We start from the raw sequence: 72089 nt of genomic DNA on the forward strand, positions 1-72089 counted from the left end.
AACCCCTATAATTACAGTCACATGGATGGTGACGTTCAGAATTATTGCAATCATAACACAATTGTCTTTTCATTGGCTGTCATACAGCAGCTATTTCTACTGCGTTATATCTGCCATGTTTATAGTTGGCCATCAAACAGATGGGATTTCACTATCAATGAATGCAGTGCAGGTTTTTAATGTCTAATCTCCACAGGCTTTAACCAGCTGCACAATAAAGCTGCAACAGATACTATACAAATCTAGTTGCTTGGCAAATCAAGTTTAATCACATCTCCAAAGCAAGACCAAAAGCTACTGCCAGCCCTAGMTATGTAAATAAAATAAAAAAGGAATTTCAAATGTTCTTATTATCAGAACTCAGGATAAGACCCAGATGCAGACAGCTAGAGTCACAGATGTTTATTGACCCAAACAAGGGGGGGTAGGCAAAAGACAGGTCAAAGACAGGCAGAGGTCCGTCATCCAGGGCAGACTCAATAAGATACAGAACAGCATGCAGGCTCGGGGTCAGGACAAGCAGAGGTTCGTAAAAAGGGTCAGAGTCAGGCAGGTAGAGAACGACAGGCAGGCTCTGGGTCAGGGCAGGCAGAATGATCAGAACCGGGGAAACTAGGGAACAGAACTTGAGAAAACAGGGAGATGGGAAAACACGCTGGTAAGACCAGACAAGACAAGACTAGATGAACAGGCAACAGACAAACAGAGAACACAGGTACGCATTTTATTTATTTATTTATTTTTTGCTTTATTTAACAAGGCAAGTCAGTTAAGAACAAATTCTTATTTTCAATGACRGCCTAGGAACAGTGGGTTAACTGCCTTGTTCAGGGGCAGAACGACAGCTGCAGTCCATAGAAATGTATAGAGGGCGCACCTCTGATTTTTGTCATCGATTACTTCTGTGATAGAAAAGAGTGATTTCCTATCCAGTGGCAAGTGTGCCCTCTATACATCTCTATTTGTCCAATATCTGCGGTCTATAACCAGAACTGGCGGCTCGAGAGAAAGATTTTGAATGGAAAGATAGGAAACATTTACAGATGTTTGGCTGTCAGTTTACAGCGCCTTCGGAAAGTATTCAGACCCCTTGACTTTTCACACATTTTGTTATGTTACAGCCTTATTCTAAAATTGATTCAATTAAATGTTTTCCTCATCAGGCTAGACACCATACCACATAATGGCAAAGAAAAAAGATGGTTATTAGACATTTTTGCAAATGTATAAAAAAATAAAAAACTGAAATATTAGATTTACATAAGTATTCAGACCCTTTACTCAGTACTTTATTGAAGCACTTTTGTCAGCAATTGCAGTCTCGAGTCTTCTTGGGTATAAGATTGGTGCAACTGTATTTGGGAAGTTTCTCCCATTCTTCTCTGAAGATCCTCTCATGCTCTGTCAGGTTGGATGGGGAGCGTCGCTGCACAGCTATTTTCAGGTGTCTCCAGAGATGTTCGATCGGGTTCAAGTCCAGGCTCTGGCTAGGCCACTCAAGGACATTCAGAGACCGAAGCCACTTCTGTGTTGTCTTAGCTATGTKCTTAGGGTAGTTGTCTTGTTGGAAAGTGAACCTTCGCYCCAGTCTGAGGTCCTGAGCGGTATGGAGCAGGTTTTCATCAAGGATCTCTCTATACTTTGCTCTGTTCATCTTTCCCTTGATCCTGACTAATCTCCCAGTCCTTGCCGCTGAAAAATATCCCCACAGCATGATGCTGCCACCACCATGCTTCACTGTAGGGCTGGTGCCAGGGTTCCTCCAGATGTTCTACGGACAATTCCTTCGACCTCATGGCTTGGTTTTTGCTCTGATGTGCACTGTCAACTGGACCTTATATAGACAGGTGTGTGCCTTTCCAAATCATGTCTAATCAATTGAATTTATCACAGTTGGACTCCAATCAAGGATGATCAATGGAAACAGGATGCACCTGAGCTCAATTGTGAGTCTCATAACAAAGGGTCTGAATACATATGTCTTTTATTTTTAATACTTTGGGAAAATAAATCTAAAAACCTGTTTTCACTTTGTCAATATGGGGTATTGTGTGTAGGTGGATGAGATTTTTTTTTTACATTTTAGAAGAAGGMTGTAATGCAACAAAATGTGGAAAAAGTCAAGGGGTCTGAATATTTTCCAAATGCACTGTATATGGCTAATTAACAAGTCCATATGATAGCGCAGCACTTTTTGACTAGCACAGGAAGGCAGCGCCACAGATGGAAGGAGAAACTAGTGATCAAACTTGAGTTAGTAAGTAGCCCATCTTTGGTAGACCACACGCGGATCACCTTGCTCCCTCCTACAATCAAACATACGGTGAGATTGAGATTTTTTTCATGAAAGTAACTCAAGTAATAGATCTAGCAATGTAGCATGTTACTATCTAGCAATGTAGCATGCTACTATAGAGTAATGTAGCATAGTTACTATCTAGTAATGTAGCATGTTACTATCTAGTAATGTAGCATGTTACATACTAGTAATGTAGCATGCTATATCTGAAGTAATGTAGCATGCTACTATCTAGTAATGTAGCTGTTATCTAGTAATGTAGCATGTTACTATCTAGTAATGTAGCATGTTACTATCTAGTAATGTAGCATGTTACTATCTAGTAATGTAGCATGTTCTATCTAGTATGTAGCATGTTACTATCTAGTAATGTAGCATGCTACTATCTAGAATGTAGCATGTTACTATCTAGCAATGTAGCATGCTACTATCTAGCAATGTAGCATGTTACTATCTAGCATTACATGTTACTATTGCAATGTAGCATGTTACTATCTAGCAATGTAGCATGTTACTATCTAGCAATGTAGATGCTATATGCATGTTACATGTACTATCTAGTAATGTGCATGTACTATCTAGTAAATGTTAGGCATGTTACTATCTAGTAATGTAGCATGTTACTATCTAGTAATGTAGCATGTTACTATCTACGTAATGTAGCATGTTACTATCTAGTAATGTAGCATGTTACTATCTAGTAATGTAGCATGTTACTATCTAGTAATGTAGCATGTTACTATCTTAGTAATGTAGCATGTTACTATCTAGTAATTGTAGCATGTTACTATCTAGTAATATAGCATGTTACTATCCAGTAAATGTAGCATGTACTATGTCAGTAATGTAAGCAGCATGTTACTATCTAGTAATGTAGCATGTTACTATCTAGTAATGTAGCATGTTACTATCTAGTAATGTAGCATGTTACTATCTAGTATTGTAGCATGATACTATCTAGTATTGTAGCATGATACTATCTAGTAATATAACATGTTACTATCTAGTAATATAACATGTTACTATCTAGATTATAAACTGGGTGGTTCGAGCCCTGAATGCTGATTGGCTGACAGCTGTGGTATATCAGACCGTAATACCACGGGAATGACAAAACTTTTATTTTTACTACTCTAATTACGTTGGTAACCTGTTTATAATAGCAATAAGGCGCCTCGGGGGGGTTGTGATATATGGCCAATATACCACGGCTAAGGGCTGTATCCAGGCACTCCACGTTGCGTCGTGCTAAGAAAAGCCCTTAGCCGTGGTATATTGGCCATAAATCACACCTTCTCGGACCTTATCGCTTAAATATAACATGTTACTATCTAGTAATATAACGTGTTACTATCTAGTAATGTAGCATGTTACTATCTAGTAATGTAGCGTATTACTATCTAATAATATAACGTGTTACTATCTAGTAATATAACGTGTTACTATCTAATAATATAACGTGTTACTATCTAATAATATAACGTGTTACTATCTAGTAATATAACGTGTTACTATCTAGTAACTAATCCTAACACTGTACAGAATAGTGTTGAAAATTGTACTGCGCTTTTGTCTCCGTATGTAATAATATGCAGAAAGATAATAGATCTTCAGTTGTACAATCAGGCTAGGTAACAATATAGTGAATGCCATGAAAGTCTTTTGTATTAAATTGCAGTTCCAATTATTAAAGTTCCTTATATTAATCGCAGTTCCAATTATGACAGTCCCTTGTATTAAATTGCAGTTCSAATTATGAAAGTCCCTTGTATTAAATTGCAGTTCCAATTATGAAAGTCCCTTGTATTAAATTGCAGTTCCAATTATGAAAGTGCCTTGTGTATATAATAGACAACAGAATGTGTGAAAGGAATCAGAGGAATTTTAATGGAGTTGTATTGGCAGGGAAAATACATTGCATTGAATTATCTCTCACAGGAGCATCTGTTTGTGCTTCTTTAATTAGCAGAGGCTGTTCAGATTGCTGCATACATCTCCAGTCACTGAATAGTCTCTTTGTCTACCAACACAATTGCTAGTCTCGCATCGATGAAGCGAAGAAGGCCTATATTGCTGATGTCATTGAGACTATTAGAATTCTTCTGCATACCTTGATATCGTAGCTCGTTCAGCACTTTGATCTTGGGACTTTTATTTAGTCTTTGCCTATTTATCTGAACGATAGACCTTGGTTGTGCAGAGGGAATGACAAAGAAAGGACAATCAGTGAAATGATGGAGAGCTGTGTTTACACGCAGTCCAAGGTTATCCACCATGTTAAACTCAGAAGGAGTACAAGGTTTTAAAAAAAAGGCAATGTGGAAGGCTTCCAATAGCAGACCCTTCTGGTGTTATTGAAAATAAGACACAAGAGCATGGCACAACTCTTGATCAGGCAAGGACCGTCTATATTTTCGATGGCGGACAAGAGGAAAATGAGCCCAATTGATGGAAATAAATATAGTGCTCCCCGACAAGTTTTGCCCAATTTCCTGAATAATTGATCTAGTGAAGGAGCTCTAAAATGCTCCGAAAGCCTAATGAGCACAGCTCGGGCTCGATCAATCTTCAGATCAGACTAAGTCGCTGCAGAAATTCAGCTGTCACCTCCTTCGGGCTCTTATTATTTGCTGGCGTTTTAAATGGCTCGTCGGCTTTTTATTGATTGTGATTCTGGCTGCTGTTGAAGCACAGAGTGGCTATTAAGAACTTCTATAATAGCCCCCCATTTTAATCCACGTACGGCGCAGAGTGTGTACAAAACCATGGAGGCTCACGCCCTAGTGTTCATTTCATGATCTCATTTGTGCAGCACATTTGGAATGCAGATGAGGTTGCAGGACTGATATTCTAGTATTGACTGTTTGGCTTTGTGGTAATGACAATGGGTGACTGGTTTTCTATTGTTTTAGGATGACACGCCGACTGCAGAGGAACATATATAACTGGGACCTATGGGAGGCTGAAAAGATTTGGCATGGGCCCTCAGATCCTCAAAAAGTTCTACAGCTGCCCCATTGAGAGCATCTGGACAGGCTGCATCACTGCTTGGTATGGCAATTGCACCGCCCTTGACCGCAAAGCGCTACAAAGTGTGGCGAGGACAGCTCAGTACATCACTGGGGCCAAGCTCCCTGCCATTCAGGACCTCTATACAAGGTGTCAAGGGTTGCGTCAATCAAATCAAATGCAGAGTCACCGAATATACTATAAGTACTTTTATTAAACTCAAGCGATAAATGGTAAATGCAATTTTCGTATATACGGGTTCAYTGTAACACCACGCAGGGCAGAACAGAGAACTGACTTATTCATACAGAGTTCTTCTTATATACTTCTGACAGAGTTAGTTCCCGCTTCTGAGCTGGCCTGTCAGAGTAGAGGCTGAGCGTGGTCTAGACTCACTCAACCTATCGTTGGCGCACAGGCTGGTCCCAGCCCCCAGGCGCTCCCGTTGGCAGGTGTAGTTGTTGCTGGGCAGATTACCTTCTGGGCCCACACCCTGGATASAGTTATCACACATCGGGCTCCTGTTATTGTCTAACAAAAGACAGTTTGTTCTCACAACACTATGCTTTGTATGCGTCTCCCACAACTCATAACTGCCTACACCCAAGGTTAGCCACAGCCTTCCCGCTAGTCACACCATATGTTGCAAAATGTTACTTCCAGCACACACACACACACCCCCATGATAGGCCAAGCATATTTTCAATCCTCACACAGGTGGTGCCAGAGAAAGACCCCAAAAATTGCCAAAGACTCCAGCCACCCAAGCCATAGACTGTTCACTCTGACAACGTCACGCAAACGGTACCGGAGCACCGGCTCTCGGACCAACATGCTCCGAGACAGTGTCTACCCACAAGCCATAAGACTGCTAAATAGCCAGACAGTTAAAAAGTCAATAATGGTACTCAAACCATCTGCACTGACCCTACGCACACCATATACACACACTCACTAGACTATATACACACCATATATACACACACACACTCACTAGACTATATATACACACACACTCACTAGACTATATACACACCATATACACACACACTCACTAGACTATATATACACACCATATACACACACTCACTAGACTATATATACACACCATATACACACACTCACTAGACTATATACACACCATATACACACACTCACTAGACTATATATATACACACCATATACACACAAACACACTCACTCACACACACACACTGTCACTCCCACACAAAACCTTCACACATTCAAACACTACATACGCACACACACACTTTTACACTCTTCATTTGCTGCTGCTACTCTGTTCTTTATTTTACTCTTATTATTATCTATTCTTATTATCTGGTCATTTTACCCTGCCTTCACATACATATCTACCGCAAGTACCCCGTACCTCTGCACATTGATCTGGTACTCCCTGTATATAGCTACATTTTTGTATTAGTTACTATTTAAATGTTTTTATTTTTATTTTTAACTCTGCATTGTTGGGAAAGGTTTRTAAGTAAGCATTTCACTGTAAAGTCTACACCAGTTGTATTTGACCCGTGTGATGAATAAAACATGTGTTTGATTTGATTTGGGATTTCCTGATTAAGCTACACCTATATATACCCTTAAACCATTTCCACATGTTGTTGTGGTACAAACATGTATTACATTTCGATTTATTTTTGTCACAATACCACAATATACCACATCATGTCAAAGTGGAATTATGTTTTTAGAAATGGTAAAAATATATATAGAATTAAATGGAAAAGCTCAAATGTCTTCAGCCAATAAGTATTCAACCCCCTTTTGTTATGGTAAGCCTAAATACTGTAATGAAACAGCAGGGAGCAGGTGTCGAACCCTCGACCTTCTAGCACGAAGTCTGTGCCGCAAAAGCACGCTCAAGCGGCAGAGTCGATATCCGYGCTTATAAACCCAGGGTTGTTACAATACTCCCTCCTTTTCAAAGAGGGCGTCCTCGCGCTAGCGTGCGACTCAACGTCTTMCATGAACGCGCTCACCGGCCAAACACACGCACTGTCGTGGATGCAAGGGCCGATCACTTCTGACACCAATGTAATGAAACAGCAGGGTGCAGGTCTCGAACCCTCGACCTTCGAGCCCGAGGTCCGGCGCGCTATCGACTGTGCCGCAAAAGCATGCTCGAGCGGCAGAGTCGATATCCGCGCKTWTAAACCCAGGGTCGTTACAATACATTCAGGAGTAAACCTGTGCTTAACAAGTCACATAACAAGTTGCATGGACTCACACTRTGTGCAATAATAGTGTTGAACATTTTTGAATGACTACCTCGTGTCTGTACGCCACACATACAATTATCTGTAATTTCAAACACAGATTCAACCACAAAAACCAGAGAGGTTTTCCAATGCATTGCAAAGAAGGGCACCAATTGGTAGATGGGTACAAAAAAAAGCAGACATTGAATATCCCTTTGAGCATGGTGAAGTTATTGATTTAACTTTGGATGGTGTATCACTACACCCAGTCATTACAAAGCTTCCTAACTCAGTTGCTGGAGAGGTATGAAACCACTCAGGGATTTCACCATGAAGCCAATGGTGACTTTATAACAGTTGCAGAGTTTAATGGCTGTGATGGGAGAAAACTGAGGATGGATCAACAACATTGTAGTTACTCCACAATWCTAACCTAAATGACAGAGTGAAAAGAAGGAAGCCTTTACAGAATAAAAATATTCCAAACCATATATCCTGTTTGCAACAAGGCATTAAAGTAATATTGCCCCATGAGTGAATGTTTGTTTGTCTCCCTTGATTTAATAAGCAAACAACAAAATAAGCCTGGCTGCTGTACATGCATATTAGTAATATTACTAAGTACATGAATACAACTGACCAAATACCTTCCCTTTGGGATAAGCAATACCCCAAGCCCCCATTATTCTACCTGGTTCCATTGGTAATAGTAATAACAAATAATATATACATTCCAAACACTCCAGAGCATGTGTTCCCTGTGTTCCCTGTGTTCCCTGTGTTCCCTGTGATGGTTCTTGGACCTGTTCACCTCTCAGATGTCCCCCTTTCCAGATTCTACATCCTGGGGAGGGGGATCACTGATCCTCCCAAAACACTGTCTGACCTGTCAGAGCTTCTCACTGTTCTTCCCTCAGGCCCTCCTCAGAGTAGAATTTAAACCACAAACTGACTATGAGATGGGATGCGCTTGCCGAAAATGTCTGTCTGCAGTAACTGCGAAAGTCCTTGAAACATTCTTTCATGTTTTTTGTATTCAAGATATTTCAGACATTTTTGTATCTTGGCACCCTTTACAGACCATTATGGGGAAAAATGCAAGGACAGTGTCGCTGCAAAGCTATTTGACTTACAATATCTGACTTGTRTGAGTTTGACCTCCAAGTCTATATGACTTGAATTGGAAAGAAGTTGATTCCAAAAGAATCTGTAGGTGTACCTTCAAGTTCACCCTATCGGTTCTTCCTCTTGCATATCTTAATCCGTAGTCAACTTGGCAACAACAAGTTATTGATTATGAAAGAAATAATACACTTTAACAGTTTATTTGTAATCAATCAGTCCCTTGGTAGATCCCTTAAATACATCTAGTTCTAAGGAAAGATTGGAGCCACTTCCAAACCCATTTTTACTCACTGACAACCCAATTGAAATCTTCAGGAGTCTAAAGAGAAGAAATATCCCTCTTTAATATTTCAGACAGGGTTTTTAAATGAGTGTCCTTATCCCTGTCAGCAGAGGATGATAAATCCCTGTTACATTTCCACAGACACCGCGTTGGTATTCCCAGACCTGAGTCCGACGTAGACAGCCCTCTCAGTGGGACTCAAAAGCTGTTCAGTATTAAAAATACATTAGTTATGATAATTCACATGACCAGCCAATGCCCAATGAGCCCAGCGGGGGGCTGAGATTAAGCCTGGAAACTGTCATTTTCAAAATATAAATTAAATGCTTACTCTGTGCCATGAGTGGGTGGATGCCTGACATCTATCATGTACTATAAGATCACTGCTTTTTGCAGAGGATGGGTAGAAAGAGCAGCATGGACTAGCGGTGGTACCTGTAACAGAGTGTATGAAGCTCTCATGATAAAGCCATTCTATTTAAATCTATGGAATTGAGACAGCCCCAATCAATCAATGTCCCACAGCAACCAAAGGAACTTCTTAATATGTCATTTCTTAGCTGAAACATAGTGCTTGTCAAAGGTTCTGATCAGTGGAGGCTGGTGGGAGGAGCTATAGGAGGACGGGTCTCATTGTAATGGCTGGAATGGCATAAATGGAACGGTATCAAACACATTAAACATATGGAAACCACATGTTTGACTCTGTTCCATTCAAACCATTACAATGAGCCTGTCCTCCTATAACTCCGCCCACCAGCCTCCACTGGTTCTGATGTAATCCTAAAGYATAATTATGTTGTAATAATTAACATAATGTTATTAAAACATACACARAGGATTTTAACAACTAAATTTGAGTTGCTTGACAATTTGAGTTGCTTGACGTGTATTAAAACATACACCACCGTTCAMAAATTTGGGGTCACTTAGAAATGTCCTTGTTTTTGAAAGAAAAGCTATTTTTTTGTCCATTAAAATAAGACCAAATTGATCAGAAATACAGTGTAGAGGGGTGGGAGGCCCCAGTGCACAACTGAGCAAGAGGACAAGTACATTAAAGTGTCTACGTTTGAGAAAACAGAACGCCTCACAGACTCAACTAGCAGCTTTCATTAAATAGTACCCGCAAAACACCAGTCTCACACGTCAACAGTGAAGCGGCGACTCCGAGATGCTGGCCTGGACTTGTGAGGCCGTCTGTTTCTCAACTAGACACTCTAATGTACTTGTCCTCTTGCTCAGTTGTGCACTGGGCCCATTCCTCTTTCTATTCTGGTAAGCAGCGAGTGTCACGCCCTGAGCCATAGAGAGCCCTTGGGGTTCTCGTATGGTGTGCAATCGGTCCAGAGCGTGACTTGGGGGTGTTCTAGTCTAGAATTCTATGTTGGTGTGAGTATGGTTCCCAATTGGAGGCAGCTGATGATCGTTGCCTCTAATTGGGAATCATACCTAAATGTGGTCCTTTTCCACCTGCGTTTGTGGGATATTGTTTCGTTTTGTTTAGTGCTATGTGCGCTACGAATTTCACGTCGTTTATTCTTTGTTGTTTTTTGAAGGTTCACTTTGATAAATATGTGGAACTCTACTCACGCTGCGCCTTGGTCCGCTCATTATGTATACGACGAACGTGACAGCCAGTTTGCGCTGTTCTGTGAAGGGAGTAGCACACAGCGTGTAATGAGATCTTCAGTTTTTTTGGCAATTTCTCACGTGGAATAGCCTTCATTTCTCAGAATAAGAATAGGACTGATAAGTTTCAGAAGAAAGTTCTTTGTTTTGGTCCATTTGAGCCTGTAATCGAATCCACAAATGCTGATGCTCCAGATACTCAACTAGTCTAAAGAAGGCCAGTTTTTATGCTTCTTTAAATAGCAAACAGTTTTCAGCTGTGCTAACATAATTGCAAAAGGGTTTTCTAATGATCAATTAGCCTTTTAAAATGATAAACTTGGATTAGCTAACACACACGTGCCATTGGAACACAGGAGTGATGGTTGCTGCATAATGGGCATCCGTATGCCTATGTAGATATTCCTTAAAAAATCATGCCGTTTCCAGCTACAATAGTCATTTACAACATTAACAATGTCTACACTGTATTTCTGATCAAATTTGATGTTATTTTAATGGACAAAAAATTTGCTTTTCTTTCAAAAACAAGGACATTTCTAAGTGACCCCAAACTTTTGAACGGTAGTGTACATGCAGGATTTTAACAACTACATTTGACAGAGTTGCTTGACATGTATTAAAACATGGATGCAGGTGTCGGGTTCTGGTCTAGTGCTAGTGCTGCTGCCCTCRGACCACATTTGCCCCTGKAGGCAGCGGTTCAATCCCAACTTCTGCCACACACTTTCTGCACTTATYCATTCCATCTCATATTCTAATCTATATCTGTCAGTAAAACTTCAATATACCCCCAACAACAAAAAACATACATACAGTGTTACAGATGGCTGGGGAGGTTGTAACGTTCCAGCCTCCTTTTGCCTCCTCATRACTCATTATCTTGAGCCGAGTGAGAGCCGAGGAACCGCTCAGGGGCCAGTAGACGTCAAACCAACAACATTCAAGTGTCTGAAGAATGAATCGATGCAGCAGTGCATCCGCTACACAGCACAATCACAAACACGTCTCCTGCCGAGACAAAGGTCTATTTAAAATGGACGCTGATGCTGGATGTTGACATTAAACACCATACCAGTGCAGGGGCTAACGAGGACCACGGGCCCCGACACAGGTCCCAGTGTCAGCCAAAGAGGTCTGTCTATCTAATGAGCAGTGCAGAACCCAATGACCGCAAGTGGAAAAACATCATGCTCTCAGTCGGATTCTGATTCACAAAGCGCACAGATGCTTAAATAAATTTAACAAGCCCCTCAAGGCCAAATTGAAATGACAATGTTTACAATCGCTCAGTGGGTTTTTGCTTCCCAAAAATAAAAATTGGTTGAGCAATTTTCACCCATTTCAGCCTGAGAGAAAGTATTTTTGCTTTGTAGTAAAACAAAACGGGGGGGAAAAGTGTAATGACTCTGCTGAATATTCAATTAAAAAAGTGTAATGAGTCTGCTGAATATTCAATTAAAAAAGTGTAATGACTCTGCTGAATATTCAATTAAAAAAGTGTAATGACTTTGCTGAATATTCAGTTAAAAAGTGTAATGACTCTGCTGAATATTCAATTTAAAAAGTGTAATGAGTCTGCTGAATATTCAATTTAAAAAGTGTAATGAGTCTGCTGAATATTCAATTATAAAAGTGTAAGAGCGTAGTTTTGAATAGATTAGAAAATATCAGTTTTTAATGGAAACTGACAGGACAGAATGATGATCGTGACACAGCCAGCAGGTCAGACAGAATGGCAACTCTGGGAATGCGAAACGTAATAGTCTCACACACCACACACACAAAAGACCGTGACACTATTCACTGTTGAACATTCCATGTCACATTATATTATGCCCAACCACAATGTTTAAAACAAATGTGTCATTCAATTTTCAATTATTTTCCACATTACACAATGCAATCAATGTCGCCTACTCATAGACATCTCGTGGATTTCGCTGTCTTACTATTTAACTCTATATCTCATACATCAAACTACATGCCAGGAGCTGTCTACTGTATTACGTGGATCATTACTGAACATGTTTATCAGCACATGCTTGACCTTTCATCAATAGATAGATTGAGTATGTAGATATCAGCATACCACTCACTACACATAACACGCAACTAAAAATTGCACACTTTGATTCGTTGATGTGTTATCTTTTCCCTTGACAAATCCACCCATACAGTGGCATCCAGAGCTTACATACGAGTTCCTTCTAATGGCCTGGATAAGCTCTCCAGTGTTTGCATCATTTCACACTGGGGCTCATTTGAGCGTAATGAGCCTGTGGCTATGTTTACATCCCTCGGAGCAGAGACAGGAGTTCTCTAAGTCTGTCGTGTTTACTGAACAAGTGCTGGAGACCGAGGGCTACAGGGCAACTTTTTAATCAGCCTCTGGAACATATTTGTGAGTTAACTGTTTCGCTAACTTTTGTACATATGGCATGGCCCATGGGAATCAAGGTCAGTTAGCTGTCTAGCTAATTTCAGCATGTGTAACATGGAGGCCAGTTAGCGGTSTAGCTAATTTCAGCATGTGTAACATGGAGGCCAGTTAGCGGTGTAGCTAATTTCAGCATGTGTAACATGGAGGCCAGTTAGCGGTGTAGCTAATTTCAGCATGTGTAACATGGAGGCCAGTTAGCGGTGTAGCTAATTTCAGCATGTGTAACATGGAGGCCAGTTAGCGGTCTAGCTAATTTCAGCATGTGTAACATGGAGGCCAGTTAGCGGTCTAGCTAATTTCAGCATGTGTAACATGGAGGCCAGTTAGCTCCAGAACGTGTGGCATAAAGTTCTGAGCATCTGAGACAATGGAAGTTAGTTTAGTTAGTTAGTTTAGCTAACTCCAGTAGCTGTTTTTCTAACTTCAGCACATGGTTTAAAAATGTAGCTAATTCCAGAACATGTGACATGGATGTAATTATTGTGGGCCATTCTCCCAAATACTGGATGTTCTTGAGGTATAAAATTATTTTGAAATGCATTAAAGTCCCCCTAGGGCAGCGCACAATTGGCGGGTTAGGGGAAATTTTGGCCGGGGGAAGGCTTTACAATTACGCCGTCATTGTAAATAACTGACTTGCCTAGTTAAAGATGAAATAAAAAGACAGGGGTTTTAACTCAACCAGATAATAGCACTATACATTAGCTAATAATGTCATAGTTCCCAATCTCATGGTGTTTTGCTTTCCCGTGGATTTGTGTTGACCCCAGGATGATTATGCACCAGTGCTCCGCATCGCAATGTCTGCATTAAATGGAATAATCGTTAAAGCTCACAAGCATGTCAAATTTGGCAATTATGAAACACGAGCAGCTAGGCTTACATTGCAATTAGTATGCATTTGTTAGTACCACATACCTGACATGAATACCTACTATTCAGTAAAATATATGTACTGTATAATTGTTGCCTTTGTAATTCCTCAAGGTGACCTGTATGCACTATCCTTTTCTCCAGTGCCAGCCTCTCTCCMGGCCCTGACCACCCTATGTGCTCACGTCCTCAAAATGGAGGTTAAACAGGCAGATCAACGGTCCAGCCCAGAATGGCACCTGATGGTTCATTAACGTTGGAGTTGCAGCTAGGAGAAAATAATGACGGGAAGAGATTTAAACAACATAGTCCTATTGACTGTTTTTATTGATACACAGGGGCATGAGGTGGCAAAAAACGGGAGAAACTCGCTGGTACCTGGGATTAGGTATGTATGGATCTGTTGCAATAGCCTCACTTGACAAGTTCATTCATTTCAAATCACCAACTCTGTGTGTGTGTGTGTGTGTGACATGTCTGATAGAAATATGTCAAATAGGATGATAATATCAAGAGACATGAACCATTTGAAGAGACATTAACCACTTCTTCAATTAAGAGTTTAAACAAGTGGTTCTGTCTTTAAATGATTAATGTCTCTCATGCTTTTGTAGGAATATAAAAGAGTAGATGAAGTTTTGGGAAGTTATCAATTACAACAACAAAAAAAGAATGAAAGATGGATTGTATCGTCATGGGTCTCATAAACAAAACTCCCCTTTTGATCCTAACAAAGCTGGAGCAATGACCCTTCAAGGACAAGCACTGGCCAGGGTACATTAGATGTTGCTTTCTGCAGGACTGCTAAAGGGGCGATGTAAAATGAATCAATCATTTTGAATATAAAAAGCATTTGTTATTTTCATGGTGTGTGGAGAGGTCCATCTTTTTGCAATACAAAATGTAGTTTATTTTATTTTAAACTGAAACATTGTYTTCGACAATAACTGTGGCGTAGTGTTATATAATGGATCCAGAGTAACGCASCGGTCTAAGACACTGCATTGCAGTGCTAGAGGTGTCACTACAGACCCGGGTTCGATTCCGGGCTGTATCACAACCCGRCCGTGATCGGGAGTCCCATAGGGCGGCGCACAATTGACCCAGCGTCGTCCAGGTTAGACGAGTGTTTGTCCGGKGTAGGCCGTCATTGTAAATAAGAATTTGCTCTTAACTGACTTGCGTAGTTGAATAAAAGGTTAAACAAAAATACAAATGAAATGGARATTCATTAAAGATCTATTCATGGATCTCCTCAACCACTAATTTGGTTTTCCCAATAAGACAATTAAAGAGATTCTCTGGTACTTTTGTATATTTTTTTGCCAGGGTTTCTGAATGTAGTACTCATGAGCCAAAAGTGGTCCCCAAAAATTGCATACTACGTCACATACAGTGCCAACAGAAAGTCTACACTCCCTTGAACTTTTTAAAGATTTTTCTGCCATAAAATTACATCTAAAAAATTATTACATTTGGTTGGGTATCATTGATGGCCAGCGATATTTTAACCTTTTCTCCAATTTTTTTATTTTTTTGAAAGCAGATTTAAGTCAAGACTGAGACTAGACYACTCAGGAACACTCAACACCTCTTGGAAAGCCATTCCGGTGTGACTTTTGTGTAATTGTCCCACAGAAAAATAAAACCCTATCCCTGGGTTAGGCATTCAGAAGACTGAGCTGGGTTTTCCTTTCACTTTTTACCTGGTGGAACGAGTGCRATGAGAGTCGGGAAGCAACTACAGGGAGTGAGTGTTTTAATAAATAAACACGACACATAAACAACACACCGACATGAAACAGAGTCAATGATACCTGAGGAAAGAACCAAGGGAAGTGACAGATATAGGGAAGGTAATCAAGGAGGTGATGGAGTCCAGGTGAGTGTCATGAGGCGCTTGACAATGGTGACAGGTGTGCGGGATAATCAGCAGCCTGATGACCTAGAGGCCGGAGAGGGAGTATACGTGAYACCTGGGCTTTTCTCTTTTCATATTTCTTTTGATCCTAACAAACTTCCCAGTCCCTGCCGGTGACAAGAATRCCCATAACATGATGCTGTCACCAAAATACTTGAAAATAAAAAGAGAACAACATTGCATTCACTCCATATTACTGGTCTTTATGACAAAGCAAAAAAGAAAGAAGCGACTCCACATCATCCACTCTGTTTGCAACAAGGCTGTTAAGTARTACTGCAAGACAACACGGYAAATAAACAACAGTACGTAACATACAGTAGCAAACTGATTTTAAAAAAAAAACATCTGCTTCAAACTTCTTAGACGGGAAGATGCACTATGTCACATTTTGTAACTGCCAAAAACCCTAAAATTGAAATATAATTGAAAACATGAGGGATTTTCTACATCATTTGAGAACATCCACCCGCAGAGCCTTGCCAATTCTTTGCGCTGGAGAGATTTTGGCACTGGCTTTTGTCTGTGTGTATTGGGGCCAAATGGAGTTAGCACACAGTCAAGACCTGATCATCCACTCCATTTTAACCTCACTTTCAGGGCCATAGCTTGCCAACTGACATGACCCTTTCAGTGGCAGAACAATGCCAAGTCAACCTGCATAGCTCGGGTGTTGGCTGTATTTGTGTATCAACTGCATTTAATTCATTGACAATCAGGACGTTGAACAGTAATTGCTAAGAAAACAACATTGAAGTCGATGGGGAGATGCTTTTGTTATCACTCAAAACCAGGAGAGCTTTTTGGTGGAATCSTTGGACTCTTGAGCTAACTCTGAGAAATTATACACAGCATCTTGGTGGTGACAATGCCAAGCACAGTGTTTTCACAAACACGCAATTGCATGACCTATTCTCAACTGTCACTGTCTTCACATCATTGTCAATACGGCCCACTCCAAACAGATTGCCGTGACGCTGTAGGTACTGCTACCCCTCAGGTCTTATTTTGGGCTGGAGGTGGAAAAGAAAACATCTATTTGTTTTTATTTTTCCGGTGATTAGCTCGGGCACCCTGTTGGCAAATCGGGGAATTCGGTTCCAGGCGCAATCACACTGCCATGTCGAGGCGTGTTACATCAGCCTTTCAGGATGGCGAGTTGTGCCTTGGCAATTCTGAGTTTCTCCACACTCTGCCACCAAGACTGAATTCCAGGGGACGATTACTGCACAAATAATCAACATCAGCTAGCTGCATCCTGGAGCTCAGTGGGCAACGGGGGGAGGAAAGAAGAGCAGGAGGACTAGAGATAGAGACAAAGAGAAGGAGACAGAGAGGGGGAGGGAGAATGACAAAGGGATAAACAGATAGGCAAGACGAGAGATAGACAGAGAGACCAAAATAGGGGGAGAGAGTGGGAAGGAAAGAGAGACAGATAACTGGGGAGGGAGGAAGAGAGGTTTAGGAACTTTCAATTACCTTGTACACAGACAACAAAGGCCTAGATTTCAGCAGACTATAACAGTCTTCAGCCTCGGGGAAGCTCATTTTTGCCTTCTTCATCTCTCCTCCTCTTCACACAAATTACAGGACAGACAGAATATGTAATGCATTCCTTTTGCAGCACAAGCAATTGCAGACTTCCACATTGTTAGAAGTCACCATCAGTTGCCGTAATAGTAAATTCACCTCACAGAAACAACATAATGTATCGTGGACTATATTATTGCTAAAAAAKAAGCCATTGATAAGAACCATCCTCACATCTAGCATTGGTGGTGACTCGGGTGTTTAGTGTGTATGGATATGACCCCTTCTTGAATTGACTGAATTTGAGTTTGAACGAGAATACAATGTCCTTTGACACTTTCTGTGGCCCTCGCCAAACGACATTAAAACGATGACTGTAGAAATCGATGACTGCAGACTACTGATTCAGTAGCATAAAGAAATAGAGACTATCCTAATGTCCTGTCTGTCCAAACCATTTAACACACTCTTCGTCAATCACTCGTTGTAATTTCAATGACAAACATAACGATGACTTGCAAATACCTAAACAAAGGGCTGGCTCCTACAGCGACCAACATAAAAGGGGATTACTGACCTGACATCAAACAAGCGAGAGGTTTTACTCTGTCCACGAAAATAAGCTCAAGAAGTTAGGAATTTTTATATGGAGGTCAGTGAGTGTCAAATTTGGTCAACAACAAATGTAATCGCTAATTTCCTACGTGAGGCTTATTTGATCCAATAGAAGTTTTGTAATGGTTTAGGTTGTTACGAATGCGCTGATATAAGTGGATGTAACGGATGTGAAATGGCTAGCTAGTTAGCGGGTACGCGCTAGTAGCGTTTCAATCAGTTACGTCACTTGCTCTGAGACTTAAGTAGGGTTTCCCCTTGCTCTGCAAGGGCCGCGGCTTTTGTGGAGCGATGGGTAACGACGCTTCGTGGGTGACTGTTGTCGATGTGTGCAGAAGGTCCCTGGTTCGCGCCCGTGTCGGGGCGAGGGGACGGTTTAAAGTTATACTGTTACATGGACACAAGTGGCATTTCGGCAACTTACTCAAAAACTACTTTATATCAGAGTTGTGCCTGTTGTCATAGAGATAGACAGAGGACTCATCGTGAATATAACCTGTTTTAGCATGGAAAATGCCATTGAGGGCTTCCACCATTTTAAAGCAGTCAACTGCGTGGGGACGCCTAAGAGTTGGGAGCAATCAGCCAATTGGCACAGATATAAAGACATGTCTTCTATCTATCTCTATGGCCTGTTGTTCACATGCGTATCTGCCTTCTCATTGGCTAGAATAGTCCTGATCTCACCTCCTCTCTAGAATAGTCCTGAGTTTAGTGGTTAGAGCATTGGACTAGTAACCGAAAGGTTGCAAGATTGTATCCCTGAGCTGACAAGGTAAAAAATATGTCGTTCTGCCCCTGAACAAGGCAGTTAACCCACTGTTCCTAGGTTGTTATTGAAAATAAGAATTTGTTTTTAACTGACTTACCTAGTTTAAAAAAAAAAAATGTAATCTTTGCTTCAAACTACTCACGTTCAAGCATTTAGCTTTTCATTCTTTTCCTCCCTCGATGTTGAAACAGCCTAATTAGTGATCCATCACCTGCACCTGTCAATCGCCCACCTCTCCTTAAATCCTCAGTCCCAGAGGATCCACTTTCAACTACTGTCACTCCAGCTGTCATATCTTGTGAGAGGTGTCGACTGAGACCGGGCGCGTCAGCTAGCTGTGATGATGTCGGGCGCGTCAGCTAGCTGTGATGATGTCATGATGAGAAAATATCAAAATCATCCATCTGCTCTACACCTGTCTCCACCATCACTGAAATGACATGTCGGATTGCATTATTAATGAAAGGAGTTCTGGGCAAAAAACTCCTTTGAACTATGCAGTGTGGTGCCAATCAGATCCTACAACCAAGTCTGTTATAGTAGTTATTGTATTGGAAGCTGCCTACCGTGCTAGTTGGACGACATCCATAAATACCTGGCCATTTCTCATTTAACTAGGTAAGTCAGTTAAGAACAAATTCTTATTTACAGTGACAGCCTAGGAACAGTGGGTTAACTGCCTTGTTCAGGGGCAGAACGACAGATTTTTACCTTGTCAGCTCAGCGATTTTATCTAGTAACCTTTCAGTTACTGGCCCAACGCTCTAACCACTAAGCTACCTGCCACCCCTCATTGATTATATGCAAGTATATTACACTAATATCTGTTGAAAAGATCTATAAAAATAATTTGCCATCTATTCACCAAAGATTGTATAACATATGTATAGCCTCTGACCTGCATGTGTCGGATATGCTTCTGATGATCAATAGTTACAGAGTAGTTGTTATACCCGTCATCATCATCATTTTAGCAGCCGCTCTTATCCAGTGTGATTTACAGGAGGAATTAGGGTTAAGTGCCTTGCTCAAGGGCACATCARCAGATTCCTCACCTAGTCGGCGCGTGGATTTGAACCAGCGACCYTTCGGTGACAGGCCCAACGCTCTAAACCACTCGGCTACCTTCCGCTCGTTTTCAACCCAATTTAAATGAACAGTTGAGTTTACAATCATCAAATTCGAAATGAAATACACCAACGTGCATTGTGCACACAATGTTTCATTTGTCAAAAAATTGAGCTTTACGTGTGCATAAAAAAACCATCTGCTTCCCCCCTCCATTCCGTGCCAGCCCTTCTCTCATTCAAACGCACAACTAATGCTGGAACCGGGAGGCTGCAACTGCCTGAGCTGAGGAAAATGAACTCSGATAACGAACTATTAGGCTACTTGTGCACCCGATGAAGGAATTGAAGGGGTTGCAAATTAAGTCAGCAAATGTTCAATTAAAATAAGTAAGTTGAATAAACGCGTGTTCAACTTGGGAATTATTGACCGTTATTTTTACGCCCAGAGTTCTTCCCGTCTGTTTTGGAGCTGAAGTTATTTCGCGGAGCAAATGTAAGATCCACCTGCAATCTACAGAGGAGTTTTCCAAATAATGTTTGGATTTCTATGCTCCAGAATGTACAGTGGTGTCTTTTCCTGTGAACAATAAGTTTTGTGAAGAAAATAAACGTTATCATTTTTTWATATATATTTTTTAAGCCTTGTGTCACTTCTTACACGGGCACTTCATGAATTAATTTCATATTATGACCAAAGAGCATGAAAATACATATTTTTATTAGGGCTCGTGCAACCGCGGAATCTCACTGACGCATCAGACATAATTGGTCTTTACACTATTTTTTTAAATCAGGTAAGGACGCAGGCATAATGTTTGACTATCTATTCAAATGTTGCATGCGCCTGTTAATATGACGTGAACATGCACAACAAATTGCATAGGAATTATGTTTATTTATGTAGCCTACTAATTTATTACATTTGTTATTTACTTTTATTACAGCTATCCTTTTCTATGTTTTATTTTAATATATAAAACATCTCAATGTTGTATTATTACATACAGTATAGTACTTACCCAATGAGCGAAGTTGGTTAACAATACATATTTTTAACGTCTTTTCAACCAAAAAAATACGTATTTTCAACGTATTTTGCTCATGGGTAAGGTAAGCTTGTCACATTTTGCAATAAAATCAACATTCCATGATTCGCAAATTCCCCCATATGGTTTGTCACCCCGGGACACAGGCAACGTTTGGAGAGGATGAGGAGTCGTTGGGTGAAGCATGAGGTGCCAGGGTATCGGTCTTAGACGACTGTCTGTGCTGCTCCTGTGGGAGGGGCTCGCTCTGAGTCTGTGCTGCTGCTGGACCGGGACTTGGGTTGTTGCTGCTGCGGCCGGACCCAGTGATGATGGTGGTACCGCTGGGCCCATGGGCTGGTTGCTGTCGGACAAAGGGCCCTTCCACCACTCKTTGGAGTTCACTGAGTCGGTGGAGAGACACCAGCAGGGCTACACTACCAGATACAAGATGTTCAGGTGACCTTTTTCTCTCTTTAGTAGCCTCCCCACCCTCAATACAATTTCAATTTAAGGGGCTTTAWTGACATGGGAAACATATGTTTACATTGCCAAAGCAAGTGAGGTAGATCATGAACAAAAGTTAACATTTACAACAAAGACATGTTGACATAATAAAATCCATTTCCCCAAAAATATATAAAGAATATTTCATGCTGAAACCCTCATAATAAAACACCAATGGGAATCACTAYGTTGATGGTTTATATTTAGCATAATGTTTTACAGCTTTGCCATGAATATTTTATATTGTCAAATAATCTTATTTGACATTTTGTATATATTTTAGATGTGATAAGGCCACACAGAGGGCCAGAGGTAATTACCAGAGATAATTACAGACACCTGTGTTAATCTGAAGTGCCCATAAAAGGTTACTAGATGTCACCTTACAAAATTCCACAAAACCTTAAAAGCTACCAAAAGTCTGTCAGTTTACTGGCAAACTTCGAAAGGTTCCAGTAGTATACCCTCCCTTTGCAACCCTACTCGCAAGCAAGTGAGACTATTCTGTGGCACATCTCCCTCTCTGAACAACACTTCAGTCCTATAGCGTGTCATTATCAACTCTAGGCATATTATTATTTTGTAGCAGTGCTTTTACATACAGCACTGTCGTTGTGTCAGATTTTTTTAAAGGACACTCTTATATATGTTATAAGTCAGTTCAGTCCTGATATTGCGTTCACTGACTGATGTAGGCAAGGTGTCTAAATAGCATACACGCAAATCCATGAAAGCTTGTGGCGTCAACGCATACGTTGTAAGTGAACATAGACTGGATGTCCACCACAATTCACATTGATGGCTATGTTGTTTTCAGAACTAGTGTGAATGGAATGTGTTCYACTTTGCTTGTGACATTGGTGGAACACACGCACCCTGGTTAATGCGCTGTACCAGAGAGGATATAGACAGACTGCTTTAGAAAATGGCAGAGTATTGCCTGAAACATTGCTAAATGGTTTAGAATAAATGTAAGGTGGGAGTTCTTTTGAAAGTGAAGTGTGCTACTCAAACTTCCAATGAGAGGTTGAAAGTATAGGATGATGCTGGCATTGTGCCACAATATAATGACATTCCTGAACATGGTCCCGCTGTTCCGCTATGACTCAATACTTGTTCTCCCCCTTGTGGTAAGCCAGATAAAGGAGGATTTCTACTCGCTTTGAGAACGCTGAAGTCTTCACTTGTCATACGTGTTTTATTAATTTAAAAATATCTCTCTGAACAGCTTCTACTGATTTGAATTCTCTATCTAGAAGGGAGCAAAAGCAACATGGGGAATCTTTTCAACTGATATGATGCCCCCACTTTGAAACGTCCTCTGTTTGGATTGGAATATGGGTCCTAGCAACGTAACCATGTGGATTAACATCGGATCCCCTACAGTTACAAATTATTAGACTGACAGACCGCTGGCGTCCGTCTTTCCTCCCTTCCCGTTTCCCCGTGTTTGATTACACATGAGCCCCGGGTCTTGAACAGGAAGCTGTCAGACTATTATCCACCAGTGTAGCGTTAGCGTAGCATGCCTGCTTCCCATCCATAAGTGCTCACTGGTGAATAAGCCTGCAGGCTAACGCCAGGGTGTGATCTATAGAGGCCATCAAGTGACACCCGGARAGGCACTGCAGTCTGTCTCTCTTTAGGATGATTGGCTGTAATTACACCCTCTACACTGGCCTGATTCCTCAATTATTTCTCTGCCGATCGTTTCTCGTGGCAGTGATTTGATTGCCTCCCACGAGAAGAGACAAGAAGGCTGTGTCTGAAATACTGGAGCAGTAGGACTCTTGACTGTAGAGACTGGAGAGAGACTAGCGTATTAGAACGCTATCGCTTGCAGGTCCCCAGATGGGACGTGACTGTGTACGCAACACTTGAGCTCGATGTGACACGTGTCAGTACACTGTGTACGAAGCGGCTAACGGTCACCACAAACAGTAGGCTAATGGTGAATCACAAGGGCTTTGTGAGATTACATTATGAATATATTTGGTTAGCTTTGGACGCCTCAAGTGCTTATAGTTAAAGCATTTCTATGGTTTCCTGAAAGGCTCCAAGGCAGAGGTTCTAATTTCCTGAAAGGCTCCAAGGCAGAGGTTCTCATTTCCTGAAAGGCTCCAAGGCAGAGGTTCTAATTTCCTGAAAGGCTCCAAGGCAGAGGTTCTAATTTCCTGAAAGGCTCCAAGGCAGAGGTTCTAATTTCTTGAAAGGCTCCAAGGCAGAGGTTCTTATTTCCTTTAAGGCTCCAAGGCAGAGGTTCTCATTTCCTGAAAGGCTCCAAGGCAGAGGTTCTAACATTTCCTGAAAGGCTCCAAGGCAGAGGTTCTAATTTCCTGAAAGGCTCCAAGGCAGAGGTTCTAATTTCTTGAAAGGCTCCAAGGCAGAGGTTCTTATTTCCTTAGGCTCCAAGGCGAGGTTCTCATTTCTGAAAGGCTCCAAGGCAGAGGTTTCTCATTCCTGAAAGGCTCCAAGGCAGAGGTTCTCATTTCCTGAAAGGCTCCAAGGCAGAGGTTTCTCATTTCCTGAAAGGCTCCAAGGCAGAGGTTCTCATTTCCTGAAAGGCTCCAAGGCAGGGTTCTCATTTTTCCTGAAAGGCTCCAAGGCAGAGGTTCTCATTTCCTGAAAGGCTCCAAGGCAGAGGTTCTCATTTCCTGAAAGGCTCCAAGGCAGAGCTTCTCATTTCCTGAAAGGCTCCAAGGCAGAGGTTCTCATTTCCTGAAAGGCTCCAAGGCAGAGGTTCTCATTTTGCTCTAAATGTCTCACGGTCATAGAATGATTCATGGTCATTCAAATATGGTTCAAGATTAGCTGTGATTCATGGTTACCCATACACTCTTAGAAAGGTTCCAGAAGGGTTATTCGGCTGTCCCCATATCAGAACCCTTTTTGGGTCCAAATAGAATCCTTTTTGGTTAGAGGTAGAACTTTTGGTTGATCTTTGTAGAACCCTCTGCGTAAAGAGTTCTACATGGTACTCAAAAGGGTTCTACCTGGAACCAAAACAATAATTTTAGGTTCTAGATTTCACCTTTTTTTCTACTYATAGGGACCTTACACTGGTTCATGGGTAATCTGGCATATAGGGTCAGTAGTTTCATGGTCACATTGACAATTTATAATACTTATTATGCCTAGTGCTGCATTGGACCCTCTCATAAGGACTATCATGCTACAGTAGCAATATTGTACTGTGGTCACCTAACAAAGGCATTGTGAAACTGAGGTTTCCTTTCTTCGCAACAGCAAGATCGAAGCTACAATGAAACAAGGCAAAAGAGCACCAACAAAGACAATTGTAAGACAAGGTCATACAGTCTCACAGACCTGTGAACATATGTGTTGGCAGAGTGACCCACTGTTTATTAGCCAGTGGCAATGTTTGTCAGAGCAAATTCCAGCCAACCTGAAGTCATTCGACACTTTCCTTTGCCCTCCCTCAAGTTGCGTGCCAACATAAGAAGGCTTTAGGAGAAAATATCTGCAGTATGCTCACAGCTCCTCCAGGGAAGAGACCGTACCGTCTGGATGTATTAGCTATACTGTATGTGAGAGATTCTGCCTGTGTCTGTTTGTAAATGTTGTGTCTGTCTATAAATATTGTGTCTGTCTGCGTTGGGGTTTGTTTGTGTTAAATGTAGGTTTTCACATTCTACAATTACGTTCAAATAAATGTTCTCAACAGCCTGTTAAGTTTGTGACAATTTCACAAACTGAAAACTCTCTCCACGAACCAAGAACTCAATCAACTAATTAATTAAATGTGTTGTCATGACGTCGTTTTCAGGGAGTTCGGCCGATGGAAAGTCAACAGCCTGGCGGTGGAGAGGCGGGACGGCAGCGGCCTGGCTCCGCCCCTCGACCCTGACTTCATGCACACAGTCAGGCAGTTGGGGCGGCGGCCCTCCCTCCACAGGATCACTGAGACCATTATCAAGAAGTACGGAACTCACCTCCTGCTGTCCGCCACTCTTGGAGGTACAGTAAACAGAGGCTCCAAACATTGGTTCCTACTTGACCCGCATCACAGCAGGACTCCTTAAACTCCTTAGAAGTGGGTTTTTCAAGAGGGAAATTCATAAAACTTTTAAATGTAAAATCTGTTACTGAATGTAATGTATGACTCAGACAATGGGAGAAATTCCTAGTGTCTGAACSATACATTACATTCAATAACTTAGCTACAGCAGATACTTCTGCATAAGGGGTATATTTTTAGTAACATATGTAATGTGGAAATTATACAGTTTAGAATTGATGTATTATACTGTATCTTATGTGCTTAAAAAGCTACTGTGTGTATATATATATATACAGTTGAAGTCGGAAGTTTACATACACCTTAGCCAAATACATTTAAACTCAGTTTTTCATAATTCCTGACATTTAATCAGAGTAAAAATTCCCTATCTTAGGTCAGTTAGGATCACCACTTTATTTTAAGAATGTCAAATGTCAGAATAATAGTAGAGAGAATAATTTATTTCAGCTTTTATTTCTTTCAACACATTCCCAGTGGGTCAGAAGTTTACATACACTCAATTAGTATTTGGTAGCATTGCCTTTAAATTGCTTTACTTGGGTCAAATGTTTTGGGTAGCCTTCCACAAGCTTCCCACAATAAGTTGGGTCAAATGTTTTGGGTAGCCTTCCACAAGCTTCCCACAATAAGTTGGGTCAATTTTGGCCCATTCCTCCTGACAGAGCTGGTGTAACTGAGTCAGGTTCTTAGGCCTCCTTGCTCGCACAYGCTTTTTCAGTTCTGCCTACAAATTTTCGATGGGATTGAGGTCAGGGCTTTGTGATGGCCACTCCAATACCTTGACTTTGTTGTCCTTAAGCCATTTTGCCACAACTTTGGAAGTATGCTTGGTATCATTGTCCATTTGGAAGAGCCATTTGCGAACCAAGCTTTAACTTCCTGACTGATGTCTTGAGATGTTGCTTCAATATATCCACATAATTGTCCTTCCTCATGATGCCATCWATTTTGTGAAGTGCACCAGTCCCTCCAGCAGCAAAGCACCCCCACAACATGATGCTGCCACCCCCGTGCTTCACGGTTGGGATGGTGTTCTTCGGCTTGCAAGCCTCCCCCTTTTTCCTCCAAACATAACGATGGTCATTATGGCCAAACAGTTCTATTTTAGTTTCACCAGACCGGAGGACATTTCTCCAAAAGGTACGATCTTTGTCCCCATGTGCAGTTGCAATCTGTAGTCTGGCTTTTTTTATGGCGGTTTTGGAGCAGTGGCTTCTTCCTTGCTGAGCAGCCTTTCAGGTTATGTCGATATAGGACACGTTTTACTGTGGATATAGATACTTTTGTACCCGTTTCCTCCAGCATCTTCWCAAGGTCCTTTGCTGTTGTTCTGGGATTGATTTGCACTTTTCGCACCAAAGTACGTTCATCTCTAGGAGACAGAACGCGTCTCCTTCCTGAGCGGTACGACAGCTGCGTGGTCCCATGGTGTTTATACTTACGTACTATTCTTTGTACAGATGAATGTGGTACCTTCAGGCATTTGGAAATTGCTCCCAAGGATAAACCAGACTTTTGGAGATTTACAAGGTCTTGGCTGATTTCTTTTGATTTTCCCATKATGTCAAGCAAAGAGGCACTGAGTTTTAACGTATGCCTTGATATACATCCACAGGTACAYCTCCAATTGACTCAAAYTATGTCAATTAGCCTATCAGAAGCTTCTAAAGCCATGATATAATTTTCTGGAATTTTCCAAGCTGTTTAAAGGCACAGTCAACTTAGTGTATGTAAACTTCCGACCCACAGGAATTGTCATACAGTGAATTATAAGTGAAATAATCTGTCTGTAAACAATTGTTGGAAAAATTACTTGTGTCATGCACAAAGTAGCTGTCTTAACCGACTTGTCAAAACTATAATTTGTTAACAAGAAATTTGTGGAGTGGTTGAAAAACGAGTTTTAATAACTCCAACCTAAGTGTATGTAAACTTCCGACTTCAACTGTATTAAAACAGGGAACTCAGTTCAGTATGGTTGCTGGATTGGGGTGAGATTAAACATACATCACATGTTCTGCTCATTATCTTTCTTCATCACAGTCAATGAATAATTGGAACCTCTCTAAAGAAGAGATGGGAGATGATCACCATTGATAAGCATCTCTGGCTCAGTTAATAGTCTCCCCTTTCCTAATTTCCTGTAATCAGGGGAGGAGTCCTTGACGATATTTGTGGATAAGCGGAAGCTGAGCCGAGGCCCAGAACCAGGGGCTAGAGCTGAGGGCAGCAGCCACAACAATACGGGGGTGGTGACCCTGGAGGCCCTTCACCAGCTGGCTGCCTCCTACTTCACCGACAGGGAGAACACCCTGCGCCGGCTCCACCACCTCCAGATCGCCTCCACCGCCATCAGGGTAAGAGACCCCTGACTGCCCTCTCTCTGCCTCTGGGCATACAGAGGGGAAGKTAGATGCTAATATAGGTTACTATAGGAGGTCAAACTGTGTTAAACCAATGCAGCTGCTGCAACGACTTTGCCATGTTTTCTTGAGATTTTTCTGTGGGGGAGGCAAGTGGATAGGTTACTGTTGCATTTACTGTTGCCATTTTATTAATGTCAAATATTCACAGTGTAGCATGTTGATGTGTTGTTTTGATTTATAATTGTCCTTATTGTCAGACTCTCGCTGTGCCGATTCAGTATKTAAGCGTTGTTGCATAGTGTATCAGATATGAGTGCTTTTATCTCAAGATGAAAACGGCTGAGAATTAACATGTTTYAAGTCATAAGAATTTMATGTGACTTACATCAGACTGTGTTCTAATTATATATCAAGGGCRATAGAGACAGATGAACAGGGTTCAGTCAGTATAGAATATCTACGTAAAAAGTATTTACTGTAKGCCGTCTATTCCAAAACTGCAATGCCGTCGGAGGTACRCCAAATAAATATGTGATTCACATTTTCAAACAGTCCATTTATATTTTCCAACGGGGCTATACATTTGGTAATGCGGGTGCAAGCAGTTGCTCCCGACGCCACTTGGGTACACTGCAGCATCCACCAAGAGSCTCTTGTTGCCAAGGGAATGCCTGACAGCTTGAAAGACGTTTTGGACACTACAGTGAAAATGGTAAACTTAGTTAAAGCAAGGCCCCTGAACTCTCCTGTATTTTCCGCAATATGCAATCATATGGGCAGCGACCATGTAATGCTTTTACAGCATACAGAAGTGCGTTTGTTATCAAGGGGGAAAGTATTGACACATTTTTCTGAATTGAGAGACGAGCTTAAAGTTTTCTGTACTGACCATCATTTCCACTTGTCTGACCGCTTGCATGATGACGAGTTTCTCACACGACTGGCCTGTCTGRGTGATGTTTTTTCTAGCCTGAATTATCTGAATCCAGGATTACAGGGACTCTCCGCAACTATATTCAATGTGCGGGACAAAATTGAGACTATGATTAAGAAGTTGGAGCTCTTCTCTGTCTGCATTAACAAGGACAACACACAGGTCTTTCCATCATTGTATAATTTTTTTGTGTGCAAATTAACTCAAGCTTACGGACAATGTCAAATGTGATATAGCGAAGCATCTGAGTGAGCTGGGTGCGCAATTACGCAGGTACTTTCCCAAAACGGACGACACAAACAACTGAAATCGTTAGCCCTTTCATGCCCTGCCTCCAGTCCACTTACAAGAGTGCCTCATCAAAATTGCAGCAWGCGGTTCTGTGAAAATKTCATTTATTCAGAAGCCACTGCCAGATTTCTGGATAGGGCTGCGCTCAGAGTATCCTGCCTTGGCAAATCGCACTGTTAAGACACTGATGCCCTTTGCAACTATGTACCTATGTGAGAGTGGATTCTCGACCCTCACTAGCATGAAACCTAAGTACAGGTACAGACTGTGTGGAAAATGATTTTAAGACAGACTCTCTCCAATACAACCCAACATTGCAGAGTTATGTGCATCCTTTCAAGCACACCCTTCTCATTAACCTGTGGTGAGTTATTTGATGAACAAATAAGGTTTTATATGTAATATGGTTAAATAAATAGCAAAATTATTGGTTATTAGTATATTATTATTTGTGCCCTGGTCCTATAAGAGCTCTTTGTCAGCCGGGTTGTGACAAAGTCACACTCATTCTTATGTTTATAAATGTATCGTATAGTGTGTGTGATGGCTAAAAACAACATTAGTAGTTATTCATCAGGATGATATATCGGCCCATATCTTTCTATTCATTTCCGTCCAAGCTAACCACCTTTGTCAGCCATTTTGTGGAGTGAGCCGAGTGTCAGTTGGTCAAGAAAAGGTTTTGAATAGGTGTYCAGGGGTGTTCAGCACTGCCAGTTGCATATAGTCCTTCATTAAAACACATATGCTGGAGAATATGGAGGAAATATGCAAGAACTGTTACTAAGGCATACATCTAGAGGTTTGATTATGATTCATCTCAAGCCGTATCGTGATTCACTTCATCTATGTTAGGGATGGGCAACTCCAGTCCTCGCAAGACCCGAGTGGTGTCACCCCCCCCCCATCTCTGACAAACACCGCTGATTAAACTGATTACATTCTAAACTGAAGATCATGATTAGTTGATTATTGGAGTCAGATGTGTTAGTTGGGTCTAGGGGCAAAAGTGTGACACCAATCAGGCCCCCAAGTACTGGAGTTGCCCATCCCTGCTCTACATCATGGTTTATCATGCTACAGAATGGTTGACGTAAGACACTGTAATCAGTATATGGGGGATTGGAAATTATGCAGACAATTACATTGATGGGAAGCTACAATCTATCTGTAGTATTAAGCTGATCTACTCCCTAAAAAAAAACGATATAAAATTACGAAAAAGACACTGTAATCAGTTATGAGTGACCCGAATTGAGGAACACTGATTCGCATGATCACCTTGAAATATTGGTGACTGGGCAGGAATGAAAGTTAATTAATTATGAATTCTCCACCACCATTGTACAATAACTCGCCAACTAAATGTATAATATTTCAAAATATGTTTTATTATATTTAACTAGGCAAGTCAATTAAGAATAAATTCTTATTTACAATGACGGCCTAACCCGGCCAAACCCTAACGACGCTGGGCCAATTGTGTGCCGCCCTATGGGACTCCCAATCACGGCCGGGTTGTGATACAGCCTGGAATCGAACCAGGGTCTGTAGTGACACTGAGGCGCAGTGTTTTAGACTGCTACGCCACTCGGAGCCACAAGAATATTTCAACCAACTCTTATTGTTTCTTTTAGATTAATTTACGGATTTTCATTGTGGTTTCAAATTTTCAATACCGTGAATAAGATTGATGGAGTCGATATGATTTAACATTGGAAGATGATTCTCTTTTTCACTCTTATCAAAGATTGATGTCCTTCCTTTATGATAGCCTACCAGAACACACATACTATTCAATCAGTTCCACAGAATATTTTCCTASTTCATTCTCTGATGTTTGAGGCATGAAACAAAACATCGGGAAAAAATGTAATAACTTTCAACATTAATTAGTTCCCTTACCTCCCTCAGGTGACTGAAACCAGGACAGGCCCCCTTGGATGCAGTAACTATGATAACCTTGACTCTGTCAGCTCAGTAMTGGTCCACAGTCCAGAAAACAAGATCCAATTACAAGGTATGTCTGAAACTAGAACTAAAGGCAAAACATCAACAGGTGTATCACTCTGAATGAACTTCGAAGAGCCAGGTGTGCCTTTCATGGTTAACACTAATATATGTATTCCCAGAAATGTAGAGGGAATAGTTTACAGTAACTCACTACAGCTGGCTCAACATGGAATGCATTCTTCAGGAGGTCCAGTGCAGCAAAGGCAGGGCACAGTAGTTCCTATCTGGAATCTAATTGGTTCTCGAGGCTAACCTGCGAGAATCTTTATCAAACCCCGGGATGACTTAGTTGTATTTGGTTTCTGAAGTGGGATCTTCAAAAGCAATTTAGCGGCAGTGTCTGTTTGTTTTGCCTTCTTATACACCCCAAAATACTSACCCACGCCTCTCTGGCCTCCCCAGGACTCCAGGTTATTCTGCCAGCGTACCTGCGGAGCCGCTTCGTCCAGGCAGCCCTCAGCTACATCGGCTGCAACTCGGAGGGCCAGTTTGTGTGCAGGGCCAGTGACTGCTGGTGCCAGTGCAGCCCGGACTTCCCACAGTGCAACTGTCCACAGACGGACCTCCAGGCCCTGGAGAACAACCTGCTCCGCCTCAGAGAGGCCTGGACACTGGCCAACGAGGAGTTTGAGGAATCAGGTGTTTACTGGAGATAGTTGAACATGCAACAGTTCAATGACCTTGGTGATGAGCGACAATTGAGCAGCCTGGGTGGAAGGATATTTCTGCTTTAGCCAGCTTGTTTTTAACTTGCAATAATGTAGTGTAGAATGCAGAGAGTAAGGTATTCAGGCATTCAATAAGCTTCCATATGTGARAATGATAAAAAGCATTGTTCGGAGATATGGTGGAGAAGGGAGTATACTAGATTAAAAACCTTACTGAAGTCGCATAATAAAAGTGTCTCGTGGGATTTCTGACTTCTTGAAAACACTTTTGAAATAGAGGAAACATAGTTAGTTGCAGAATGGAACCCATTCAACCCGTGTGGTGCAGCGGTCTAAGGCACTGCATCTCAGTGCTAGAGGCGTCACTACAGACCCTGGTTTGATCCCGGGCTGTATCACAGCGGTCTAAGGCACTGCATCTCAGTGCTAGAGGCGTCACTACAGGCCCTGGTTAGATTCCGGGCTGTATCACAGCGGTCTAAGGCACTGCATCTCAGTGCTAGAGGCGTCACTACAGACCCTGGTTAGATTCCGGGCTGTATCACAACTGGCTGTGATCAGGAGTCCTATAGGGCGGCGCACAATTGGCCCAGTGTCGTCCGGGTTAGGGGTGGGTTTGGCCGGGGTAGGCCATCATTGTAAGTAAGAATTTGTTCTTAACTGACTTGCCTAGTTAAATAAAAAMWCAACCCCTCTGAATCAGAGAGATGCTGCCTTAATCAGCGCCYGGGTTTAACTGCCGTGCTCAAGGGCAGGTTTTATCCACTTGGGGATTCAAACCAGCGACCTTTCGGTTACTGGCCCAMCGCTCTTGATGTAATAGGTTACCATGGCAATATACATGGCCTTGCTTCGACAGCTGGAAGTGTATATTTGCACCCACTTCAACCACCATCTCATACCATCTGATAAATGACCAATTAGTGACTAAACCATTCAATGGTGCACACTACAGACAGGTGGTTAATAAAATATGATACCTCTTGAAATAACAGTTCTGCACTCTAGTAAGCTGAGAAGAAAGAAATMATCTGAACCAGTATCTCTGAACACGTTGTTGTGCTGTTGTTTATTTATATTTGGGTTTGTTTACTTTTCTGGGACAGACAAAAACAGTGAGAACAGACACACTGTCACACGTAATTATTCCCCAACGGCTCACATGGCTCCCAGCCAGAACGAAACTTCACTTATTCATGTTTTTTTTTTTGTTACTCCTTATTTATTTTTTAGAGGAGTTCCAAAGCTTCGTCGGAAGGCTGCCAACCCATTACGCAGTGAACAAATCTGTCGTGGAGCACTTGTGGAGGACGGATGGGGGTCTGCTCCAGCGCTACAGGCAGCTGGAGACCACGCGAGGCCTGCTTCTCGACAAAGCGCGTCACACCGCTAACAAGCTCTTCAGCCTCATTAAGAGATGTCGCCATCAGCCCAGAATTGTGCTGCACAGGGAGAGGTATAGAGTATTTTTTCATTAACCCGAGGTTTCCCCCAAACTTCCTTTGTCTTGTAATTATGCAAATTATTTATGCACCGTGCGGGAAAGACACAAAATAAGAGTCGTTTTAGAAGACAAGAAGGGCTGACAGACGAAATTGAGTCTCACCTCGGATAACCAGAGTTGAGGATAGCTGGACAACTGGCAGTCGCTTAATGCAATGCAATTAGTACTGTTTTAACTTTTGTTATCCAAAGTATCTAAGACCACTGGGCTCAATAAAAGAKGAAGTACCTACTCACTAGGCCACAATAAGTCTTCAGATAGTGTCACACATCCACACTCAGAAAAGAGTATCAATAACAAACCTTTTGGCATTCAAACGGTAGGTCCTCTTTATCTTATGCCTCTGCTGAAGTAACCGCTTTCACTCTGTTTTCATTAACAGTCAAAACTACAGTCTGAACAACATTCCAATTATAATTTGGTTAGCCCGGTCCCAGATCATGTTTGTTGTACTCTCTTGTACTGTATCTGTACTAATACTATTTATCTGTATCTGTACAAATACTATTTATCTGTATCTGTACAAATACAGTGCTGCCAAGCGCACTGTGACTACTGTGGCGCTTGGCAGAGTTCTTAACGGGTCCAACAGAACCCCTGAGACCTGACACGAGTAGTCCTCTAGCTCCCGGTTCAGCTCTGTAATGCTACCTGGTCTAGCTGTTATTAGTTACTCCGGTCTTCCAGAGAGGCTTTCCTTTGAGCATAACTTCACGGTGCTGGATTCCTCCCTCCTGACCTCTCTGTTTTGATGGCCATTCTTTGGAAGAAATTAACTACATTACAAAATCCTTCAGTACTACTGCCAAACGCTCTTCTTCCACAATCCTCAATCCAATTACACTGCTTTATCACACCCTTCTGGTCATAAAGGGGGATTTGATGGAGGTTCCCAATTATTTAACTGGTCCATTTTTTCCGCATGTGGATCGTATGAAATGTTTTATGCATAGTTTATTTGCTCTGTAATTGTACTGGGTGGTTAGTATTCAATATTCATACATTGAACAAAAGGTGTGTGTGTGTGTGTGTGTGTGTGTGTGTGTGTGTGTGTGTGTGTGTGTGTGTGTGTGTGTGTGTGTGTGTGTGGTTGGCTCTCTCAGTCAGCACCCACCTGCCTACTCAGGAGGAATTCACGACTAGAGGAAGATTTTCATTTTGGTCTGATTTAGCTTGCATTCCAGCAGCTGAGCCAACGAGCAGAGATGGGGTTTCTGCTCTGCCTATCCTACTTAATTGACAGATATTGTTGCTGTGAATGTGCAGTATGAATCCTATTGTGTCTGATGAGATGTTTTTAACATATTTCAAAGACAAAAGAAAATGTTAATTGACTAACAAAAGTACRTTCACCTACAGTATGTTCTGTCCTCCGTCCTCAGACCCCTCCGCTACTGGCTGAGCTACATCCTGTCCCTCCTGTACTGCAGTGAGAACGACCACATCGGCGTGTACTCTGAGCAGACCAGGAGTTGTTCCTGCCCCTACCACCACTCTTCCTGCCAGGGCCCCGTCCCCTGCGCTGTGGGAGAAGGCCCCCGCTGTGCATCTTGTTCCCCCGAGAACCGCACCCGCTGCTCCAGCTGCAACCCGGGCTTCTTTCTAGGCCAGGGGCTCTGCCGACCCGCCGTACCTGACCCCACGGATCCCTACCTGGGTTTGGAGAGCGACCGCGACCTTCAGGACTTGGAGCTGCGCTACCTACTCCAGCGCCGCGACTCGCGCATTGCCCTGCACGCCATCTTCGTCAGCAGCGATGTGCGCCTCAACGCCTGGTTCGACCCGTCGTGGCGGAAGAGGATGCTGCTGACGCTGAAGAGCAACCGCTACAAGTCCAACCGCGTGCACATGCTCCTGGGGGTGACGCTCCAGGTGTGCCTGACCAAGAACAGCACGCTGGAGCCTGCGCTGTCCGTGTTCGTCAACCCKTTCGGGGGCAGCCACTCAGAGAGCTGGACCATGCCGATCGGCCAGCACGGCTACCCCGGCTGGAAGMGGACCAAGCTGGATATCCCCCTGGACTGCTACAACTGGACCTTGACACTGGGCAACCGGTGGAAGAGCTTTTTCGAGACCRTCCATTTCTACCTGAGGAGCCGCATTAGGGATTCGGGGCCAGGCTCGGAGGTTGGGGGACCCAGAAACGCTAGTAGAGCGTACTTTGAACCACCAGAGGGCGCCGTGGAACCTGTGGAGGCGTATTCATCCCAGAACAYGGGMTACATGAAGATCAACAGCATGCAGCTGTTTGGATACAGCATGCACTTTGACCCGGATGCAATCCAGGACCTAATCCTGCAGCTGGACTACCCGTACACCCAGGGATCCCAGGACTCAGCCCTGCTGCAGCTGGTAGAGGTCCGCTATAGGATCAACCGCCTCTCCCCTCCAGGGGCTCAGCCTGTGGACCTGTTCTCATGTCTGCTCCGTCAAAGACTGAAACTGTCCAGTTCAGAAGTGACCAGAATACTGGCTTCTCTACAGGCTTTCAGTGCCAGACAACCAAACTCTGTGGAGTACGAGGCAACCAAGCTATGTAGTTAATAATGGGCAGGTGGGCGGGGCCAATGTGATGTTTTTTGTATTAACCCAATCATATACAATGTCAGCCYCATAGCCTATATCTTTTGTCCGCGGGTCTGTTTGTGTTGGTGTTTGCCATTAATGTCTTTAATTGTATATAAGTGTCATTAAATTTGATGTTTTTATCAATACCGGTGAAAAGTTTGGACAAACCTACTCATTCAAGRGTTTTTCTTWATTTTTTACTATTTTCTGCATTGTAGAATAATTGTGAAGACACCAAAACTATGAAATAGYACATATGGAATCATGTARTAAGCAAAAARGTATTAAACAAATCAAAATATATTATATATTTGAGATTATTCAAATAGCCACCCTTTGCCTTGATGACAGCTTTGCACACTCTTGGCATTCTCTCAACCAGCTTCACCTGGAATGCTTTTCCAACAGTCTTGAAGGAGTTCCCACATATGCTGAGCACTTGTTGGCAGCTTTTCCTTCACTCTGCGGTCCAACTCATCCCAAACCATCTCAATTTGGTTGAGGTCGGGGGATTGTGGAGGCCAGGTCATCTGATGCAGCACTCCATCACTCTCCTTCTTGGTAAAAAAAATCCCTTAAACAGCCTGGAGGTGTGTTGGGTCATTGTCCTGTTGAAAAACAAATGATAGCCCCACTAAGTCAAACCTAATGGGATGGTGTATCGCTGCATAAAGACACGGCGGTTGGAACCAAAAATCTCCAATTTGGACTCCAGACCAAAGGACAAATTTCCACCACTAATATCCATTGCTCGTGTTTCTTGGCTAAAGTATGTCTCTTCTTCTTATTGGTGTCCTTTAGTAGTGGTTTCTTTGCAGCAATTTGACCATGAATGCCTRATTCACACAGTCTGCTCTGAACAGTTGATGTTGAGATGTGTCTGTTACTAATTTKGATTTGTTTAACACTTTTTTGGTTACTACATGATTCCATATGCATTTTTTCATAGYTTTGATGTCTTCACTATTATTCTACAATGTAGAATAAAGGAAAACCCTTGAATGACTAGGTGTTCTAAAACTTTTGACCGGTAGTGTATATTGGAAAGATTTGGAAAAATGCATCCCTTTTTCCCCTTTTACAGAAAATGCTGCAATTTATTATTGGATAGAGAGGATTTGATCTGCTTTATACAAGTATCAAATCAGCATCTATTCCAAATGTATATGACCGCTGTGTTATTTCAGCGGATTATTGGATTGATACAAACACACACACCTACTGAAACCTATGTAAGTCATTTGCTAATGTAACGAGAACGAGTTGCTGCAAATGTGCTGTGTTAGTACTGCCCATCTGGAGCTGCAGAGCACAGTGTCTCATAGTGTCTCCATTCTGTAACAGCCTTGGCACAGATTACCAAGGGTATAGCGAGGACAGTAGCCTCCGCCCCTCTGTCTCTGGCTGCCATTCACACTCACTGTGATGGATGAGAGAGGGAGGTAGAGAGACATGCACAGCATCAAACACAGGCTAGGTATCAATGGCCTTTATCAGAGATAATTAGCTCACAGAGCAAATAGGGAGTTGATTGAAGGCTCAATGACCACGGGTGAAATTAGACCCGAACTCCCAAAAGGACWGTTGTCTCTAGACTACAGTGTGAGCTGTTTGAGTATGACTTACATCTTAGATAGCACTTGCAGAAGTGGCTTGTCGTCGCTTAATCTAGATTCGTAAGACGTTCCCCCCTGGGGTTAAGGAGTGATGGGTGGTTATCCATCCTGTCTCTTCCCTCTGTTTTAATGCTAACCTTAAGAGAAAGAGAAAGTGGGTAGAAACAAGCAATTAACTTGAAAACACTACCAAATGAAGCACTGCTTGTTCTCAAATTCGGTTATGGGCTAAATTATGTTCCTGTTTATTAATTAAATGCAGTCATTTAGATTGGAAGTAAATTGGATTTCCAAATTCGATAGACTGAATCCTTTTCAGTGAGGTAAGGTTTAGATTTCAAATATTTTTTATTTTTTTAAAGGTCCTAGAATCATTTGCATATCTAAATGGAATGTAAAGTAATTAAAATCGTGGCTGAGTAAACAAACAGCGATGTCACTCATGGGCAGCATTCATCGACATCTGAAGTAAACTCCTTAGTGTGACAAGGCCCAAATGTGCTCAAACCAAACCCTTTAAAATGTCCTTGATTGTGGGGTTGCAAAGTCCCTGATTACTAATCTTTACACTGTTTTGTGTTTCAATAAGTTACTTACCAAGGTTGTTGACCACTGAGAATTTTTTTGTAATCATGGTCATTTATTGTGTGATTGCACAAAATGTAGGCCTATATCTGCTAATGTATAGGTTTTAAACACACACACACACACACACACACACACACACACACACACACACACACACACTGAGCGATTAGCTGAGGCTTTGGGCAGGGCAGTGGGCCTCAGAGGAAACATGAGTAAGACTAATAATATAATGTGTCTGTTTTACAAGTGGACTTGCGAGGGGAGGGCGGGCTGCGGTGAAGGACAAGAGTTTATGGAGACGAGTCTCTCAGGAGAGGCATTTAAAATAATGGCTGACAATCCACAGGAAGAACACAATGAGCTGGAAGTCCATCAAGACAGTCTAAAGGGAAATCTGTGAGGGTTTGGTATTCATCATACAACAGCAGTTCCTCTTTATGAAACAGCCCACTCGTTGAACCATCCAAGCTCTACTGCTGTTGGGCAACCAAGCTCTACTGCTGTTGGAGCCCAAGCTCTACTGCTGTTGGGGCCGAGCAAGCTCTACTGCTGTTGGGCCAGAGCCAAGCTCTACTGCTTGTTGGGGCCGAGCCAAGCTCTACTGCTGTTGGCCCGATGCCAAGCTACTGCTGTGGAGCCGAGCCAAGCTCTACTGCTGTTGAAGGCCGAGCCAGCCAAGCTTCTCTACTGCTGTTGGGCCGAGCCAAGCTCTACTTGCTGTAGCCGAGCCAAGCTCTACTGCTGTTGGGCCGAAGCCAAGCTCTACTGCTGTTGAGCCGAGCCAAGCTCTACTGCTGTTGAAGCCAGCCATGCTACTACGCTGTTGAGCGACCAAGCTCTACTGCTGTTGGAGCCGAGCCAAGCTCTACTGCTGTTGGAGCGAGCCAAGCTCTACTGCTGTTTGAAGCCGAGCAAGCTCTACTGCTGTTGAAGCGACCAAGCTCTACTGCGTGAGCCGACCAACTCTAGCTGCTGTTGGAGCGACCAAGCTCTACTGCTGTTGGAGCCGAGCCAAAGCTCTACTGCTGTTGAGCCGACCAAGCTCTACTGCTGTTGGGCCGAGCCAAGCTCTACTGCTGTTGGAGCGACCAAGCTCTACTGCTGTTGAGCGAGCCAAGCTCTACTGCTGTTGGAGCCGAGCCAAGCTCTACTGTGTGAGCCTACCAAGCTCACTGCTGTTGGAGCCGACCAAGCTCTACTGCTGTTGGAGCCGACCAAGCTCTACTGCTGTTGAGCCGAGCCAAGCTCTACTGCTGTTGGAGCCGAGCCAAGCTCTACTGCTGTTGAGCCGAGCCAAGCTCTACTGCTGTTGGAGCCACCAAGCTCTACTGCGTTGGAGCCGAGCCAAGCTCTACTGCTGTTGGAGCCGAGCCAAGCTCTACTGCTGTGAGCCCCAGCTCTACTGCTGTTGGAGCCGAGCCAAGCTCTACTGCTGTTGGAGCCGAGCCAAGCTCTACTGCTGTTGAAGCCGAACCAAGCTCTACTGCTGTTGAGCCAACCAAGCTCTACTGCTGTTGAGCCGAGCCAAGCTCTCTGCTGTTGAGCGAGCCAAGCTCTACTGCTGTTGAGCAACCAAGCTCTACTGCTGTTGGAGCCGACAAGCTCTACTGCTTGGAGCGAAGCCAATCACTCGTAGACCAACTCTACTGCTGTTGGAGCCGAACCAAGCTCTACTGCTGTTGGAGCCAACCAAGCTCTACTGCTGTTGAGCCGAGCCAAGCTCTACTGCTGTTGGAGCCGAGCCAAGCTCTACTGCTGTTGGAGCCGAGCCAAGCTCTACTGCTGTTGGAGCACCAAGCTCTACTGCTGTTGAAGCCGAACCAAGCTCTACTGCTTGGAGCCGAACCAAGCTCTACTGCTGTTGGAGCCGACCAAGCTCTACTGCTGTTGAGCACCAAGCTCTATGCTGTTGGAGCCGAGCCAAGCTCTACTGCTGTTGGAGCGAGCCAAGCTCTACTGCTGTTGGAGCCGAGCCAAGCTCTACTGCTGTTGGGCCGGAACAAGCTCTACCTGTGAGCCGAAGCTCTACTGCTGTTGAGCCGAACCAAGCTCTACTGCTGTTGAGCCGAACCAAGCTCTACTGCTGTTGAGCCGAACCAAGCTCTACTGCTGTTGGGCCAACCAAGCTCTACTGCTGTTGAGGCCGAGCCAAGCTCTACTGCTTGTTGAAGCCGAGCCAAGCTCTACTGCTGTTGGAGCCGAGCCAAGCTCTACTGCTGTTGGGCCGAACAAGCTCTACTGCTGTTTGGAGCCGAACAAGCTCTACTGCTGTTGGAGCCGACAAGCTCTACTCTGTTGGAGCCGAGCCAAGCTCTACTGCTGTTGGACCGAGACCAAGCTCTACTGCTGTTGAGCCGAACCAAGCTCTACTGCTGTTAGCCGAGCCAAGCTCTACTGCTGTTGAGCCGAGCCAAGCTCTACTGCTTTGAGCCGAGCGTCTACGCTTTTAGCCGCCAAGCTCTACTGCTGTTGGAGCCGAGCCAAGCTCTACTGCTGTTGAGCCGAGCCAAGCTCTACTGCTGTTGAAGCCGAACCAAGCTCTACTGCTGTTGGGGCCAGCCAACTCTACTGCTGTTGAGCCGAGCCAAGCTCTACTGCTGTTGGACTGAGCCAAGCTCTACTGCTGTTGGAGCCAACTCTACTCTGTTGGAGCTAAGCCAAGCTCTACTGCTGTTGGAGCCGAACCAAGCTCTACTGCTGTTGAGCCGAGCAAGCTCTACTGCTGTGGAGCCGAACCAAGCTCTACTGCTGTTGGAGCCGAGCCAAGCTCTACTGCTGTGGGCAACTCTACTGCTTTGGAGCCGAGCAAGCTCTACTGCTGTTGAAGCCGAGCCAAGCTCTACTGCTGTTGAGACCAACAAGCTCTACTGCTGTTGGAGCCGAACCAACTCTACTGCTGTGAGCCGAACCAACTCTACTGCTGTTGGGCCAAGCTCTACTCGTTGGAGCCACAAGCTCTACTGCTGTTGGAGCCGAGCCAAGCTCTACTGCTGTTGGAGCCGAGCCAAGCTCTACTGCTGTTGAGCCGAAGCCAAGCTCTACTGCTGTTGGAGCCGAGCCAAGCTCTACTGCTGTTGAGCCGAGCAAGCTCTACTCTTTGGAGCCAGCCAAGCTCTTACTGCTGTTGGAGCCGACCAAGCTCTACTGCTGTGACGAGCAACTTACTGCGTGAGCCGACCAACTCTACTGCTGTTGGAGCCGAACCAAGCTCTACTGCTGTTGAGCCGACCAAGCTCTTACTGCTGTTGAAGCCGAGCCAAGCTCTACTGCTGTTGAAGCGAGCCAAGCTCTACTGCTGTTGAGCCGAACCAAGCTCTACTCTGTTGGAAGCCGACCAAGCTTTCTTAACTTCTGCTGTTGAACCGAGCCAAGCTCTACTGCTGTTGGGCACGAGCCAAGCTCTACTGCTGTTGAGCCGAGCCAACAGCTCTACTGCTGTTGAAGCCGAACCAAGCTCTACTGCTGTTGAAGCCAAGCTCTCTGCTGTTGGAGCCGCCAAGCTCTACTGCTTTGTTAGCCGAGCCAAGCTCTACTGCTGTTGAACCGAGCCAAGCTCTACTGCTGTTGAGCCGAACCAAGCCTCTACTTGCTGTTTGAAGCCGAGCTCTACTGCTGTTGAAGCCGAGCCCAAGCTCTACTGCTGTTGGGCCGAACCAAGCTCTTACTGCTGTTGGGTGAACCAAGCTCTACTGCTTTGGAGCCGAGCCAAGCTCTACTGCTGTTGAACCGAACCAAGCTCTACTGCTGTTGAAGCCGAACGTTTCTGGAAAAAAGGTCAGAGTAAAAATAAATGATCAACCAGTAGGATATGTTTCACAATAGTGTGAAAATGGGAAATGTGAGCTAAATGGATCCACTTACAGGAATAGAGCAGTAACAACCTGTTTTGCCCCCAGGAAGAGTAGCTGCTGCCTTGGCAACAGCTAATGGGCAGTAGCGGTGTGTGAGTAATATCACTGAGGAAGCCAAGCCAGTAAAAAAGCCATATTACAGCCTATGTTGTAATAATTGCGTTGTTTGCTCTATAACCCATTTGTTCATAAGCCACCGTGATATACAATAAGGCCCTGACAACAAAAAAACAACAGCGGCAGAATAAATTCAACTATTTGTTTCATCACAAAACCAGAGAGCAACATTTGCCCAGTGATGTCCACAAAGCAAAAATTGCATTAACAAACAGTTACACGACCTGCAGCATGGTCAAGCAAGTTAATGTTTTCGACAGTTTACTACACAACTACTGATTTAGGACCCCTTAGTTACCGCAAGTCAGCACAAAGACAACAGGAGCCCTGCCTCCGCTATTCCAGCACCATTTACACTTAAACATCATCAAATCAACAAGGCTATATATGATTATTTTAATACAGTGAAAACAAATGTAAAGATACCAAAAACAATTTAGTCCAATCAATGTTCCTAAATATAATGTGGTTGTAGCCTGACCTCCTCGCATGGGCAACAATGAACCAGCTAAGTTAGCTAGCTAGTTAACGTGAGCCTACCAGGCTACATCTAGGCTACATATGGAACTTCAATCGTCTCAGGCCAATGGCACAACATATGAATTTATGTTTACATCCGAATCTCTGTCATAATCATTGGCCTGTACAGAGAATTAAGTCAAAACCACATGTCCAAATCCCCATCTCTGTCCATGGCTTAGGAAAKGGCCGATTTAGCAAGCTAGCTACTGCAGCACACCAACACAAGCAGACCATAACAACCCACAGTTGAGCTCAGCGCAACGATGAATTACAAATTATATATATATTTTTTTTATCAAGGGAAGCAAATGCTTGCTGGCATCAATCAATCCAATGCTACGGCGGCAACATGTCATACTCTTTTGTTCCAGACAGCATCAGATACATGGGCTACACATACAGAGACAGAGGGGCGCTGTTTCCCTCACTCGGATGATTTCTCCCGTGAGATTCAGCCACTTGCGAAAAGACGGGAAATTATGAAAACACAGAGAGACGAGAGACATTATTTTATCATWAAAAAATGGTAGTGGTCAAATATCCATGATTACACACCACTGCTAATGGGGATCCTAATAAATATGAAATACTAAACCTAGAGTGATCGATAACTGTATTTGTTAAGGGAATATTTTTTTTCCTCTCCCTCATCATGCATATACGAAATGATACAAGTCATAATCTATTATATTAATTTTGTSAATAGATTCCTTCTACTTTCTCGCAATAATTTTAGAGCACTCTTTAAAACGATTTTTCAGAATACTAAAGCTATTCTTGAGACCTACAAAAGCAGCAAGCTGTTTTCTGTGTAGCCCCATTGTAACGGCTTTCTTCCTGGGATGAAGGAGAGGACCAAAACGCAGCGTGGCTAGTGTTCAACACGATTTAATAAAGATAATAACGTGAACACTACAAGCAACAAAACAATAAATGTGAAAACCGAAAACAGTCCTATCTGGTGCAGAACACAAAGACAGGAAACAATCACCCACAAAYCAACAGTGCAAACAGGCTACCTTAATATGGTTCCCAATCAGAGACAATGACAAACACCTGCCTCTGATTGAGAACCATATCAGGCAAATCAGACACACCTAAACCAATGAGACACATAACATAGACTACACCCACCCAGCTCACGTCCTGACCAACTGAACAAAGACTAAACAAAGGAAATAAGGYCAGGAACGTGACACCCATCCTCGGCTAAAAGCTGTGTGAAGTCTAATGAGAGCTTTTACAATTATACTCAATAAAAATATAAATGCAACATGCAACAATTTCAACGATTTTACTGAGTTACAGTTCATATAAGGAAATAAATAAATTAGGCCCTAATCWATGGATTTCACATGACTGGGCTGGGGTGCAGCCATGGGTGGGCCTGGGAGGACATAGGCCCACTCACGTGGGAGCCAGGCCCACCCACTGGGGAGCCAGGCCCAGCCAATCAGAATGAGTTTTTCCCCACAAAAGAGCTTTATTACAGACAGAAATACTTCTCCGTTTCATCAGCTGTCTGGGTGGCTGGTCTCAGACGATCCCGCAGGTGAAGAAGCCGGATGTGGAGGTCCTGGGCTGGCATAGTTACACGTGGTCTGCGATTGGACGCCAAATGATCTAAAACGATGTTGGAGGCGGTATATGGAAGAGAAATAAACATTACATTATCAGGTAACAGCTGCTGGACATTCCTGCAGTCAGCATGCTTATTGCACGCTCCCTCAAAACTTCAGACATCTGTGGTATTGTGTTGTGTGACAAAATGCACATTTTAGAGTAGATTTGTATTGTCCCCAGCACAAGGTGCACCTGTGTAATGATCATGCTGTTTAATCGGCTTCATGATATGCCACACCTGTCAGATGGATGGATTATCTTGCTGAACGAGAAAAGCGCACTAACAAGGATGCAAACAAATTTTACACAAAATTRGAGACTAAATATTTTTGGGGTGTGTATGGAAGTTTTCTGGGATCTTTTATTTCAGCTCATGAAACATGGGACCAACACTTYACAAGTTGCGTTTATATTTTGTTCAGTGTAGCATAAAATATGTTAATTTAGCAAATCAATGCAAGGCCAGGTTTTTAACCTGCATAACAAAAGAAGACTAAAATGGGAGAAGAACCTGGTCCGTAGCACCTGGTTCCTTAGACAACCAAGGTTTTCCGTGTGCACCAGGTTCCGTAGCACCAGGGTCCGTAGCACCCAGGGTCCGTAGCACAGGTCCGTAGCACCAGGTTCCGTAGCACCAGGTCGTAGCACCAGGTTCCGTAGCACCAGGTTCCGTAGCATTCAGGTTCGTAGCACCAGGTTCCGTAGCACCAGGTTTCCGTAGCACCAGGTCCGTAGCACCAGCGTACAAGGTTCGTAGCACCAGGTCCGTAGCACCAGGTTCGGTAGCACCAGGAGTCCCGTAGCACCAGCCGTAGCACCTAGGTTTCCATAGCACCAGGGTCTGTATCACTCGAGGTCCGTAGCACCAGGTCCGTAGCACAGGTCCTAGCACCAGGGTTCCGAGTAGCACCAGGTCCTGAGCACAGGTCCGTAGCACCAGGTCCGTAGCACCAGGTCGTAGCACAGGTTCCATAGCACCAGGGTCTGTATACCAGGTCGTAGCACCAGGTTCCGTAGCACCAGTTCCGTAGCACCAGGGCCCGTAGCACCAGGTCCGTAGGCACCAGGTTTCCGTAGCACCAGGTCCGTAGCACCAGGTTCCGTAGCACCAGGTCCGTAGCACCAGGTTCGTAGCACCAGGGTCCGTAGCACCAGGGTCCGTAAGCACCAGGTTCCGTAGCATCGGGTTTCGTATCACCGGGTTCCCGTAGCACCAGGTCCGTAGCACCAAGGTTTCCCATAGCACGCAGGTTCGCATAGAACCAGGCAAGCTGAATCAAGTACAACAAAAGCATTGGTAAGAAAAACTATACTATTTGAACCCAGGTCTGGTTGCAGAAGATTAAAAACTTGCCTTAAAACAGGCTCAAACCACTAGCAACATGGCTGGTGTTCGTCTGATGAATTACTCTGTACTGACATGATGAAGCCTCTCATCTTTCCTCCCAAAGAAACCAGCTCRGCCGCTGATAGAAATACTTAGATCAATAAGATCAGAGGAGCGCTCATCGACTGGATCCCCTCATTGGCTTTGAAATATTTTCCTGGAGTATGATATTTTCACCATCTATACTTTCTCACAAAGCTTAACAATGGATGCAATAAAGGTTTCCTATCGCGAGTGGCTTTGATGCCCCACGCTACGCCAGGAACACTAACAAAGGCCAGTTCAGCTATTTATCTCCGTCTCTCACTGTTAGCTACCGAGCTAATGACTTACAGCGGATGGAGATATGGCATCTGAGATGAAAGACAGAGATGCCGAGGATTTAAAGATCCACAGATCACTGATAATGCACAGCACAAACAAAAAACACCCTCCGGTGGGGGTTCTCCTCTGTTGTTCTGCCTAGTCTCCATTAAACAGCTAGTATTAGCAAAAAGCTGAGCGTGTGAATAATAATGAGTCTCTAGCTTCCTACATAGTGTAGTACAAAGCATGTTGGAGGCGTAAACCCATAGACAGACACCAGGGAGCCTTCACAATGCCTGTGGAGCCTCTGCTGCTTCTTCTCCTTCCTCTAAGCAGTTCCGATTATTAGTATAATATGGTATTAGAATGCTAAGCTAATCAGGTGCCGGTGAGTATTCAGCCAAACCAGGGTGTGGACTTGAGGGAAACCTGAGAGTCCTTGAAGAGTACTCGTTCTATGATGAGCCAGGCTACTGATAAACATCAGTGGTAGACTGGCATTTAAAGCCAGAGGCATTCGAAATGTCTATAATAATCGATTTTGTTCCGCTCCCCTCACACTGAATACAGTAGTCTTACAGTAAAGTACACAATGCGGTATAGATCAGGCAGTTTTTAGATTTGAATGAGTTGCCCTAACCTTACACCTCTCACCCAGCTAACAGAATGTCATCCCCGTATTGCGTTATGTACCAAAACATCACCTCAAAATACTACCTGTTAGTAAGTGTGTTACATTCTCAATCAAGGTATTTGAAAAACAAAAACTGCGCATCGCAACACAACATTCCTTTAAAATCATCGGCCTGTGATGCTATGGGATCAGTTTACAGTTATTATTACAGTCATGTACAGCATCTACAGTAAGTAACCGTCCCCCTCTGTGAGTTGAACCGATAACGTCATAGATTTTTGTGTTATTAATATTTCATATACTAAACAAACTGAAGCGTCCAGTGATGCTTCAGGGGAGGCAGCTGCCTCTGGGAACCTTTTTACAACATTTTGCAACGTTTCCCCTCCACATAAATCAAACAGCCACTGACGTCCAGAGACCTTTTGGCGATTAAGAGCACACAAATTCTTGTGAAAAGCTGTTGGGATCAGCGGTATCGGGTCTTCGGAGAGAGGATTTGCCATAGCTGGAGGACTTGTAATCTCACAGCCCCATAAATACTGCAGCCAATTATTGTGTGGAAACAGGCACATCCCAGGACGACCCAGGGCACTTGAGCTGCAGAGTGGAGTGGGTATAGTAATTATGTCTCAAAATCACAGGTCATTAATCTTTTCGGGAATGTTATTTACTACACTATACGATTTGCAAGTACATTGATTATATTGGTAGCCTATTTGAGTGGTGATACTTGCTTTTGCAGTTGCTGTGTTTAGTGTAAAGATTGTAGAGTGTGGCTCAGTTGGTAGAGCATGGCGCTTGCAACGCCAGGGTTGTGGGTTCATTCCCCACGGGGGGACCAGGATGAATATGTATGAACTTTCCAATTTGTAAGTCGCTCTGGATAAGAGCGTCTGCTAAATGACTTAAATGTAAATGTAGAGGTACCGTGGATGGGAAGGAGTCATACTACTGATGACTAACTTCACCTGGGTTTGAACTAAACAACCCAAACACCCTCGCTGAGTTGTTTTCTGTCCACCTCGGTAAACTGTCTCTTTCATTAAGCTGTAATTCACTGAAGAAGTGTGTCATCTAGAGAAATACCATGTAGAACTACTTTAGAAGTGGTGTCTAGATAGATGTTGTGTTTTCTGGACCACGAGGCCACTGACCTTTAGATCAACCCCCACTATGAAAAGGAGGCCTACCACAGCACAGTGTGGTGACATCACCAGGTGACATCACCAGGGTTAATATATAAAGCAGCGATCCGGAAACTGTACTTCTCATGCTTTTAGCATATTGTGGCCCAACTCCCGACTCCAACATGCTACCTGACCTGATTCCATTCAAACCTGAAGTCCAATTCATATTAATGGCAAGAGGGGTCGAGGGAATTTCATCATGACCGACCTTTCTTCAAACCATATCCCTCTGAGCGCAAGCCTAGGCTTTAGCTGGGGGAGCAAACACAAGTTTTCAGGTCTCAGGCAAGGTTAGTCACCTAGGAACCGTGGTTCACCAAACCATCTCATTGCATTATTATCATTATCTCAAACTTGCCACAATAGACRTCGACATTTGGGACGATTTCTGGTGAAATTGTTCAAGAAGCCTCAGATACCTGTAAACGTTAGACGTTTTAAAGGGTTTCTCATTCAATTTGGGCTCCTATTGTGAGCCAGTTTAGTCCCCCAAAACACAACCCAGATGCCCTTGCCCAACCTAATGACCTGTCTCTTATACACATCTAGATGTGTATAAGAGACAGCTTTAACTCTTCATCCATACACACATTCCTGGGCCTTGATAGCAACGCTAAGTTTCTCCATAAATAATCACCCCCCCCCCCCCCCCCCCCCCCCTTCCCTTTTTAATTCCGTCCCTGCCGGTGCGCTGTGCCTTTCCTCAACGCATCCCTAACTCAATTGCAGCACTATAGGACTTGATAAAAAGGTGGAAATTGAGGAGCATCCTTTGAAAGCGAAACGTTTCTTCATTCCTTTGAGGTTGATGTGTCTGCAGTGCTCTGAGCATGCCCAGTTTGCAGATGATGATGAAAAGAGGGTTTCAAATCTAGCTGAAGATTAAAGAGATGTATTTGCTTCTCTCCAGGCTCATTATTCTCAATTCAGGTGTCTTTCCGCAGAGTCCTCCTCTCCTCTCCTCTGCCCTCTTTCCTCCCTTTTTAACTGTCAGATCCCTCGCTCAGGTTGAATGAATGAAGTCTCCACTTGAAGGGTCCGCTAATAGGATCAGAGTGATGGTCAAATGACTTTGATAGACAAATTGAGACAAATGTACAGACATTTAATTCAAAGCACGCATAAAAAAGTTATTGGGATGGCAGACGTAATGCTTGGATGAGAACAGGTACAAAACTATATTTTGGAGAAAACAAAACGTACATTATGAATGCATAGAAAGTTGTTGGTTTTATCCTCGGCTCCTTGATTACCTTGGAATAATTCTCATCAGCAAGAGAGGCTGGAATGAATTAAAAGCTGCAAAATGTATTCTCACTGTAATTAAGCACTAGGCTGAAAACAGAGCTCCACCTGCTCACAAATGTTTGTAATTTACTTTCACCAAAACATGGTTTCAGATGTTTACTCATCTATTTCTCACCCAGATGTTAGAACCAGCTGTCTGCATGGATCGGAGGCCAGCACTTTCACGCGAGATATGGATCTTTCCGAGATTAGCTGCTCACAGATGGGAATGGCTAAAATAGTTTGTTGTATTGCAAATTGTAGAAGTTTTTAGATGGATAACATAATTCTGACAAGACGGGGTGAAAACAAAACATCTGTACACCCTACGTGATTTTGGTAACACAAAAATAAGACATTAGAGAAATCTAGCTGCATAATTATCAACCTAGCTGTGTTGCATCGACAGGCATCCAGACGCTCTAAAAGGGTTGATAACCGCAGCTCTCATCTATTAGTGCTGGCTATCCCCAAAGATGATCTATTATATTGACAAGATAGTTGAGTGACCACTCTAACAATGGAAATACATGTCCTCAAAGATGGAAGGCAGGCGGGAGGAGGCGAGATCAGGTGGGATCATTCTAGCCAATGAGAGGGCAGATACGAGGGTGAATAACAGTCACAACTCTAATATAAAGTATATTTTTTCAAAGTTGCCGAAATGCCACGTGCGTCCACTTATATCAGTGCATTCATAACAACCTAACCGTTATGAAACTGCTATTCGATTAAAATAAGCCTCACGTAGCAAAATAGCAATTTTTTGGGACCAAATTCGACACTCTCATTGACCTCATTCTTCACTTCCTGGTCTTATTTTTGTGGACTGATTTTAGGCGGAGTAAAACCCTCTCGCTTCGCCTCATCTTCTCTGCTATCCCCCTCATAAACCCTGTCACATGTTGCATCTGGCAGCTCCTGATTCAAAATGGTCTCCTGTGTAACAGTAGGGGAAGGGAGAGGTGGGTAGGGTAAAGGTGCAGGCATAAAAAAAAACATCTGCAGTCTCTATTTCAAGAGTCATAAAGCATCACAGCCATGTGCCCCAGCCACTAACAGGTACACTCCTGTCCTCGTCACATAGCGATGCCCCAGCCACTAACAGGTACACTCCTGTCCTCGTCACACAGCGATGCCCCAGCCACTAACAGGAACACTCCTGTCCTCGTCACACAGCGATGCCCCAGCCACTAACAGCAACATTCCTGTCCTCGTCACACAGCGATGCCCCAGCCACTAACAGGAACTCTCCTGTCCTCGTCACACACAGCGATAACCCCAGCCACTAACAGGAACACTCCTGTCCTCGTCACATAGCGATGCCCCAGCCACTAACAGCAACATTCTTGTCCTCGTCACACAGCGATGCCTCAGCCACTAACAGGAACACTCCTGTCCTCGTCACACAGTGATGCCCCAGCCACTAACAGGAACACTCCTGTCCTCGTCACACAGGGATGCCCCAGCCACTAACAGGAACTCTCCTGTCCTCGTCACACAGCGATGTCCCAGCCACTAACAGGAACACTCCTGTCCTCGTCACACAGCGATGTCCCAGCCACTAACAGGAACTCTCCTGTCCTCGTCACACAGCGATGTCCCAGCCACTAACAGGAACACTCTGTCCTCGTCACACAGCGATGCCCCAGCCACTAACAGGAACATGCTGTCCTCGTACACAGCGATGCCCCAGCCACTAACAGGAACATGCCTGTCCTCGTCACACAGCGATGCCCCAGCCACTAACAGGAACATGCATGTCCTCGTCACACAGCGATGCCCAGCTACTAACAGGAACATGCATGTCCTCGTCACACAGCGATGCCCCAGCCACTAACAGGAACATGCATGTCCTCGTCACACAGCGATGCCCCAGCCACTAACAGGAACATGCATGTCTCGTCACACAGCGATGCCCAGCCACTAACAGGAACATGCCTGTCCTCGTCACACAGCGATGCCCCAGCCACTAACAGGAACATGCCTGTCCTCGTCACACAGCGATGCCCCAGCCACTAACAGGAACATGCCTGTCCTCGTCACACAGCGATGCCCCAGCCACTAACAGGAACATTAATTTACATAAATGATTTCAGCACGGTCATAAACCTCTCAAGCATTATACCTTCGAGACACATTTCATGACCGACATTTTTAAGCTGGGCCTCGATTAATTGGCTCCCATTTGGGCCGATCGTCCAAGAGGTCTGTAACCGTATGCTAATTCCGCAACCAAAAGCAAGTTAAATACATCTGGCAAGCTCAACTATATAGTAATTTTATTAGCGCTAAGGCAGATGGGTAATGGCCCTAGACAATGATAAAAGATTTGAATACGTCCCAACTCTTACCTCCCAGAACCACGGGCATACTCTCTAGGTTGAGACACTTGAGTCTTTGCATTTGTTACATCACAGATTCCAAAATAGGCTGCTAATATTTGTCTTTGTTGAATGTGAGAAGATACGCAATGTAATTTCACCATTACCTAAGTTGCGTGTCCCTTTCTACCAATTAATTTAAACCGAATCAAATTCAGTTTTTTGGACTTCACATTTTGCATTAGTCAAATGCAATCATTGTAATTTCTAGAAAAATTGCCAAAATTGCCCATTACTACTAAAGCCCTAATATTCAGTATAAAAGGCTAAAACGCAGAGGCACTTTTTGTTTGATGCTGTCGCTAAAGACATTAGCATAAGTTTTACAATTACTGTCTTATCAAAACTGTAATAAAAACAGTAATCAGGATGTGGTCTTGACACCAGACTTGTTTGCTCAATTAAGCAGAAAGGTGCATAGAAAATGAGGTGTGGATGTGTGGGATGTACACTGTGTAATGAATACTCAGGGAGAACAAGGTGTAGATTCACTACTCAGGGAGAAAAAGGTGTAGATTCACTACTCAGGGAGAAAAAGGTGTAGATTCACACTCAGGGAGAAAAGGTGTAGATTCACTACTCAGGGAGAAAAAGGTGTAGATTCACTACTCAGGGAGAACAAGGTGTAGATTCACTACTCAGGGAGAACAAGGTGTAGATTCACTACTCAGGGAGAACAAGGTGTAGATTTACTACTCAGGGAGAAAAAGGTGTAGATTCACTACTCAGAGAGAAAAAGGTGTAGATTCACTACTCAGGGAGAAAAAGGTGTAGATTCACTACTCAGGGAGAAACAAGGTGTAGATTCACTACTCAGGGAGAAAAAGGTGTAGATTCAACTACTCAGGGAGAACAAGGTGTAGATTCACTACTCAGGGAGAAAAAGGTGTAGATTCACTACTCAGGGAGAAAAAGGTGTAGATTCACGCACAGAGCAAGGCAGATGTTTAATCCTTCACAGAAGGCAGGAATCGTGGTCACAGGCAGGCAAAGGTCAAACACAGGTAGGTAGTCAAAAACAAACAATACCTCACAACTATACAAACAGAAAGAACTGAACTAAATATGGAGCTGATGAGACCAGGTGAGAAATGAACACAGGTTGAAATCAATGAACAAAAATGAAAGACAGGGTTACGTTCCAGAACACAAAGAAACAGGGCTACGTTCCAGAACACAAAGAAACAGGGCTACGTTCCAGAACACAAAGAAACAGGGCTACGTTCCAGAACACAAAGAAAAATAACTCAAGGTTGACTAAGAAAAGAAAAGCGGAACCTTACAGTGGTATTGTCACTTGTCTTTATTAACGCTGTTCCAAACTACAGATCACATTACCGTCTCTCCCCAAATTACAACCAATCCCTAAATTAGCAACTTAATTTTCTGACTATAACATTCAAATGTTTTAATTACTCAGCTCTCAGCAAATAACTCAACTCTTACAACCAGCATATAACAAGACTAGTAGTACTATTCCTTAAATTAGCTAACACAAATATGCCAATCTGTGGAAAATGCTGGCTATACGCTGAGTTATTAAATCATTTGAATGTGTTGTTTCGCAGTAATTTAAAGGGATAGTTCAAATATACATGTTTCCTTTCCTTGTAAAAGGTTTTGTTCAACTAGCCGTTGCCACCAACCGCAAAACAGTATCATTAACATTAAAAATGTTGTAATGTGGATGAAATATCCCTTTAAATCAACCAACATGTGTTATCTTATTTCTATCTCCATGCTAGTGGAATRTCTACTTTATTACCATAGACTTGTGTTTAGAGGTGGTCAAGTGGCTGAGGTCATCTGATTAATCCCTTGTTGAAAATTAAACTGTCCTTCAACATCTTTATGGTCTCATATATGTGTCTGCGTTACTATGAAATATGAAGGTCCATAACATGCAATGTATTTGTTTACACCACACATCCTTTACATCGCCATTTCCTGAAAATAAACTCTGGKTTTACACTAGCTGGCACAGCCACAAAGTCAAAATTCTCTATATTATAAAAATGTATGAAAACAAAAATGAGCCTTTTGGTAATTAATTTAAGGTTCGGGTTAGATTATAGAAATAGACGGGGTTTATCTGCGTCTATATGTTGTCATTTGTATGTGTATGTTTTGTGTGTAATATATATATATATTACGAGAAAACAAAATATAGGCAGGTTTAGGAATTTGTGGCTGTGCCAACTAGTGACGACCAAAACCCTGGATCCTGTTGTGGATCATTACAGGTGAACTTGAGATAACTTTCCCAGCCGTGCTCTGCTTTCCATTTCTCAATGCACATCAATATCGCAATTATCGATAATGGATCTGCCAAGATAATGTTATAGAGGAAGATGTATGACAATCAAACAAAAGACCGGTGCTGAGATTGAGTCATTCAGAGACTGGGGAGGGAGAGACATTGACTCTCCTTTCTACTGCGGCCCCGATTTCCACCTCTCATTTCAGAAGAGAATACTTTTAAGCCATCACGTTAAGACAGGTCCACTCATCGCTCTCATCTATCCCCATTATGCTTCAATCACAGCCTCACATCGTCCCATTGGAGAAAATAGCTGTGGAGATTGCAGGGCCACTTTATTTATTTAGTGTCAGAATGACATTACGGTTTCGGGAGATATCCATCCTCAATGTGATTGAGTTACCTTTTGAGAATGAAAACAAGAGTGAACAGGGAATATTTCAGTTCATTTCATTGTCATTAGTGTTTCATGCAAGATGTGTGCTTATCAGCATGCAGGTGCTTAATTGCTGCTATGGGAGATTTGATAGAGCTGGCAAGCATGGCCAAAATATTACTCCAACATGACTCCAACATAACACCAATATTACTCCAACACTACTCCAACATAGCTCCAACATTACTCCAACTAAACGCCAACATTACTTCAACTTTACTCCAACATTACTCTAGAACTATTCCAGAATTACTCCAGAATCACTCCAACATTACTCCAAAATAACTCCAACATTACTCTAGAACTATTCCAGAATTACTCCAAAATAACTCCAACATTACTCTAGAACTATTCCAGAATTACTCCAACATTCCGCCAACATTCCTCCAACATTACCTCAACGTTACTCCAACATTACTCCAGAATTACTTCAGTACATCTGCACATTCCCTCACTGCCTTCATAAGATAATGAGAAACAGAACTGGATAGAATTGTGTGTGTAGTGTGTAGTGTGTAGTGTGTAATGTGTAATGTGCAGTGTAATGTGTAGTGTGTAGTGTGTAGTGTGTAGTGTGTAATGTGTAATGTGCAGTGTAATGTGTAGTGTGTAGTGTGTAGTGTTCAGTGTGTAGGGTGTAGTGTGTAGTGTTCAGTGTGTAATGTGTGTAGTGTGTAAAGTGTAATGTGTAGTGTGTAGTGTGTTGGGTGTAATGTGTCGGGTGTAATGTGTAGTGTGTAATGTGTAGTATGTAGTGTGTACTTGTATTATGTAATGTGTAGTGTGTCATGTGTAGTGTGCAGTCTGTAGACTGTAGTCTGCAAAGTGTAAAGTGTCGCGTGTCATGTGTAAAATGTAAAGTGTAGCGTGTAGTGTGTAGTGTGTAATGTGTAGTGTGCAGTCTGTAGACTGTAGTCTGCAAAATGTAAAGTGTAGCGTGTAGTGTGTAATGTGTAGCGTGAGTCTTTCATTAACGCTGATAAAGGTAGCTCGGTATGAACTGTATAGGAACACAATATTATATTATCCTTGCATGGTACAGTGCAAATAAAGAACGTTGTTTTAAGCCTTGGGTCAACGTGGCCGGTAGTGCTCCGCATACCGTATATGATTTCTTACTCAATACAAACCGTTAGGACCGCATGACAAAAATTTTGTCCTCTGTTAGCCTTTTGAACTCTACATTATTTCTTCCTCAAGTCATAATGTATTCATGCATCTGTTACCCAATATACAAAGGATTCCACTAGCATTCATAGCCGGACGTTGAAAAACACAGAGCCAAGTGATTGCGTCTCTCTCAGGGAGCAGCTCAGCATTGAATGAGATCTGCATGTAATAGGATTTATATGCCAGTGGTGATTCAGTACACAGTCCTTGGAAAGTACTTGGAAATGTGGATTGGTCTTATGATGATGTTGATCAAGCTTTGTATCTTTTTAAAGACTCGACTCTCTGGCTCCGAGGAAGCAAATCCAAATCAAATTACGTTCCGGATCATTTCCGACATCTTAGACCTCATAAGGAAAAGGGATCGCTACCTGGCCAAATTCAAAAAGACAAATCTACAACAAGATTATGATTGTTATATTAACTGTAGAAACCAAGCAAGATACAAAATGGATAAGGATAAATCCGAACATTACATAGACGCTGTTAATGACAACTTACATCCGCCTCATAAACTGTGGAACATTTCTAAGAACATTGGCTCAAAATCTGCCAATAAGGTCAAATCCTGTAGTATTGACCTGGATATTGATGATGTTTTATGTTATGATCAGGCAAAGGTTACAAATCATTTTTTTTWWTTTTTTTTTACAACTATAGCCTCATCTCTGGTTAAGAAGTTACCCACCTGCTCTGGACACTATAGCCAGGCTTTCATTAACAACTTTTCCCACAGCAAAGGTATCACAAATGACTTGTTTGAGCTGTGCATGGTAACAGAGGACAAAGTTAACAATCTACTATGCTTAATGAGCACAAACAACTGGGTCGGACAACGGTCCTACGAGATATCATAAAGGACTGTGTCTGTGTCTCTATGATAACGCATATTGTAAACCTTTCKATTAGCAGTTGTCAATTCCCCAACGAGCTCAAAACAGCCCAGGTGGTTCCACTCCACAAGAAGAGCAGTAAAACAGATGTAGGAAACCACAGGCCCGTGTCGATCCTCAGCACCTTATCCAAAGTTGATGAGAGATTCATTTTTAATCAACTTGAGGGATACCTTCTCGACCACAAACTTCTTTATCATCTCCAATCTGGCTTTAGAACAGCTCCTTCCACCGATAGCGTTCTTATGCACCTTTTTGATGACATCAAGCAGGAAAGTGAGAAGGGGAACTATACAGGTATGGTCATGTTAGACTTGCAGAAAGCTTATGACACTGTGGMCCATGATATTCTCCTGATGAAACTGCAATGCATTGGTCTAAATGACGTAGCAGTGAATTGGTTTAGGGCTAACCTGACTAACAGAATACAAGTATGTCATGTTGGTGATATTCTGTCAGAGGCAAAATAAATATCCTGTGGAGTACCACAGGGATTAACTTTAGGGCCTCTCTTATTTCTTATATAAGTCAATGATATGCCAGATACAGTAAAGTGCAAACTCCTGCTTTATGCTGATGACTCAGCCATACTGTTATCAGGGAAGGATACGGCTTACATAGAGGAGATTCTGAGAAAGGAATTGCATTCTGTTAGAGATTGGTTGACTGACAACAAATTGTCGCTACATCTGAGAAAAACTGAATCGATTTTGTTTCGAAAATGTAGATTGCTTAAGGCTGACAAGATAAAGTGAAACTGTGCAGGTAAGGAGTGAATCTAAGAGAAGTGTAATTTATCTTGGTGTGTCCCTAGATCAATCGCTTTCTGGAGACCTGATTGCTGCTTAAATCCTTTTTTTAAATAGTAAACAAACTGACATTTCTATATTGTAACACTAGATATTTTAACATCAAAGTTCAGAAACTTCTTGTCTCAACCTTGATTCAGTGTCATTTTGATTCTGACTGCTCTGCATGGTATAGTGGGCTATCAAAAAAGCTGAAAAAGAGAATGCAGGTCAAAATAATGTTATCAGGTATAAGCGTAATGTCCCTCCTAGGACCCACATAGGGGTACAGGAGTTCCGGGAGGTGGGCTTGTGGCCTTTGGAGACCAGAGGGGACCAATTTAAACTCAATCATATGCTTGACATCTTAAATGATCGTGCCCCAGGTTATATGGTCTATAACCAGCACAGTTAAATCACATTGTTATGGTCTATAAACAGCACAGTTAAACCACATTGTTATGGTTTATAAACAGCACAGTTAAAYCAYATTGTTATGGTYTATAAACAGCACAGTTAAACCACATTGTTWTGGTTTATAAACAGCACAGTTAAACCACATTGTTTTGGTTTATAAACAGCACAGTTAAAACACGTTGTTATGGTCTATAACCAGCACAGTTGCAATACCAGAGCTAGTGTTATGTCTTGTAAAATCCTAAGAGTAAACAATACTGCGAGGAGCACACTACACACTACACATTACACTCTATACTCTACATACTACACATTACACATTACACTCTATACTCTACATACTACACATTACACACTACACACTACACATTACACTCTACACTCTACATACTACACACTACACACTACACACTACACATTACACATTACACACTACACAATATATTCTGATTTGTTTAACACTTTTTTTCTTACTTCATGATTACATATGTGTTATTTCATAGTTCTGAAGTCTTCACTATTATTCTACAATGTAGAAAATAGTCCAAATAAAGAAAAACCCTTGAATGAGTAGACGTGTCCAAACTTTTGCCTGCTACTCTATATCTTCCCCAAGTATATGGGGGATTGGAAGTGATGCAGACAATTACATTGATGGAAGCTACAATCTATCTGCACTATTACCGTTTTTGCCGATTGCTTAAGTGAATGTTTAGACAAAAGAATCAAAACCTTAACTTTTGTAACTATGCCTTTAACAAAGGCACCAAAAGTACCAACACTATTTCTGCTTTGCACTTTGTTTGCAATTCTGCAACACACTTGCAAAACACTACACTGTTTCTTACATTAGACACTTTGTTCAAGGATGAAATCTCTTGCAATCGTTGGGAAACACTTCTATTCAAAATGCAAAACATACCTGAAATTGGCAACACACACACACACATGAAAACACTTCTACAGTAACTGAACACCAATTAGGCTGAGCCTCAGCACTACAAATAGACCTCAGGTTAGCTCACCTCATTTGTGAGAACTATGCAAACATGGAGGCAGTGAGAGCGAGAGGAAGAGGAAGAAGAAGAGGAAGAGGAAGAGAGAGAGGACTAGGAGGAGGATGAGGACAAGGACAAGAACAAAGAAGGGGACCAGGCATAGACGGAGACATATTTCCGACGACATTAGGGCCACTTTGGTGTACCATGTCATAAATCATGGCCTGACGATGAGGGAGGCTGGGCAGAGAGTCCAGCCCAACCTGAGTCGCTACACGGTAGCATCCATAATACAGACAAATAAACTGGAGAACAGGTATGTCTTTAACTTTCTACACTAGACTGTACCTACGTAATTGTTGCACATCATTCTGCATCACAGTACAATACAATGTAGTCCTACAATATTAGGTCTATGCTCCTCAGTGAACAAAACAAATAGGTATAATTCTGTGAAGTAATACAGTTGTGATGTTACTGTGTACAGTATGACAGTACAGTATGTAATAAAGAACCKAACCAATGACATCATATTCTTGCATTTTCTACACAACTGCCAGACGACCTCCTGAGGGTGGAAGGCAACGTCTGTTCACCATGAACAGGAACTGGCCATTGTCAATCTAGTGTTGGCAAACAATACCATCCGCCTACATCAACTACGAGAGCCAATCATCTCAGACCACACAACATTCCATAGTATCAACCGTGTCAGTATGTCGACACTCTTGCCTCAACACCAACCTACGATGAAGCAGCTGTACAGGGTTCCATTTGAGAGGAACAGCGTTGGAGTCAAAGACCTTCGATATGACTACGTGCAAGTAATTGTCACTGTACTATACTGTAATACAGTAATGGCAGTAGATTGTGTCCTTTTGGTACTGTATAGATACATTCAGACAAAGCAGGTGAATTGTGAGGGGGGGGGGGGGTTTGTCTGTGGGGGCACCTGTCTTGCCTGTAGCTTGTAGTTTTGACTGAATGTGTTGACCCAACTCACCCCCCACCCCCACCCCATTCTTGTGTGAAAATGCAGACATTGTAGTCCTGTGTTCTTGAGTTACACCATATCTCACGGTACAGTGAATGCATTTTCTGTTACAGAGAGTCCTGGACTTTGATGCAGCTGCACAGCCTCATGAATTCATTTTCATTGATGAAGCTGGATTCAATCTAGCTAAAACCAGGCGTCGGGGCCAAAATGTTATAGGACAAGAGCCGTTTTGAATGTCCCTGGGCAGCGCCGGGGGCATATCACCTTGTGTGTCGCCATTAGTCTGCAAGTAGTTCTCCATCACCATGGCACCCTGGGTCCCTACAATACTGCTGGATGCACTACATAATGCAGCTGTACAGGACGGACCAGAGCAGCCCGGGTTTGTTGTCATCTGGGATAATGTTAGTTTCTACTGGGCTCCTCTGGTCAGGGACTAGTTCACCAACCACTATAACGTCACAGTTGTATACTTGCCCCCTTACTCCCCATTTCTCAGTCCGATTGAGGAATTATTTTTGGCTTGGCGTTGGAAAGTGTATGACCGCCAACTACATGCCCCCTGCTCTTTCTGAAAGCAATGGAAGAGGCATGCGGAGATGTTGAGGTTTTGGTCAGTCCGGGTTGGATATGGGGCAAGGCAATATTTTACCCTAGTCAGGGATGACATTGGCTTGTGATGTGGATGAGGTGATGTGGCCAGACCCTAACAGAAGGCAGGATCCATAAACCATCCACCCCATCCCTTACAATCCCTTACAATACAATTTTTTGTTTACCATTGCGCTGTAATTTTACTGTAATTATTTTTGTTTCCGTGAGTTTACAGTAACTTATTGTATTGATTACTGTACTGTAATTCTACTTTTCTTTGTGGTGTTTTGTTGTTGTAAAAACCTGCAATGGCAAAAGAAATAAGCTGTATATATTTATTTCTGAAGYCTTTCTATTTTTTGTGTTGATTGAAATGTGAGTAGATGTCCTGTCTTTCACAGAAGCCTGTATGAGAACATTAAAAAGGTATACAAAGTACTAAAGACAGCAGTGTTTTGTATGAAGCACATCAGTGTGTTGCTGCTTCTGCCTCTAGTAATTCAAATGGTGCATGTGTGTATAATGTTGTTACATTTGGAAGAACGATTGTTAGGTTTGATTGCAGAGTTTCATTTTGACATAGAAGTGAGATATTTATCTCTAAGTGTTGTGTCTTATTTGGCTGGTGTGTGTAGACTTGACACAATGAGCCAAATTCCGCAACAAGTATGCAAGCAATCGCAAAAAAACGCAAAGCTCTACCCCTGATCAATAAAAAAAAAATATATATATATATATATACTACCGTTCAAAAGTTTGGGGTCACTGGCAGCTTCATTGAACAGTACCCACAAAACACCAGTCTCAACGTCAACAGTGAAGAGGCGACTCTGGTATGCTGGCCTTCTAGGCAGAGTTCCTCTGTCCAGTGTCTGTGTTCTTTTGCTCATCTTAATCTTAAATTTTTATTGAACGGTAGTGTATCTTTTTTTTTTTTAAATAGCTTTAAAAAGCAGGCAAAGGTTTTCGTTTGGACAAGGTTGTCTAACTAAGAGAAACCATAAATCTWTAAATCTATGAAATGTATTTCTAAAGCCCAGTCTAAAACCCCAAACAGCAAGCAATGCAGATATAGAAGCACTCCGCTGCCCCCTTGCGCCCCCTACTGCTGGTCAGGTGTATATATTTGAATGTTAGGGATGATGTGCAATGAATGTGGTTGATTTCTAAGGTTATGGAAAAGTGCAATGAATAGTGCCACTTTCTAGGATTTCAATATAAATGAATGTATTTATGGTTGTTTGTAATTTTGTCTTTTAATMATTTTCTGTGTTTTYACCATCGAGGAACACTTGGGAAACAATTGTTTTAATTAACACGTTTAAGTGCTATCCTCTGGGTCTACGTTGTACATTTTATTGTAAATGTCTGTTACCCAAATAAATTCAATTCAATATGAACTCTATTGGATAAATCCTGCTTTTAACAACCTGCGTAGACTAATTGTGATTCCTTAAAAGGTGAGACTTTGCTGCGATCTGCTGGTAAAGCGGTGAAACACACACCAAGCACTCATTGGAAATGGGGGGAGGGGGAAGTATGACAAGAAAATATACTGTGTCGTCGTAATTATATTGCATTGGGGGGTCTGTTCTAAATACAATTAAAATCTGTGAAGAACTTGACTATTGTAGATATTCACACCTCTATAATGCTTGTACTGCTAAACTATACTGCTGGAATCTGTCGTTTTAAAGAATCCAAAACAGCTACATCTATTCAAAATACAATGTTTCTTTGGAGTGCAAAAGTTTGCTCCGAGCCTATTCAAGGAGACGTGGGTTGGGAGACGTGGGTTGGGAGCCCTGTGAAATAAGACAGAGGGGGGGGGAAATGATTAACTTCATGGAACCGCCTTATCAATATGCATGAGGACAGAATAACTCAAAAGGTTTTCAACTGGGATAAAACACATAACTACCCCTGGATGCCATATTAATGAAGCTGATCTACAACACATATTTATAAATAAGTTAGGATGCAATGTCAAAATGAGCAAACCCAAGTTAACCCTTGGCTACAAAGAAAAACTGTTGACAGATATATGGCTAAAACCAAATCTCAGAACTTATAACCAGATCAAAAACAACTATGTTCCAGAACTTTATGTCACCTCTTATCTAACAAGAAATCAAAGGCCCTTGTGTGCCCAGTTAAGTACAGGGAGACAGCCTCAGGCAATTAAAGTAGGTAGGTCTAATGCCATAGATGAAGAAGAGTGGCATTGTACAGTCTGGGATTTAGGGGAGCTGGAGAATGAACTTGACATTTTACTGTACTCTGTATGATGATTTAGGAGCAACCTTATTTGATAGATACCAGAACTATTCTGGAGTAATGATGAAGAGGAACTTGAATGGCTATTTGGAGAATAAGTGTTCCTGCTTCAGAAGCATATAAGAAACGACAAGATAAGTTATAGAATTAATTGATTGTTTTTCAAAAAATAAATAAATAAAATGGTGGATGTATGTATGTTTGTACACTACCGGTCAAAGTTTTAGAACACCTACTCATTCAAGTGTTTTTCTTAATTTTAATTATTTTCTACATTGTAGTAATTTGACTGACTGCTTTGCCATTTATGAATGTGTTATTCAATGCGTTTTCTATGGGCTATAGTAGTAAAGGCCAAATTCAATATTTGATCAAATAATTGTTTTATTTTTGGGGGGTTTTGATGCTTACAGGGGTATTAAAATTGTAAATCAAATAGCTAAATGAACCATGGTATGGCCACCGTAAAACAATTCAATATGTTAGCTTAGTAGCCCCCGAGTGGCATCTAAGGCACTGTATCTCCGTGCTAGAGGTGTCACTACAGACCCTGGTTCAATTCCAGGCTGTATCACAACCGGATGTGATTGGGAGTCCCATAGGGCGGCGCACAATTGGCCCAGCGTCATAAGGGTTTGGCCGGGGTAGGCCGTCATTGTAAATAAGAATTTGTTCATAATTGACTTACCTGGTTAAATAAAAAAGTAGAATCCTCCCATTCACTAAGTCTTTGATCAATGGTAATAGATTTACATTTTGACATTTGAGTTGCATAATATTGGATAATGTACATGTAGCCTGTCGTAGTTTTGTAATGTTCCGTCATAATGCCCTAAAGGGATATTTGTGAGATTCTGGCCATTTTTCTCCTTCCCCAGAGTCAGATGAACTCGTGGATACCCTTCTAATGTCTCCGCGTGCACTATGAAGGAAGTTAGAGGTAGTTTCACGAGCCAATGCTAACTAGCGTTAGCGCAATGACTGGAAGTCTACAGGTACGCTAGCGTATCCCTTTAAATTAACATAACTTGGAGCTTGAAATATCACAATTGTCGTAAAGACAACTTACAATTTATGTCCGTAATGTCACACTGTCAGTCTCCGGAGTGACCACAGTGATGATCCACTTATTGGCAAATACATGAATAGAAATACAATAATGAAGACAAAATGTTGGAATTAAATGGAAAGACACAATTACTCAGTGACAAGTCTAGCATTGCAACCGGGGGAAACTTCTGTCCCTCCATCCACTCCCCTCTGTCGACTGACGCACTGCTCCTCTGGCATGGGGCTCCTCTGGCATTCTCATACAATCAGTTGGTAAATACTATATATCAAAACTGTGGTCCAATATCTATTTTAATTCTAATACAGACATTTATCCAGTTACCATAAGTGGTTGCAATCCCATGGATGGAGTTGACCCAGAGCATGACTGTGACCTGATTTTACTTAAATCCCTATACATGACACTGCAGTGTACAGGAAGTATAGTCCTCCCCGTCAGCCATCCAGGCTGTAACCCAACCTAGTCCCATAGGGCGGCGCACAAATGGCCCAAACACTGTCTCAGGCTCCGCTCCTGAATCCCCCATAAGTGTTCAATTGGGTTGAGATCTGGTGACTGAGACGGCCATGGCATATGGTATACATTGTTTTCATGCTCATCAAATCATTCAGTGACCACTCCTGCCCTGTGGACAGGGGCATTGTCATCCTATAGGGGCATATCCATGGTAACCAAAATAATGGCCTGCCCAGCATTTTTATACATGACCCTAAGCATGATGGGATGTTAATTGCTTAATTAACTCAGGAACTACACCTGTGTGCAAGGACCTGCTTTCATTCTACTTTGTATCTAGCGGAGGCGGCTCATAATAATGTCTGGATCGAAGCCAATGGAATGGCAGCAAACCATGTGTTTGGTGTATTTGATACCGTTCCACTGATTCCGCTCCAGCCATTACCACGAGCCCGTCCTCCTCAATTAAGGTGCCACCAACCTCCTGTGTTCGTATCCCTCATTTATGTGTTTGTATGATTTGGAAGTTATCTGTATGTAACTGTATGAGAAACGTAGTCATCCCTGTTACCCTACATTTCCATCATTAATGTCACGTTCCAGAATGCTTTAGTTTCCTGCTGTGTGAACCTTTTCCCATAAGATTACAGCCTGGTCCCAGGGGCCAAACAGGATGTCAGAGAGGTCAGTCTTTGCAGTCAAACATGTTGGAATGAGCCCAAAACAACACTTTTCAGCATATATCAAATACATGGTACGATGTCACAGTTACAGTTCACGCATTGGTAGTGACGTATGCAATTCTATATGTGTACTGTAGCTATACTGTACATTAATTGCAAACCTTATAGTTATCTGAAGTGAAGGTCATTTTTCAATGAGTCATGTCAGGAGGAAGTCATTATTAACATGTTAGGAAGCAACGTTGATAAACCCTCTTCAACCCCTGACGACCACACCAATCCAGTCTGAGATAGTCATCGCATGGAGCCTACAAAACCTTTTTTCCCCTTGACAAAGGAGAGTTTCTCGTTGCTACGTGGGTGGACATTTCAAACATTGCATTCATTTGCTAAGAGGGGTTCTCCTTTCTAAATTGCTCTGTGTGCTAGCTCTGTGGCTAAGGTGGTATAATGGGAAAAGGAGCTGTGATATTCACTTTCCCTGAATCAAGCCCTAATGATATTTGCCGTTGTCTTGATAAAAGCTTGGGAAGGTGTTTTATGGGGCTCTGTACCACAACACACCAAAACCACAGTCAACTCACTGGGAACGTCACTTCGTTTCAATGTGGATAATGATGTAATATTTGGTTGAGACATTGATCAATGAGATTCCAACCTATATTCACCCACTGAAAGCTAAAAGTTTGTTGAATTCCCAATGTGTTATCACTATGCTTTCAACCATCTAGAAGCACAACCGAATTCCAATGGAAAAACAATGTCAGATTCTTGGTTTACCCAAATATCTATCACTGAGCTTTCAACCATTTTAAAGCACAGCAAAGTTAAAATGTGAATAGCATGTCAGATATTTTCTTTATTTATACAACAACTTAATGTGTTATCGCTGTGCTTCATCTAATAGCAGAACCATGACCTGGATTGTAGTTGAGATTACATTAAAAGAACATGGTGCAAGTGATCAATGCTGTTCGAGATTATGCACAGATTATTACAGCAATTGTGAATCTCCACAGACCTGCGATTAACTATGCATGCTATATTGAACATGCATGCGTTATATGATTACATAAGAAGACATTTAGAGAACCAGTCAAAAGTTTGGACACACATACTCATTCAAGGGTTTTTCTTTAATTTTACTATTTTCTACATTGTAGAATAATAGGGAAGACATCAAAACTATGAAATAACACATATGGAATCATGTAGTAACCAAAAAAGTGTTAAACAAATCTATATATATTTTAGATTCTTTAAAGTAGCCACCCTTTGCCTTGATGACAGCTTTGCACACTCTTGGCATTCTCTCAACCAGCTTCACCTGGAATGCTTTTCCAACAGTCTTGAAAAGGTTCCCACATATGCTGAGGACCTCCACAGCCTGGAGGTGTGTTGGGTCATTGTCCTACTGAAAAACAAATGATAGTCCCACTAAGAGCAAACCAGACGGGAAGGCGTTTCGCTGCAGAATGCTGTGGTAGCCATGCTGGTTAAGTGTGCTTTGAATTCTAAATAAATCACTGACAGTGTCACCAGCAAAGCACCCCCACACCATCACACCTCCTCCTCCGTGCTTCACGGTGGGAACCACACATGCAGAGATCATCCGTTCATCTACTCTGCATCTCACAAAGACAATTTGGACTCATCAGACCAAAGGACAGATTTCCAGAGGTTTAATGTCCGTTGCTTGTGATTCTTRGCCCAAGCAAGTCTCTTCTCATTATTGGTGTCCTTTAGTAGTGGTTTCTTTGCATCAATTCGACCATGAAGGCCTGATTCACACAGTCTCTTCTGAATAGTTGATGTTGAGATGTGTCTGTTACTTAAACTTTGTGAAGAATTTATTTGGGCTGCAATCTGAGGTTGGTAACTCTAATGAACGTATCCTCTGCAGCAGAGGTAACTCTGGGTCTTCCTTTCCTGTGGCGGTCCTCATGAGAGCCAGTTTCTTCATAGCGCTTGATGGTTTTTGCAACTGTACTTGAAGAAACTTTCAAAGTTTTTGAAATGTTCTGTATTAACTGACCTTCATGTCTTAAAGTAATGATGGACTGTCATTTTTCTTTGCTTATTTGAGCTGTTCTTGCCATGATATGGACTTGGTCTTTTACCAAATAGGGCTATCTTCTGTACACCACCCCTACCTTGTCACAACACAACTGATGGGCTCAAGCACATTAAGGAAAGAAATTCCACAAATGAACAAGGCACACCTGTTAATTGTAATGACTTCCAGGTGACAAAAAAAAATCAAAATCAAATTTATTGATATAGCCCTTCTTACATCAGCTGATATCTCAAAGTGCTGTACAGAAACCCAGCCTAAAACCCCAAACAGCAAGCAATGCAGGTGTAGAAGCACAGTGGCTAGGAAAAACTCCCTAGAACGGCCAAAACCTAGGAAGAAACCTAGAGAGGAACCAGGCTATGAGGGGTGTCCAGTCCTCTTCTGGCTGTGCCGGGTGGAGATTATAACAGAACATGGCCAAGATGTTCAAATGTTCATAAATGACCAGCATGGTCAAATAATAATAATCACAGTAGTTGTTGAGGGTGCAGCAAGTCAGCACCTCAGGAGTAAATGTCAGTTGTTTTTTCATAGCCGATCATTAAGAGTATCTCTACCGTTCCTGCAGTCTCTAGAGAGTTGAAAACAGCAGGTCTGGGACAGGTAGCACGTCCGGTGAACAGGTCAGGGTTCCATAGCCGCAGGCAGAACAGTTGAAACTGGAGCAGCAGCACGGCCAGGTGGACTGGGGACAGCAAGGAGTCATCAGGCCAGGTAGTCCTGAGGCATGGTCCTAGGGCTCAGGTCCTCCGAGAGAGAGAAAGAAAGAGAGAAAGAGAGAATTAGAGAGAGCATACTTAAATTCACACAGGACACCAGATAAGACAGGAGAAGTACTCCAGATATAACAGACTGACCCTAGCCCCCCCCCGACACATAAACTATTGCAGCATAAATACTGGAGGCTGAGACAGGAGGGGAGACACCATGGCCCCGTCTGACAATACCCTTGGACAGGGCCAAACAGGAAAGATATAATCCCACCCACTGCCAAAGCACAGCCCCCACACCACTAGAGGGATATCTTCAACCACCAACTTACCATCCTGAGACAAGGCAGAGTATAGCACACAAAGATCTCCGCCATGGCACAACCCAAGGGGGGGCGTCAACCCAGACAGGAAGATCACGTCAGTGACTCAGCCCACTCAAGTGACGCACCCCTCTTAGGGACGGCATAAAAGAGCACCAGTAAGCCAGTGACTCAGCCCCTGTAATAGGGTTAGAGGCAGAGAATCCCAGTGGAGAGAGGGGAACCGGCCAGGCAGAGACAGAGCCTTTCCGTTCACCTTCACAGTCCTGGGCCAGACTACACTCAATCATATGACCCACTGAAGAGATGAGTCTTCAGTAAAGACTTAAAAGTTGAGACCGAGTCTGCGTCTCTCACATGGGTAGGCAGACCATTCCATAAAATATTTTTGGTTACTACATGATTCCATATGTGTTATTTCATAGTTTTGATGTCTTCACTATTATTTTACTATGTAGAAAATAGTAAAAAGAAAGAAAAACCCTTGAATGAGTAGGTGTGTCCAAACGTTTAACTGCTACTATATAGTGTAAGGTTACAGTAACCTCAAATGTGGCCATGGATGTGTTAATCATTTTAAGGTTGAATGTTACATTAGTTTGTAAGATAGCCTTAACTTTTGGCTTTTTACTGTGTTACAAAAGTACCATTGAATTGTTTTTGATTGACAAAGCAACCAAATTTCAACATTTAAAGGATATCTATCTACTGGTTGGATAGTTCCATCTGAGCCACTGGCTTAATCCCATTTTTTAACTTGTAATTTTGGGTGAGTTGGAGACGTAAATTCAACATATCATTTGTTAAATTGTCAACAAGTTAATAGGCTATTTATTGTACTTCAAATGTGATATTGAATTGTGTTTGGTTGTCAACGCAACCAAATATCAACATTTGAAAGTGATTTATATTCAGATTGGATAGTTCCAATCTGTGCCAGTGATTTAGTCTGGCTTTTTTCCTTGAGTTTGTCTACAAATTAATAATTGATATGTTGGATTCACATCTCCATCTCAACCAAGTTAAAGGCCAGGACAAAATCAAACTTTAAATGGACTTTAAAGAAAGTCTGATTTGATTTCGTCCTATTCTATAACTTTGTGGCACAGATGGAAAATATCCTTCAAACGTTGATATTCGGTTGAGTTGACAACCAAACGCCATTCAATATCATAAAAAATCATTACATTTGACATCAACCAGAGCTTGAAACCCTAGGCCTATTGTATTGTCTATTTTTAGTTGAATCCTGGGTTGAATTAAAACAATAGTGGTTGATGACCGTGCAAATGCTATATAGGCCTAAATAGAAGCATTGATTATATACTGTATGTTCACATTCTATTTGCGCTGTTAAACCTCCCCTTTGGATGTCTTCGATAGAAACAGTTAATCTATTTAGTGTTTAAGTGGAGAACTCTCAACAATAATTCTCACAATAGCACATTGGTAGCAGTTAGTGACAAACGTCACAGCTAAGCAGGATTAGGCATGGCTAAAACCCTGGATGGGAGACCGAAGAGTAGCTATACATGGATGTGCTACCAAACCTATAGTTAGATTTTCTGATAGTGGATATAATGTTGAAGATCTCACGTTGTTTTAAAGGTACAAATTCAACAKTGTTTGTTTACGTTGAAATGTGGTTACTATGATGACAATCCCGTGGCTGAAATTTCAGCCTCAAAACAAGAGTTGATTGTTGATGACTTTTTTCAAATCCAATGTATTTTCCACATAGATTCCACTTCACAATACATTGACAAAATGAAGTTGAAACAACCAGTTTGTGGCCAGTGTGAAACCACTGATCTTCAGTTTGAAGATTTAAGCGGCAAATCAAATCAAATCAAATTGTATTTATCACATGCACTGAATACAACTGGTGTCAACTTTACAGTGAAATGCTTGCTTATAAACCTTTCCCAACGATGCAGAGTTTAACAAATAATAACAATAAATAAAACAGTAACTAACACAAGAGGAATAAAATAAAATAYACAACATTTTAGCTATATACAGGGAGTACCAGTACCAGATCAATGTGCAGAGGAACGGGGTACTTGAGGAAGATATGTACGTGAAGGCAGGGTAAAATGACCAGATAATAAGAATAGATAATAATAAGAGTAAAATAAAGAACAGAGTAGCAGCAGCAAATTATTAATGTAAACGTGAGTGAGTGTGTGTTTATGTATGTGTGTTTCTGTTGTGTCGGTATGCATGTGTGTGTGTGCGTATGTAGTGTTTGAATGTGTGAGGGTTTTGTGTGGGAGTGACAGTATAGTGTGTGTGAGTGTGTATATGGTGTGTATATATAGTCTAGTGAGTGTGTATATGGTGTGTATATATAGTCTAGTGAGTGTGTATATGGTGTGTATATATAGTCTAGTGGGTGTGTATATGGTGTGTATATATAGTCTAGTGAGTGTGTATATATAGTCTAGTGAGTGTGTATATGGTGTGTATATATAGTCTAGTGGGTGTGTATATATAGTCTAGTGAGTGTGTATATATAGTCTAGTGAGTGTGCATATGGTGTGTATATATAGTCTAGTGGGTGTGTATATGGTGTGTATATATAGTCTAGTGAGTGTGTATATATAGTCTAGTGAGTGTGCATATTGTCAGTGCAGATAGTTCGGGAGACTATTTAGCGGTCTGATTATTTTGCAGTCTTATGGCTTGGGGGTATAATGATGCTGATGCTCCGGTGCCGTTTGCCAGACGGTAGAAGACGGAAAAGTTTATGACTTGGCTGGAGTCCTTGGCAATTATTTTCAGCCTCCTGAGGGGGAAGAGGACGCCAAGGAACTTGAAGCTCTCGACCCGTTCTACAACAGCCCTGTCGATGTGGATGTGGGCATGTTCTACCCTCTTTTTCCTATAGTTCACGATCAGCTACTTGGTTTAATTGCAGTTGAGAGAGAGGTTGTTGTTCTGGCACCACGCTGTTAAGTCTCTGACCTCTTCCCTGTAGACTGACTCATCGGCGTCGGTGATCAGGCCTAACACCGTCGTGTCATCAACAAACTTGATGATGGTGTTGGAGCCGTGTGTGGCCACGCAGTCGAGGGTGAACAGGGAGTACAGGAGAGGTCTAAGCACACACCCCTGAGAGACCCCCGTGTTAAGGGTCAGCATGGCGGAGGTGTTTTTGCCTACCTTCAGCAMCTGGGGCCAGCCCGTCAAGAAATCAGGAACAGGCAGAGAAGTAACTCTATGATGCTAATGGTTAATTGACAAAAGTAACAAAGGTAGATTGGTGCATCAGGCTGACATATTGCCTGAAACCTAAAGACATATGTTAGCTGCCCAAGCTAATGTCTAGGCTTACACTCAGAGGACTAAGAACTCGGACACACAGTGATAACAAATAGTTAATAGCAGTGGGTGGCCGTCCTATTGCCTCTGACCAGTTTATCCCCTGTAATTTTCTTTAMATTTTCTTTACATTTCCTGACCAAGTGTTGAACCGGAGTAAATCGCCCCTGTTCGTCAACAACAAGCAGATGATCAACGTTTAGCCGATGTTGTCGCAGTGTCTGAGCTAATACAATATTGTGGTGTCCAGGAGATCCAAATTCAATCCCAGTCAGCCACATAGGTGCCCTGATGTGGATTAGTCTGTGAGGAGGACGAGGTCAAAGGGGGTTGAAGTGGTTCAGTGCTTCACGCTCACATAATGGGTAACTTTGTCTGAAACCTGAAGACTTGCGTTAGCTCCTCAGGCTAATACCTAAGCTTTATCTCAGTGGGCTAACACAGTCCTTAGATGCACACAAAACACAGAGGTTTGAACCCTGTCGTTCATGCATTATGTAAGTGAGCTTTCACCCAATGGCCCCTTTTTGCAGTGTGGCAGAACACGTTTTGCTAAGTGCAGCTAATAAACACAATCCGAGATGTCATTGAATCAAAGTTTGACATGTCTTGTGTTATGGCGACTTGACCAGTAAGCAAGTCTACGAGTTCATCAATACATCCGCAAGCGTTTGAACTCTCTGGAACTGTCCCGGGAACTAGGCCTGTTAGCATCGAGCTAATTGGAGAAGCAGAAAGCATGCAGTGTAGACTTGGTGGTGTGTAGGCTMGCATGATTTGACATTATTATGGTATAATGAAAGGGACAGACTTTCTCCTCTGTTGCCCTCAATGTTGCCCTCGGTGACACCAATGTGACATCCCCCCTGTTGTTTACCAGCACTTATCTGTGTTCCCACTCATCCTGGTTTTTCACAAGGCAACCACAGAATCAGAAAAGATGCATTAGTTGAGTACTGAAGTTAATCAATTCCTATAAAATATCTTTCTTCTCTCTGCAAGCTGATTTCTGACAATGTTCCCAATTAGCCTTCTGTGTACTAGCATCCCACTGTTATGGTTTCCCCCACGGATCGGCCATCTTGTTTCTAGGCTAGCGAAGGAGTGCTCCTTGCCCCCTGTAGAGTTTTCTGTGAAAAAAGTTATGCAATTTGCATTTCATTGTCTTCAGGCTATGTCTGAGGTAATCCAGTACTATTCCTTTAGCTGGGAAATTCCATTTATAATTCTGAGAATTATTAGCAAATAAACCTTTGAAACGTTGAATGGCTGACTATGAAAGCCAGCTGAAGTTGAATCCTGAAGTGTTGAACTGTAACACCCTCTATAGCCATCATGGTTATTATTTGACCCTGCTGATCATCTATGAACGTTTGAGCATCTTG

General features: G+C 42.6%; 1 protein-coding gene across 2 annotated transcripts; it reads left to right on the forward strand.

Moving 5' to 3' along the window:
* Positions 1-12448: 12448 nt before the first annotated feature.
* On the forward strand, positions 12449-37941 carry LOC111979744 (BMP/retinoic acid-inducible neural-specific protein 3-like). 2 transcript variants are annotated; one of them, XM_024010430.2, is made up of 9 exons: positions 12450-12986; positions 14237-14286; positions 20999-21290; positions 25126-25316; positions 27532-27737; positions 30886-30991; positions 31387-31623; positions 32886-33108; positions 34539-37941. In XM_024010430.2, the coding sequence occupies exons 3-9, from the start codon at positions 21037-21039 to the stop codon at positions 35698-35700; spliced, it is 2379 nt and encodes a 792-aa protein (XP_023866198.1). In that variant the 5' UTR covers positions 12450-12986; positions 14237-14286; positions 20999-21036; the 3' UTR covers positions 35701-37941. The 2 variants fall into 2 exon arrangements, with proteins under 2 accessions (XP_023866200.1, XP_023866198.1); XM_024010432.2 differs by lacking the exon at positions 14237-14286 and having other exon boundaries at positions 12449-12986.
* The last annotated feature ends 34148 nt before the right edge of the window (positions 37942-72089 follow it).

The sequence above is a fragment of the Salvelinus sp. IW2-2015 genome, linkage group LG19, assembly GCF_002910315.2.
Source record: "Salvelinus sp. IW2-2015 linkage group LG19, ASM291031v2, whole genome shotgun sequence".
Classification (NCBI taxonomy): Eukaryota; Metazoa; Chordata; class Actinopteri; order Salmoniformes; family Salmonidae; genus Salvelinus; species Salvelinus sp. IW2-2015.